The 72,089-nt window shown below is 35.9% G+C and overlaps 5 protein-coding genes across 5 annotated transcripts; 3 read left to right on the top strand and 2 right to left on the bottom strand.

Annotated features, from left to right (window-relative positions):
- Nucleotides 1-18,903: 18,903 nt before the first annotated feature.
- Nucleotides 18,904-20,344, top strand: LOC143536955 (uncharacterized). The gene is made up of 3 exons (XM_077030825.1): nucleotides 18,904-19,028; nucleotides 19,166-19,725; nucleotides 19,839-20,344. The coding sequence occupies exons 1-3, from the start codon at nucleotides 18,904-18,906 to the stop codon at nucleotides 20,342-20,344; spliced, it is 1,191 nt and encodes a 396-aa protein (XP_076886940.1).
- Nucleotides 20,345-28,212: 7,868 nt separating this feature from the next.
- Nucleotides 28,213-30,415, top strand: LOC143536962 (serine/threonine-protein kinase SRK2I-like). Its single transcript, XM_077030833.1, has 9 exons — nucleotides 28,213-28,620; nucleotides 28,889-28,963; nucleotides 29,058-29,159; nucleotides 29,242-29,295; nucleotides 29,389-29,481; nucleotides 29,557-29,649; nucleotides 29,742-29,846; nucleotides 29,935-30,033; nucleotides 30,102-30,415. Exons 1-9 carry the CDS (start codon nucleotides 28,453-28,455, stop codon nucleotides 30,375-30,377), a joined length of 1,065 nt encoding a protein of 354 aa, XP_076886948.1. The 5' UTR covers nucleotides 28,213-28,452; the 3' UTR covers nucleotides 30,378-30,415.
- A 14,075-nt stretch (nucleotides 30,416-44,490) lies between these two features.
- On the bottom strand, nucleotides 44,491-49,506 carry LOC143536961 (putative disease resistance protein At5g66900). Its single transcript, XM_077030832.1, has 6 exons — nucleotides 49,372-49,506; nucleotides 48,500-49,136; nucleotides 48,017-48,423; nucleotides 46,000-46,361; nucleotides 45,422-45,633; nucleotides 44,491-45,333 (listed from the first exon to the last, which is right to left on the bottom strand). Exons 2-6 carry the CDS (start codon nucleotides 49,134-49,136, stop codon nucleotides 44,507-44,509), a joined length of 2,445 nt encoding a protein of 814 aa, XP_076886947.1. The 5' UTR covers nucleotides 49,372-49,506; the 3' UTR covers nucleotides 44,491-44,506.
- An 8,350-nt stretch (nucleotides 49,507-57,856) lies between these two features.
- Nucleotides 57,857-58,666, bottom strand: LOC143536950 (reticulon-like protein B13). The gene is made up of 3 exons (XM_077030823.1): nucleotides 58,457-58,666; nucleotides 58,165-58,376; nucleotides 57,857-58,062 (listed from the first exon to the last, which is right to left on the bottom strand). The coding sequence occupies exons 1-3, from the start codon at nucleotides 58,621-58,623 to the stop codon at nucleotides 57,872-57,874; spliced, it is 570 nt and encodes a 189-aa protein (XP_076886938.1). The 5' UTR covers nucleotides 58,624-58,666; the 3' UTR covers nucleotides 57,857-57,871.
- Nucleotides 58,667-69,983: 11,317 nt separating this feature from the next.
- Nucleotides 69,984-71,161, top strand: LOC143536954 (uncharacterized). The gene is made up of 3 exons (XM_077030824.1): nucleotides 69,984-70,197; nucleotides 70,312-70,508; nucleotides 70,865-71,161. The coding sequence occupies exons 1-3, from the start codon at nucleotides 69,984-69,986 to the stop codon at nucleotides 71,159-71,161; spliced, it is 708 nt and encodes a 235-aa protein (XP_076886939.1).
- Nucleotides 71,162-72,089: the final 928 nt, after the last annotated feature.

Genomic DNA, 72,089 nt, shown 5'->3' with positions numbered 1-72,089 from the left:
AAGCCATTGCGAATGAGGGCGTTGGGGATGATAGCCCAGTCGAACTCTCGGATCTGAGTCGAGTCGCTCAACGTGAGGCGTTAAAAGAGGGACAATTGGAAAAGGAGGAACCTTACGGCAATGAGAAGAATTTCGAACAACGCGTGGACGAAATTCTCTACTTCAAAAATTGGGTTTGGATCCCGACTCTCCATGACCTTCGTGATTTAATCATTGACGAAGCGCATAGATCGAAATAATCCATACACCCGGGATCGGATTCGACTATTGATGATACGGGTATCTGAAAGGATTTTTATTAATGATGGAGTTTGGAGAATGATATGGTCACGTGTGTTGGTGAATACTGAGTTATGCAAGAGATAAGGCTGCACACCGAAAACCCTAGGGAACGCCACAACGACCGAAAATTCGCCAATGATAGTGGGAATATATTACAATGAATTCTTGCCCAAATTCCTGATGGTGAAATGGTATCTCGTCGTGGAGTACCATTTTCGATGATCTCAGATCAAAATAGTCATCCTACTTCCATTATTGGAAGGCGGGGAAGGAAGCATCGAGAGCTTGAAGCTTTCTATGGGTGAAGTAATTATCACCAATTTGTAAATTGAAAATGGGCGTCAATCAAGCCATAAGATTCGAATTGATTCGAGAAACAACCAATCGGATTTATAATATTTAAGATGAGTTGAAAGCATCGCGAGATTGGCAAAGGATTTATGCCAACATTCATAGGAAACCATTGTCATTGGAAAGAGGTGACAAGGCATTTTTAAAGGCATCACCTTAGAAAGGTGATATGAGGTTTGCCAAAACCGAAAATAGCTCCTTAATATATTGGGCCTCATGAGATTATCTCCATGATTGGTCACTTAGTTTATTGATTAAAGTGCTCCAGGGGCTAAGTACTATATATGATATTTTGCCATGTATACGGATTGAAAAGTGCCTAAGCGATGAGGCAACAAAAGTACTAGTAATAGAGGTACTCATAGAAGACATGTTTGATATCATAACTAATTCCGTAGAGATAGTTGTCGGGAAAACTAAACAGCTTGGACATACCAAGCGTTATTAATTAAGATTAAGTGGAAATTCACAGCGAGGACCAGATTATACTTGGTAACGCGTGGGTGAATTCTGAAGGAAAAACCCCCCACCTTTCTCTCGAAAGGAGATAGTGGGCGTGTAAAAATTCGAGGACGAAATTTCTTAACGGGGGGAGAATGTAACGATTCCGACGAAACCAGGTATACCCTAACCGGTAGACGTTAGTTACGTCATATGTAATGTCGGGTACAAGAGTTACCATGGTAATTATACGAGAAAACATGATTCATTGTATGGATTGTACGTGAATATATAATTCACCGTATTGAATATGCGATCAAACGATCGATAGTTATTGAAACCCGAATGAATCGAGGGTTCAATTATAGGCGAAATATATGATAAATGTTACGAAGCATTAAAGCTTCGGGATAAGTGGATTAAAGCACAGAAAAAAGAATTTCGATTTAATAGTACGTCGGGACGTTAAACGAAACCTTTAATACCAAACCGAGCAAGAGACAATCGATCAAGCCGAAAAAGATGCGTAATAACTAATAATATGACGTTTTAAGTTAATAAATGTCATGGTTTAAGTTTTTAAATTGGTTTTATATAAATTTTATTTTTAAGCCGAAAAACGACCGTTTTGGCCTCGTTGTAAGCCAAATTAAACGTTTAACTGAGAAACGAACTGAACCAGATTATCCAAAACATTATCCGGATTGCGGATATCCAATTGAGTGGCCAAAAAATGAACTTGTGGGACCCACCCCATCCATCCATTAGTCCGATCGGACCACACCACCTCAAAACACTTTCCATTTTCTTTTTTTACAAACACCATCCAACAAACCATTAATTCTCTCATGGTCTTGAATCAAAAACCAACAATTCTAGCAAGAAAAACCGAGGTAAGATCGAATTATATACGTTTTCATCTTCGTTTCTTGAGTTTGTTTGCAAGAAAATGAGGTTTCAAAGATGAAAACCGATTCTTGCATGATCAAGTGATGTATACGGGTTATACAAGGGATCTTGGTCCAAGAAATGAGTTAAACGAATCAAAAACGAATTTTTACGGTTAAATCTTTGTTTTAGTATCAAAACCGTAACCATGAAAGAAATGGCTTGATCGAGAGTGTAACTTGCTTGGTATTGTGGTATGTTGTTTGTAGGCTCGGTATTTAGTGTTAGATAAGGCGGAAAGATGAGTTTGTAGCTTGTAGTGGCGGAAAACGAAAGGTATATTCGGTTGTGTTCGGTTATGGGAAATTTGGACAGATTGTTGATGCTTTAGAGTTAGGTCATGAAATTTTACAGAGGTGTTAAACACATAAAAATATGAGTTCTGTGAATTTTTGGTAATTTTTGGATAAAGGATGAATATTTGGTGAATTTAATGCTCGGTTTTGGCCAAAAATGGTGAAAAATAGTTAAATATCATGACAAAATTCTGGAAAATTTCAGATAAGCTTTTCATATCATGTATAAGTCACACACAAAATTTTAGGTCCATTGGAAAAGTCTAAGTAGGCTTTTTGGTTAAACGAGTTCTAGGGATTTCTAGCTCGGTTTTGGAAAAAGGGCATGTAAAAGAAGATTTTGGTTCTGGTAAAATTACAGAGGACTATGTGGATGGCAGGGAACATCCAGGAAAAATTTGAGATTTTTCTAAGGTCGTTTGGTAGTACGACATATTTAGTGTTTAAATGGTGTTTAAAAATAGATAAATAAATTTTAAATATAAGAATTAATTCTGGAAATATTTTTATAAAATTCCCCACTATTAAAAAGTGATTTGTGCAAAATTTCAAGATCCGAGAGTAAACGGATAATTAATCGTGCTAATTATCAAACTTTTAAAGTTAAAACGCGTAAACCGGTGAAGTTCGCATAAGCGAGCTGACTGGTGTATAAAAACCTTAAAAATGGACTATTTTCATATAATTGAGTTAAACAAGTAAAAATGAATCATCCGAAAATAAGTCGAATGATTTGGGTATTTTTAACCGATTTAACAGTTTCCGATACGCCAAAGACGGAAACGGGTCCCGCGGCCAATCGGGACGTCTAAACCGAGCTATAATTTCACATTTTAAATTAAATTATCAGACAACCACTATTTTCGAGTCGTGTGTGACCAAACTCATTTTTGAAACATAAAACGGATATTCGTGCTAGGCACGCAAAACGAGAAAACGACTAATAGAAATTGTGACCATGGAACTCTAAACGACATCACAATCTGAGTCCAGAGAAGTATTTCTGGGTTAACATTGCCCCCGGAACAGGTACAGTCCTGGGTTAACAGTGTCCCCAGATGTACCGATTGATAAGGTTAAAGATTATATAAACAATAATTGTATAATAACGATCGTAGGGATCATATTACAGATTGGACGTGTTAATTGATAATGATTGTTGTTACCTGCTTGCATGTGCTAAGGTGAGTTTCACGAGCCCCTTTTTCTGAACTGTTTTCGAATATTTTCTCGGGGCGGAAAACATGTTTTTATCAAAGTGTTTAAGTACATGCCGATCGCATGGAAATGAATGTATTCATATATGTTCTATTGTACGGGAATCGTACGGAAATGTACAAAGATGGTAATTGTCTGAGTTGCTAACATTGTAAGGCCCCGCAACACGAGTGATTAGCTAAAAGCCGGTAGAGTGTGAATAGTACTATTGGTCTGACAAACCCAACTGGTCCGGCATGGAATTGCTGATGTTTCCCAGCCAGTTGCACATGTATATTTTGTTGTTATTTATTTTGCTATGTAATGTTAGACATAGCGGTTTGGGGCAGTTCCGTGGGCGGGGGATATGCCACGGGTCCGTGGGCGGGGGATATGCCACGGGGGTTGTGTGTGATAGTCAGAGGTTTCACTTGTGGGCTCAGCATAATTACATCGATATTATTATATTATGATATGGATTTATCATGGTTTACTAAAATTGTAAACTCACCAACTATTCGTAGTTGACCCGTTTTCTCACATGCTTTTCAGGTACAACTAAGATAAAGTGATTGATTACGTGCTAAGTGCTTGATGTGTGTAAGGTTTGCGTGCTGGACGTTAGGATACATTATAACAGATAGAATTATGAACCGTATTGTATGATGTGTGTATCACCTAGACGGTAATGAAAGACGAGATAATGTAATTTTGAAGTATATTAATGCATTCGGTTTTCTTTATAAACAATGTGGTTGATATCAGAGGTGTCTGTCGCATCCCGTTTACGTTTCCGCTGCTGTTGCGGGGTGTTACAACAACAGCTCAACATGAGCAATGATTGCGAGTATTCGGATGATGATTGGGAAGAATCTGACAGTGACGCAAACCACTCGAAAAGAAATTTTGGAGAAACTTTCAAGCCAAAGAGCGCGGGTGGAAACCCACGTGACTTCTCCAAAACTTTCAGACCGACTGTTGCAAATGCGGGAACGTCCAAGTTTGCAAGAGACATTGCGGAAGCAATCGCTCCAAAGAGTGCCAAACAGATGTCCAACATAGGCACTTACGATGGCGTATCCGACCCAGACGATCACTTGAACAGATTCATAGCGGGGGCAACCGTCAGTAATTGGACGGAACCCACGTGGTGTTACATGTTCCAAATGACGCTCGTCGGAGCAGCCAGAGCGTGGTTTGATCGCCTACCGGTCCACCACATCTATGATTGGGCAGACTTCCAGCACAAGTTCAGCCAGCACTTCAGTCAACAAAGAAAATATACTGAAGAGCAGTGGACGATCCTCAACTGCGTCCGAGAGGAAGACGAATCTTTGCTAGACTTCATCACTCGCTTCAACTCAAAGAAGCTAAGTCTAGGCACTATAAGCGAAGATCTTGTTCGCGCCGCTTTCATCCAGGGCGCCGAGTACCCACAGCTTATCCGCACATTAACGGGTAAATATGGCATGCCATCCACGTGGGATGCCATCATGACGGCAGCTAAACGCTTTGCCGAGACAGAGAAACAACTGGGTAGAAATCTTCCCCAGAGCACAAATCTCTACACGCAGAAAACAAGAGAAACTAACGTCCGTACCGCCCGACAAAATAAGAAGAGGAAGCTTGGTATTTGGCAGTCAAGGATAAACTTTGACACCTCATCCAGCTCTCGCCCTCTCTTAGGCGGAAGGGACAACACGCACTCGTCAAACCGGAATCCCAGATGGACGCCACTTACCAAAAGCATCACTGAGATATTTGCCACCGAGAAACTCCCATGGCCAAAGGCTCCAATAATCCGACAACGTCATAACGCTGATCAGAGCAAATCCTGTGACTTCCACGGGACCAAAGGCCACACCACGGAGGAATGCACATCTTTGAAGGATATCGTCGAAACATTCGTCAAAGATGGGAAACTTGCACACCTCGTGGCGTCAATCAAGAACGGAGGGAGGAATGACAATCGGTACAAGGGAAATGGACGAAAGCCTGTCGACATCAGCATCCACATGGTTCATGGCAACGTCAGAGAAAGAAAACGACGACAACAGAGCCAAGTGCGTGGAAGGAAGCTGAAGTGCGCTTCCCGCGTGTGCCAGGAAGGCCCAACAAAGAAGTCCCTATAGTCATCAAAAGCCAGCTGGGGCACTACATCACTTCCCGCACTCTCGCTGATAATGGCGCTTCGTCAACCATCATGTATAGGCAGTTCTTCGACAAGCTAGACGACGAAGACAAAGAATGCCTAGAAACGGTCTGCGCCTCAATGGAAGGATTCGATGGCAGCACAAACACCCCTTTGGGTATCCTATCTTTCCCGTCACTCTCACGGACGGGAAGCACTCCCGCACAGAAGACGTGGACTTCATCGTAATGAGGAAGCCACACCACACATACGACATTCTCTTTGGGAGAGATGGGATGGAAAGATTTAATGCCGTGGTGTCTTCGGTCCATGGTATGATGGGATGGCCAACAGTTGAGGGTGTCGCGATGATCACGGGTATTCCCCAGGTATGTATCGCATCTATCTCATCTAAACCCAAACCAAAGATGGCTAAGCCAACCATTACCGAGCCAGAAAAATGGGCCTTCAATGGCAAATACCCTGACCAGGCCGTTACCATTGGCCCAACAATCACTGATCCCACACGCACTCTACTCAAACGCTTATTGCAAAAGAATGCTGACATCTTTGCGTGGACACCAGCTGACATGACTGGTGTACCCCGAAGTAAGGCGGAGCATAAGCTCAAATGTGACCCGGCTTTTCCGCCAGTCATACAAAAGCGTCGCGTAATGGGTGCAGAACAGGCTAACGCGTGTAGAACCCAAGTCAAGGAACTCCTTGACGCAGGCATCGTACGCGTTAGTAAATATCAAACGTGGGTTGCAAATCCCGTCATGGTACCGAAATCCAACAAACAATGGCGCATGTGCATAGACTTCAAAGACCTAAACCAAGCATGCCCCAAGGATTGTTACCCGTTACCCGAAATTGACCTTAAGGTAGATTCGTTGGCACCGTTTCGCCTTAAATGCTTCCTTGATGCGTATAAAGGATACCATCAAATCCACATGGCCGTTGACGATCAGGACAAAACCGCATTTCGGACGCTCGATGGCACATTTTGTTATCAAATGATGCCATTCGGACTTAAGAATGCCGGGTCCACATACCAACGCCTGATGGACAAAGAGTTCCAGGCCCAAATCGGGAGGAACTTGGAAGTTTACATGGATGACTTGGTCCTCAAAAGCCTTGAGCCAGAAGAGATGTTGAAAGACATCGAAGAAACTTTCAACACGCTCAGACGGATAAACATGAAGCTCAACCCGAGCAAGTGTTCTTTTGGGATGGAAGAAGGGAAGTTCTTAGGAGTCATCGGTACCAAAGATGGCTTCAGAGCGAACCCTGAAAAGGTCAAAGCCATTATCAAAATGGAATCACCTACTACCATCAAACAAGCTCAGACACTGAATGGACGATTAGTCGCACTTAACCGCTTTTTGGCAAACCATGCGGATAGGTCGTTCCCATTCGTGTCAACATTGAGAAATTGCTTAAAGAAAACGCACTTCCGCTGGACACCAGAAGCGGAAGCAGCTTTTCAAGAGATTCGGTCACGCTTGATCGAACTCCCAACACTCACAACACCAGAAGTGGGGGAGGAATAAATTCTTTACCTCTCCGCCACAAACAGAGCAACCGGGGCAGTCCTACTAGTAGAACGAAAAGGCATCCAGATGCCCATCTACTATGTTAGCCGCGTCTTAACAGATGTAGAAACCCGGTACTCTACCCTGGAAAAATTAGTCTTAGCGCTTGTACAGGCTTCACGCAGGCTAAGACGATATTTCCAAGGCCACCCAATCACCATTCTCACCAACTTCAAACTTGCAAACGTTCTAGGCAAACCCGAGTTGTCAGGGCGCCTAGCCAAATGGGCAATTGAATTGGGAGAATACGCGATAAAGTACAAGCCAAGACCAGCCATAAAAGGCCAGGTCTTGGCCGACTTTATTGCAGAAGTCCCCGCTTCGCGGGAAAAAGAGTGCCAGGAAGAGGCTCAACCCTCTCCAGCACAGGACATTGATGATGTCTGGCGACTCTATACTGATGGAGCAGCCAACAACGAGGGTTCAGGCGCAGGGTTGAAACTAACTAACCCAGCAGACCAAGAGTACACTTACGCTATTCGGCTGGATTTCCCAAGTACGAATAACGAACCGGAGTATGAAGCATTCTTGGCCGGATTAAGAATTGCGCGTAAGATGGGGGTGAAAAACTTGGAAGCCCACGTGGATTCCATGTTAGTAGCCAACCAGATAAACGGGACGTACACGACCGTGAACGACACAATGGCCCTGTACCTCACACAAGCAAAAACCCTTATGCGCGATTTTAACGATTGCAAAGTTATGCACATCAAGTGAAGCAAAAACAAATCTGCGGATGCGTTAAGCAAGCTTGCATCGTTAGCCTTCACCCACTTGGGAAAGGACATCCGCGTTGGACTGTCCTTATCCTTTCACCAACTCTTCGAATTTCAGAGATTCAAAAAGATTCGAAAATAAGAGGGAATATACCCCATTGGAAAACAAGAAACCATAAAACAAGTGCCGGTACAGTGTCAAGGCGAAACCCTTCACATACTTAGCACTTGCAGGGAATTGAAGCCAAGATACCTCGGAAAACAAGGAACCGTAAGACAAGTGCGGGTACAGTGTCAAGGCGAAACCCTTCACATACTCAGCACTTGCAGGGAATTGAACCCAATAAGGATATTATGGGCCATGCTTGCGGAAAGAGAAATAACACCTCCGCATAGCGGGAACGTTGAGAACTAGATTGTTTGAAGCTTCAAGGTGGAATTGGTGGTTTAACATAACTGATCACTATGTCAAAAACTACCAAAACCTCGTGAAGAATCTATACAAGTGAAACTCAACGCTCCCGACTTGCGAAGAGGTTAAACACCTACCCGCATCATAACCAAAGATCAGGCAGAAAAGTCGGGAATTTCTGCAAGTGACATTAGGAAAACTGCGGGAAGAATCCCCACGGAAAACCTTAAAAAACAAAAACCCCTCTTTAAAACCCCTTGCTTAAAGTCCAAAAGTTCACCTCATTAACAATTCATGAGAAGAACAATGGACTGGGGGGACTTGAAGAGGTAGGTCCCCGCAAAGCTCAGTTGGACCCGCAAGACACACCTTGAAGAGGTACGTCTGCGCAAGGACCAACTGGTTCCGCAGGATCCACCATGCTCAGAGAGATGAAGACCTTACACGCAGTAACCCAGCTGTTCCCGCAGGAAAGCCTCCCTTGGTACAGTACCCTGCCTGTTCCCGCAGCTGTGGGTACAAGCCAATAAGGAAGGCTACCCGCACTAACAGTAAGGCTACACGCATAAGGCACTAAGGTGCTGTTTGTTTTTCCTCAGAAGGACTTCTCCACCTCTTTTGTCTGCACTGAGAAGAGGGCGCGCAGACGTTGGGCTCTGCAGTGTGTTTGTTTTTTCGAAGACGTTTCATTAAAAAACGTCTGCGCGCCCTCTTCTCCCAGAAGTGTTGGTATTATTACTTCTTTAACCTCTTCTCCCAGAAGTGATGAGCCAAGTTGTTACTGATGACTCCACCAGCAATTCTTCACTCTTCATTTTATTCTTTTCATTTGTTGTCACCATAATCTTTGTTTATGGCTGTGTTTTTCTATCGATTGCCGCCATCATCGCCGATTGTTACCGGGTTTGATTTACGAACCCTAGGCAGCGATCGTGTGGTGGTGGCAGCTCTCCGATGTTGGGAAATTACGGTTGTTAAATCTAGGGTTTATGACCTCTGATTGTTACCGGATTCGGTGTGGTGGCTGTACTCCGGTGTGGGGAAGTGATGGCTTTTAAATCCACGGTTTCTGACGCCGGTTGCCGCCTCTGTCGATGTCGATTGACATTTGATTTGGGTTTTTTGGATGGTTGTTTGAAATATGAAATCAGGTTTGTGGCTGTGATGATCTAATGTTGTTCGAGTTAACATCAGCTCAGGATATGTGCCTGGCGTGGCAAAAATGCAGGATGGCAGGTACCCTTGCAGCCATGGCACTTTGAACCTTTTGCACCAATGTTTCGATAGGTCTGAGCCTATTTATAGTGATTATTAAATCATTGATGAATTTCAAGTTTTAGTTTCTTTTGATATTTATAGATGATGGTATTTGAAGATTTTTGAGTCATATATTTCACCCGAACCATCATCGTTTATACTACTTATTTTTCTTTAATTATTTAAATTTCAGCTTATTTTAGAAGTCTGCAGATGTTAAAAAACAAACAGTCTTCTTGTTGCAGACTGCAGAGTTTTGGTCCACCTCTTCTGCTACAGATGTTGGCAGATGTGGTTTCGCAGTCTTCTGACATTTTACCTCTGAAAAACAAACAGCACCTAACTCTTATACTTCAGCAGTGTCACCTGAAGAAGGAATGAGCAGGGCGCAAATATTCCCGCCCAAAAGAGCCAGTCCGTACACTTCTGGAAGATATTTTGTACTATACCTGCCAAGGTATGGACAAAATAGACAAGATATGACAAAAGCAGCCCATGAATCAATCACAGGGTGACAGCTCACCGACAATAGTACGAGGAGGAGCACGCTCCAGTACAAAATGTCACTATCAGCCGCTGCCTACCCACCAACTCCCATCGTGGCACGTACATAGCCCGTAGTTGGTGGAAAAGGAATATTATACAGCTGGTCGTACCTGCTTGGAAACCTACATTCGGCTATAAATACTCCAACACCTTGAAACGGTATCATCATCTTACCTTCTCTAGCTATTTCTCTCAATATACACTTATATTCAGAGCAATCTAGTTTGATTCTCACGCCAGAGGGTGGTCACAAGGAGGACCCCCCCCCCCTTCTCAGTGACGAGCTCACGGTGTCTGTTTTGCAGGTCGAAAAGAATAACCATCTTTGCCGGACCTAACCCTTGTAGGAAACATCTATTTAACCCTAAGATTATCCATAATCGCCGGGGAGATTTAGTGTTTCTTCAGAGTGTCTATTGAATGACAAATTCAACGAAGACTAAATTAAACCATATAAGGAAGAATATTCATGTGTGCAAAAGATTCTTAGCAGGCGTATTGTTTAAGAGGACAAACAAGTGAAATATAAAGACAATACTAATCTTAAAATTAGGCTTGAAGTGTGGAGATATTCAACGATTTCCCTAGCAACTAGTTCTCCTAATTCATTTGTGCGTATTGAAGTTTTTTTTCCTGGATTTCCAACAAATTTAGAGTGGGTCGATAACAGATTTTTATATCTTGATGTTATACATGTTTTCCAAGTTCTCAAGACTTGATAACAAGTCTTTTTCAAAAACAAAAAGAAGGAGGTGTTAAGATCCGACAACACAATAGATTTGTAACAAGACGACCGAGGTGGTATTGACCTAGAGCAAGACAAACCATAGAGCTTAACTATTTGAGTCATGTCAAATCGGTAGTGAACAATAAACAACCCGATATTCTCTTCGGCCTAGGTGACTTTGATATGGAGAAAAACTCACGAAAATGACCGGGAATATGATGCAAGATCACCCGATAATATTCAGGTTTGAATTTGAAATTTATTCAACTATCCTTTTTAGTTTGTTTATTTTATTTTCATTTTTATATTTGTTTTGATTTTCTCTTTTTAGTAGTTGTTATTCTTATGAAATTCTAGAAGTATTATAGAACCATTGAGCTTTATGTTTCTCTCTTTGTGGCTTGATTTTGATTCCTGACTCACCCCATAACTATGTCATATGTGTAATGCTCTCACGTCCGCTGGCACCTCATTAGATTCATCCATGCACCAACACGGCGTTGTGTCCATGTTGAGAGAACGTGGCTCCTTTGTTTAATCTTTAAGAGCCGATAACAAGCACGCACCTCACACTTTTTATTTATTCTTTATGCTAAACTAGTTTTTATCCCCGTATTACGGGGTTGTTTTATATTATTTGTTTCTAATATTTATTTATTTTTTGAATTTTTGTTTTTCTTATTGTATGAAAGTTAATAATATATTTATGGTTTGATGATAAATTGTTTCACAAATAAATGAGATGTTATAACCCGGTTTAAAAGTTATCTGGGTTTGATGAGATTCAAGACCCGCTTATTTTTTTACTATAAAATTGTTTCTTAATTATAAATTATATCTTTTTATTAAAAAAATCATATAATAATTTTTAGTATATCCTATTTTATAGGATTTTCACATCAAATATTTGGTGAGAATGATTTTTAATTTAATGAGATGTTATAACCGTTTAAAAAATATCTGGGTTTGGTAAGACTCATACTCGTGAATGCGGGTCAAATGCATGAGAAGCTTCTATTTAAAAATCAAACAAATCTGGTGACTCTAAAAAAATGGGGAGCGACCACCTCGCGACACATAAGATTTTTATGTATTCATTTATATATATTACTAGTGTTTATCCCCCGTATTACGGGGGGTGTTCTATATTATTTGTTTCTAATATTTATTTATTTTTTGAATTTTTATTTTTTTATTGTATAAAAGTTAATAATATATTTAGAGTTAAAGGTTATCTGTGTTTGATGAGACCCAATACCCACTTATTTTTTTACTATAAAATTGGTTTTTTAATTATAAATAATATATATTTGTTTTAAATAAATCAGATATTAATTTTTAGTATATACCTATTTTATAGGATTTTCACATCAATAATTTGGTGAGATTAATTTTAAATTTAATAAGATGTTATAACCTCTTTAAGAAATATCTGAGTTTGGTAAGACTCATACCCGTGAATTCGGGTTAAATGCATGAGAACCTTCATTTTAAAATCAAGCAAATCTGGTGACTCCAAAAAATGGGGGAGCGACCACATCGCGACACATAAGATTTTTATGTTTTCGTTTATATATATTATAGATTACGGGGGTTGTTTTATATTATTTGTTCTAATATTTATTTATTTTTTGAATTTATATTTTTTATTGTACGAAAGTTAATAATATACTTATGGTTTGGTGATAAATTGTTTCACAAATAAATGAGATGTTATAATATGATTAAAAGTTATATGGTTTTGATGAGACTCTAGACCCGTTTATTTCTTTTACTATAAAATTGGTTTTTTAATTATAAATAATATTTATGAAAGTTAATACTTAATATACTTATGGTTTGATGAGACCCAAAACCCGTTTATTTTTTACTATAAAACTGGTTTTTTAATTTAAATAATATATATATCTTTTTTTAAATAAATCCATTTAAAAATCAAGCAAATCTGGTGACTCCAAAAACAGGGGGAGCGACCACATCGCGACACGTAGGATTTTTATGTCTTCGTTTATATATATTATTATAGATAGATTACTATAGAAGATAGATTATAGATATAGATTAAACATTATCTTTTATTAATCTTAAACAACTTATGCACGCTAACTTAAAAAAATTGAAAAAATAAATAAATACGCAATCTTGCCTATTTCGTTATTATGGGCATTCCGATATAAACGCAATCATGTGAATTGTTTTCTTTTAATTTTGGCATCGTAACAAATGTAAATGAAATCGACAGAATTCGTTTCAAATCGTCATCTTAACGCCCAGGTTTTACCGACCAAACAAACATCGTTTTAAATATGTCTTTTTGTATCATAAGCTATAAGAGTTTTTTTTTTCTGCTTTAGTTCCAGTACCTAAATGAACGTAGCAAAAATCAACCGAATTCGCATAAAGCGCCGTCACAACGCCCTGTTTTGCCGACTGAATATACATCGTTTAAGACGTGTTACTTTTTTTTATATCATAAGCTATAAGAGTATTTTGGGCATTTACTAATTTAATTTTTGGGTTTAGTACCATTAATGTAATAAAGCTAACTGATACCAACCAAATTGTTTTTTCTTTAATAACAAGTTGTACGTATGACAATGTTGTTTTGGACGCTCACAAATTTATCTTTTGGGTCTCGTAACCTAGCTATATATTAAATAGTAATCTCAATGGTAGCGCCAATTTCCCTTAAAAGTAACGTGTGATGGTCATCGTGTGTCACTTAATCGTTATTTTACTTTTAATATCATAAGCTATGCGGTCAATATTTCAATATTATATTAAAAGTTTACTAACTTATTTTATTGTGTTTAGGTATGCATTTTTTGAAATACGTTGATTTTAAGTATAAATAAATTTCAGTACCATATTTGTTGTTTTAATATGTTATTTTTTTTACCATAAGTTATACAAGATTTGCAATTGTCATCATCGTTTACGAGTGCCGATATTGTTTTGAATGTTTACTAAATTACTTTATTGTATTTCATGCTTGTACCGTATATTGTTTATAAAATATTTAAAAAAAATTGTTGTCAATATCGTGCTTATTTCTTTAATATGTTAATTATTTTTATTATAAACTATACAAGTGTCCATACTACTTTCTGCATTGATAGAATAATTTTTCTAAATTAGTGTCAGCATCATAACAAACTTAACCTATAACAATCAAACGCACGTTAATGCACCGCTGCAATACGACATGTACAAAACTAGTCACTAACTCACTATTGTTGTTACTTTGATTTTGACGAATTCTCTTTTAGTTTTACCATTTTATTGCTATATTATTATACTAGTTTGATCCTCCCGTGTTACGGGAGTTTATTTAAAGTTTTGTTTTTAATCGTTTTGCTATCTTATGATGATTATTTTATTTTTTAACGTAGTTTTGTTTTAATTTAATACAAATTTATTAGTTTGTTATTATATTTTTTAACATTTGGGTTTTATCAATTGAGATGTTTAGGTTTTTTAGATTTTTAACTAACAAACTTAAACAAACACAAGCATGTTGATTTTTTTAAATGTACAAATATGAACACAAATATTTGTCTAATGAAAAAAGAGGCGTTGATTTAGTTGACGATGGTGGGTGGTATTGGAATTTAACCGACGATGGAGATGATAGGCCAGCAACGAAGAACATGTAAAGCAAATTAATTAAATTAGGGTTTGATAATGAAAGTGTTTTTCAATAAATGATACCTTATAACCCATTTGAGGGCTATTAGAGGTTGGTAAGACACATAGGCCGTGAAAAATATTCTTTGATAATTAAGGGGTTATTTCACAAATAAATGAGATGTTATAACTCGCTTAAGGGTTATCCGGGTTTGGTGAGACCCATGACCCGTGAAAATTATTGTTTGTTTATGAAATAGTTTTACAATTAAATGAGATGTTAAAACCCATTTAAAGACTATCCGGGTTTGGTGAGACCCATACATACGAATTCGAGTTAAATGCATGAGAAGCCTCCATTTATAAATCAAGCAATCTAGATCTCTAGAGAATAGGAGGAACAACCTGATAGCGGCACCTAGAATTTTATGATAGGTAATTATATAGATAGTTAGATTACAATTTTATATTGTTTCATATATTATTTAATTTATTTTTTCTCTAATGAATTTGAGCTTGTTAATTTTAAAATAATCTAAATACATTATTTTGTTTTTTTTTAATTTAATATATATTTAATTAAAAACCAAGTTGTATTTAAAATAAAGTATTTTTGGGCTCTTAAGCACTTCAATCATGTGATTGGATTGACATTTCACAGAATGAAATAAGCAACTTTTATTTAGGGATTATGTAACCGAAAAACACATTTAAGTATTCAGATTTATTAACCTTTATTAGTTAATTAATTTTTTTAAACAATTGAATTTTTCTTCTTCACTTTCCTTTTGTGAGGCTCAAGCCTCAGCCTTTGACGGGTAACAATAAAGGTGCATAAATCGGGTATTTTCAGGAATCGAAATTAGTTCTGAGTATGGTTAATAACAGTCAATATCTGGTCGGGTAGAAATCGGTTTCGGATATAGTCGAGTATTTGACTGTAACCGTGGACCATCAAGAGGGCAGGGAGGGGATGTGCCCCCCTGATTTTGAGCCTAGAACAGATTATACTAACTCATACATGTTATAACTATATCCATGTATATCCATTTGACACCCACCCCCAAACCAAAGCCCATATTAAAAAAGCCCAATATATTAACGAAAGCCTTAATACGTTAGAGGACTAGGGAAGCTGCCATATAGAGCTGCTTGATTTCTTGCTAAAATTTTAAAACTAGAAACCTATATCGATTAGAATTATAGAATAGCAGGAGGCGATTGGCAAAATTGAAAATAAGCAATTCATCATCACTAGTCATTTATTTTTTCTCTGCTAAAAGGTTTATACCAAACCATTCATCTATTATTTTGATTGGTTTATGTTTGATGTTGTGAAATTTTTAGTTTAGATGATTTATATAGTTATATATTTTTATGTTTGATTACTGAACCAATTAACAAATTAAATTAGGGTTTATTGATTTGAATGTTTATTTTTTTCTTCTTGTAGATATAAAAAAATATGGGAAAGATGAAAACAATTGATTCTTTTTTCAAAAGAAAGGTTGAAAACGATATTGATAAAGCTAATGAAGAGAGTAAACGCCACAAAGCTTCAAAGAGTGAGCCGAAAAGAATAAAAATCAGCAAGAACGTGATAATTTTGAAGCTCCAAAACCACACGCAAATATCAATGAAGTGGATCTTAACATTCTAGAAAGAGATCCCGCTAAACGAATAACAATGTGGAATTATCCGGTTAATTTAAGGGAGCACATAAGACGAGCTTATTTGTCTTTAGGGCCTTTCCAAATACATCTCAATGAGTATCGTGTCACACCCCGACCAAGGGTGGCGGAACATGCCGAGGTGTAACGATTGCCCATAAGCGCATGACACTATTTAAAGCGACAATATTTAACAAACTCATTTCTTTTCATAACATCGAAAATGTCACATAACCAAATATTCATAAGTCAAATACAACAAAATATCACAAAATATAGCAAATTAAATATTGTTCATTTTTGCTAATATCTTAACGGTATTTGTGACGTTTTCTTCACCGAACTCCATAATCAACCTAGATGCAAACCTGTAACATTTCATAAAATAAAGTTTGTCAACACAAAGGTTGGTGAGCAATTCATAAGTTTGAACAATAGATATATAGTATGAAAAGCCACAAATCTAGTATACGAAACCATAAATAATAGCTAAAAACTTGGATAAATAGTTATCGCTAACAAGTTAGCGACACCCAACTATAAGGGGTTGCCAAATAGTTTAGGATTTTATAGTTATCGTTAATTGCATTACGTTAACGACACCTTGCCATGAGGGGTTGCCAAATGGTCTAGGATTTATAGTTCCACAATCCAAAAACGATAAACACGTATGGAACACCAAATCGAGCAATTATTCAAGTAAAGTATACAACTACGTTTATGGTTTAAGACCTAAGTATAAAACATTTAGTTTAGATAAGATGAAATGTCACCCCCAAAATAAAAGATAGAAAACGGGGTATGAAGTTACTCACTTCAAGTATAAAACTTGATCTGTAAAGATGAATAACTAGGTGGATGAAGTTTAACGAGCAAGGCCTAAATGACAATAAAATCTTGGATTTAGAATGGTTGTCTTGAAGATCTTTAAATAAAATAATTGTTGCAAAAAGTAACAATTAAAGTTCAAGGTTTAAAATGTAACTATTTAAGAATTTATAATAACAATCCTTTAAAAATGTAAGTTTGCTCGAAACCGGGTTAAAGTATCTAACCTTAATATTTACTTAATCAATGTTAAGTAATAAAGTGGGAAAAATGCTAAAATGCAAGTTCCTTTGGGACAAAGATACTAAAACGGGTCTTAATTACTTCACTAGTTTACTGTGGTGGTTTCTATTTTTTATTTTTTCCTCAGACAGTTAGCATGGTAGGAACTTTGCCTTACTCCATTTTTTGGAGATTGAAGAGAAAGAAGGTTTTTGTTTAAAAAGATGAAAGGATATCTAATAAAAAGTACATAAAGTAAACAAAAAGGAAAGTATTTATTACTTTTATTGGGACCCAGGAAAGAAATGCAAGCTTTTACTTATCAAGTCATAGCTCAAATTTCAAAAACACAATAAATTAGATTTCAACCTCTTTTCAAGTCCGGCTGCAAACCAGTGTTTTAAAAACCGGTTTAAATCGGCCGGTTGAACCGGTTAAACCGGATTTCGTACAGCAAGCCGGTATTTTGAGCCCGCTATTTTTGTCCGGTTTACTGAAACATCATACCGACGGTTTTTTTCGAAAATACCGGTTTTTACTGGTAAACCGGTTTTAAGTCCGAGAAATTTTTTATATTTGCAGCTCATACTTTTTCAAAATTACTTTAAACCCACAATTAACATTCAAATGTATATACTTTAAGACGATTATTTTAACATTGAGTGCTTTTGTATTATTTTTTTAATATAGATTAACTTTTGGATTATTTTTTGGTATAGAATCATTAACTTTTAGGTTATTTTTTGAGTTTAGGTTGCATTTATAAGAAATTATAAGATAAACTATTCAACCGGTTGAACCTTCCGGTATAACCCGGTTCAACCGGTTGTACCATTTTTTAGCCCAATCTGGTATAAATAAAATACCGGTTTTTAAAACATTGCTGCAAACACTAAACTTGAACCAAATCGGTTACTCGGGTCAAACCCGGTTTTGAATGTTTAGGACCGAAGACCCGACCCGAAACCGAAAATTATCAGTTTTGAGGACCGATATTAATCAAGAAACTTTAGGGTCGGTTCGAGTTCGGGTTTTTTAGGGTCGGTTTTCTCGGGTTTTTCGGTCCGGACCTAAACATGCTCACCCCTATTGCTTTCTTTGTTATATATTTAATGATACACCAAATGTGGGCAACGGTCATGATGCATTTACTGTTAAAGGATTTGACAATTGAAAAAAAGTTAATGATGGGAAAAAGTGTGCATTCTTGAAGAATATTGATTGTTCACAACATAGAAGGGCTGTGGAATTCAGTGAAAACTTGTTGAACCAAGCAACGCACATTGATAATATCATAGATAAACAAAGTGAAGAGGAATTATTGAAGAACCGTATACGATTAAAAGCTTCAGTTGATACAGTTCGTTGGTTGACATTCCAAGCTTGTGGTTTTCGAGGACATGATGAAACTTTAATTCCAAAAATCAAGGTAATTTTCTTGAACTCATAAAACTTCTAGCCTCTTATAATGATGAAGTTTCAAAAGTTATTTTAGAGAATACTCCTTACAATTCAAAGTATACTTCTGGAAAAATTCAAAAAAAAAATACTTGGAATTATTGCTAATAACGTTCGAAAGCACATTCGTAGTAAAGTTGGGGATTCATACTTTTGTGTTATGGTTGATGAGTCACGGGACGGGTCTAAAAAAGAGCAAATGGCCATAGTTTTGAGATTTGTTGATGTAGAAGGGATTATACGAGAAAGGTTTTTGGATTTGGTTCATGTTACGGATACCTTCTCATTAACTCTGAAAAGTAATTTGTGGAGACAACTTTTGCGGTATGAGTTCGATGTTAGCAAAATTCGTGGACAAGGATATGATGGTGCTAGCAATATGAGAGGGGAATGGAATGGATTACAGGCACTTGTTATTTAGGATGTCCTTATGCATATTATGTTCATTGCTTTTCTCACAGATTACAACTTGCCTTGGTTGCTGCTTCAAAGGAAATTATTCCTATAAATCAGTTTTTTAATAACTTAGTGTCTATAATCAATGTAGTTTGTTCTTCTAGTAAGCGTCATGATGAGTTACAAAAGGCAAAGGGGGTGGAGATTAAAGAATTATTGGAACTTGGTGAAATCAAATCAGGTAAAGGGGAAAATCAAGCAACCACATTAAAAAGAGCCGGTGATACACGTTGGGGTTCCCATTATCATTTTGTTTGCAATTTGCTTAACATGTTTCATAGTACCCGTGTTGTTCTCAAGGGAATAATTAATGACACGTCTGCTAGTTCTTCTCATCGTAGCGATGCTGATGCAGTTTACTCTCACACTAAATCATTTGAGTTCGTGTTTATTCTTCACTTAGTAAAGGAAGTAATGGGTATAACTGACATTCTTTCTCAAGCCCTACAAAAGAAATCCCAAGATATTCTTAATGCCATGGAGTTAGTTTCGGCAACAAAAGAGAATCTAAATGCTTACAGAAACAATGGATGGGATTCTTTAATTACAAAAGTAAAGTGTTTTTGTGAGATAACATAAAATAGATATGCCGAAGATGGATGCTTTGTATACTTCTACTCGGTATCGGCCTCGTAAAAAAGATAATCAGGTAACTTTTGAACATTTTTTATCGAGTAGATCTGTTTACATCCACCTTGGACAAACAGTTGCATGAGTTGAATAGCAGATTTAATGATCAAGCTATTGAGTTGTTAAGTCTTAGTTTTACTTTAGTTTCAAAAAAACAACATAAAGCGATTAATATTGATGACATTTGTCTTCTTGTTGAGAATTATTATCCCGTTGATTTTACGGAGCAAGAGAGAATTCAACTACGATATCAATTGGAGCTTTTTAATATTGAAATGATAAAGAATCCCAATCTAAGTGACGTATCAACTCTTGCTGATCTATGCCAAAGTCTTGTGAAAACTCAAAAACGTGAGACATATTATTTGCTTGATAGAGTGGTTCAACTGATCTTGACTCTTCCGGTTTCTACCACAACAACAGAGAGGAGATTTTCAGCAATGAAAATGGTAAAGAATCGTCTTCGTAATAGGATGTCTGATGAATTTCTTGCGAATAACTTGGTGGTTTTCATCGAAAGAAAATTGCTGAAAAGTTTGATTCGAAATCAGTAATCGATGAATTTAAAGACTTTAAAGGTCGTCGGGCTCAGTTGTAATTTTTCTGCTTTTGTCGTTTATGCGTAAGATAATGTTATTTTGTTGGATTTATGGTCTTTTTTTTGGTGATAAAATTTGGTCGGTTTATATGTATGAACTTATAAGTAATCTAAAATTTTTGACCCCCCCCCCTCAATGTAATTGTTCAAGTTCCGCCACTGTCTGACTGGCCGTTCCGAGTAGGGTCGGGTTTGGACCGAGTAAAGATGGAACCGAATCCAACGGATCCGGGTTGGGTACCGACCCGGAAAGAAACCCAAAACCAAGTCATACCCATGGGTCAGGTATGAATAGGAACCGGTTTCAAGTTGTATACACCAAATCAGATCCGAAACCGAGTATTTTGTATACTTACAGATAACAACTAGGGTTGTTCAAAACCGGATATCCGAACCTTTCGAATAGTTAAAATCACTATCCGAATCCGAATCCGAAACTCCGGATATCCGAACCTCAGATATCCGAATATCCGAAAAAGAAAGTTTTAATAATAAAAACCAAACATCATCTTAAGAATCCAAGTTTCCAAATACAACAAATCAAACATACAACAACCAAATAACAAGTTTTTAAATCCAACAAACCAAACATACAAACACCAAATAGTTATTGTCAGCGGCGGAGAGTGGAGATGGGTGGCTGGAGAGTGGATTCCGGTGGCCGGAGAGTGGATACGAGGACGGACGATGGTGGAGACCGATGATGGTGACAGTGGTGCTCCGTCGGACGATGGTGGAGACGATGACTGACGGTGGTGCTGCGGCCGAGGACGGAAGAGGATGGTGACGGTGGTGCTGCGGCCGGGCTGTGTTTGTGTATGTGGTGTGGATGATGGTGGAAGTTAGAAAGAAAAAGGTTGAGAAGAGAGGAGGCGCTGGAGTGTTTGTGTTTGTTAAGGAGATCTAGATCTATGTTTATTATTAAATGTGTTATATAATATAAAATTAAAAAATATTAAAATTAAAATATCGGATAATTCGCATATTTCGGATATCCGAAAAATCTAAAAATTGATATCCGAATCCGAATCCGAATTTTCGGATATCCGGGATTCGGATATCCGAATTTTCGGATAGTTCGAATACGGATGGTCGGATACGGATAGTTTTGAACACCCCTAGTAACAACACCACTTATATCACTACATGCACCACCAAGAGTGGGCTATTTACAGTTATGCTATTTAAAGTTATTATTACATTTAATGTTATTGATATTTATTATTATTATTTTATTTTATTTAGGGTTACGTTATTTAAATTTATTATTATATATATTTAATGTTGTTTTATAGCCTTGTAAATTTTTTATTTACTGTTGAAAATTTTTTTTTAGAATGTTATTTTATTTTATAAATAATTAGTATTTTTGTTATGTTGTACAATAAAATAAAAAATGTTTTAGAGAAGAAGAAAGATGTATTATGCCACGTTTGGAAATATAGGGAATAAATATACTAAAAATTGATGTGATGTTAATGTGAATGTGAGAAGGGGAAAAAATGGACTTCCTCACCTCATCCAAAGCAACATCAAAACTGACCTCAAAGAAAACCTATCGGCGACTCAGTTAACCCCCAACACCGCACGTGCACATACCAAACGTGGCAACGACAACATCACTCGCAATAGACGAGTCTTGCCATTGAAGTATTGAACAAGGAACCGGATGCATCTGGAAGATGTGATTGGCGACCATCATGGTGTTACATTGAGACCACCCGTATCAAGTGGTCGTATGTCTCAAATGGCAAGCACCATGGCAACCTCATTCCGTTGTTGATGACAATAACATTTTGACGTGCGCGGGAGGGGTATATCTTACATGGTTCACATCCACGTTGCCATCCGCCCATCCCATGTATCCCTACGTGAGTGTTAGCTTGTTTACAAGTTCTTGTACTTAGGAAGTTAGTTTCTACGAATATATCCTTCATGTCCACTGTCCACTGTCCACATATGTTTCACTTCTTTGATTTCTTTTTGTATGCTTCCAAAAAGGGCCTTTGGGGTTTTATGAAGAAAATGAAAACAATCGAAAATTGTCTTGAATTGTCTCTAGTTCCTTTTTAGACTTCTTAAAAGGCCATTCATCTTGAACAAGTTTATATAAACGCCTATACATCCAATATACCTCATGGAATTGACTTTTGGCCAACAGAAAAAAGAAACACATAGCGATTAACAGTTCAAAAATGTTCTTTACCCGATACAACCTTTTATTGGAATTAATTTTTATTCTACTAAATTTCACTTCCTTTTACAAATTCTACTAAACAACGGTATCCTTAAAAAGAACTTTGATTTTAAATAATCACAATTATGCCCTATTGTAAAAACAACAGTGTCAACTTCACTTTTGGCCAGTGGAGCTCCCAACTAAATGAGCATTTTTTTTACCATCAGTCCGCGACTAACAGAGTTAATTATCACTTAGCTTGATGCTCACGTGGCACGTATAGTTGTCAATAAACATCTATGTGATAGCATTATGTTTTAATAATCATCTATTTCTTTTTAAAAAATTGATTTTGAATAATTTCAACTATGCACACCGGGCGAGGTGTGAAATTGAGACTTTTGTTTGTCATAGGGTATAGTTTAGTTTATTTAAAATCAAATTTCCTAAAAAAAAGATCAAGTTTAAGGTTGTTTTTCATTTTTATGATACATTAATCAAGAACGAGGATGTTTGGGGTTTAAATTGGTTGCACTTTTTGGTCATACATAAATGGATAAAGCTTTTGATTTTATACAAGTCATAGAATTCACACTGGTTTGGACTTTGGAGTTGAGTAGTTAGGCTGTTCACCTAACATTTAATACGGGCATTTATGATTAGACCCAAGTCACCCAACGATGAGTTAGTTTTCTACTTTTATCATGATTACAAATGGTTAAACACGTAATAACTAATAGAAAATGATTGCGGTTTTCTTACATATTTTGGGGGTATTTCGTGATGGGTTTTGGTCAGGACTTTTCTAGGATTATGTAAACTCTATTGATATATTTGCATGGTCTAATATTGACACTTTTAGGATACTATGAACACGCATATTACAAGGTATTTTAAGATGATCATGTCATCATGTGTTAGATGTTCATAAATGGTTTAGAGTAAAGTGCCATTTTCGTTCTTGTGGTTTGTCAAATAATGCGAATTTAGTCCAAAAAGTTTATTTTTTGCATATGGACCCTCTACGTTTCCCTGTTCTTGCCAATTACGTCCAAATCACTAACCCCGTTAAATTTAATCGTTAACTCAGGGGTAGACATATATTTTCACCCTTTATTTATTATAATATTTATTTTAGTGAATTGCGGTTTTCCTCCTTATGGTTTGTCCAAATCTGCGGTTTTAGTCCACTAGTTTTAAGTTTGCAATTTTCATACTTGTAGTTTCATTTAATCACTTGCAATTAAACCCGAGCTTATTAACCTCGTTAATTTTGGTCGTTAACCCATTTGCGTGCCTTTCACGTGGTGACCAGTTTTGTCGTTTCTCTCACTAAATAAACTTCAGTCTTAATTCGCTAGCCCCCTCACGTGAGGGGCTAGGTTGTATTTGAGGAAAATGAAAAAAAAAAAACAAGAAACAAAACTTGTAAGGCCCCGAACCCGGTAGTCTTACTTTAGCGTCGGATTTACTCATAAACACAGTTCTTACAAATCAGAGTTCATTAAAACTTTCGCGGAAACGTTTACTTGAAGCATTCGTTACAAAACATTCAATCTCTTCTTTGATATTATAAAACAAATCATTATATTTAAAACATCTTTTCTTCCATCTTAAGATGCCAGCCGTTCAATCCATGCCATGTGCCATCCTCATGCTAGTCCTTTGGTCTGATCACCTGCGTGCATACTAAAAGTCAGCTACGCTGAGTGAGTTCTAGTTAATCGGACGCCATACAATACATACACATACATACATATTCGAAGATACATATCCATACTTAACTAGTTACCCTTCTGTTCTACATACATACTTACTACCATACATACAAATCTACAATCCCTAACCTCAGTCCACCGAGAGTACGTTCATAGTCTGCCGTCTATACCTGTACTCAAGGTCGTGAACACGTAAAAGGTCCGCAGTCCTTACCTATGTTCACCATTCATGGTACGTGCAAGGTCCGCGGTCCTTCCCTATACCATCCCACTTCCACAACATGTACAAGGTCCACGGTCCTTCCCTATGTTGCAAACTAATTCATAGCACGTACGAGGTCCGCAGTCCTCCCCTATGCTACCACAGCACGTATAAGGTCCACAGTCCTTCCCTATGCTGATGCCTATCTATAATACGTATAAGGTCCGCAGTCCTTAACTACGTTGTCGTCTATTATCTGTAACACGTATAAGGCCCACCGTCCCTATCTACGTTTACATCTATCATCTACATTACGTATAAGGCCCGCAGTCCTTAACTACGCCATCACTAGCCGAGTCTATGTCCGACAAAAGCTAGAGGGATTTGCCATCCTAACTTACTATGTCGAACGTAGAACTCACATACCATTCGTGTACCTGTATACACATACTTCACATATACAATAATTACATTATAGCATAAAAACACTCTAGGCGTTCTTTACATCATTCATTTAACAACCATACCCCTTGTCGATACGTGCAATATCCGAAGATTGTTCACGCCCCGACAAGTATTCATTTGTAATGTTCATACATCTTCGATATATAATATTCGTACCTTTATTTTTAACCTGACAGTACGCGCAATATCCGAAGATCGTTCGCGTACCGACAAGCAATCATTCATATCCATCACATATATCACATATGGCATACACTTATCACCTAGGATAAATGTATTAACAACACATCGAGTATGCACACAGCCCCGAAAACATAACAAGGAATGGGGCTAGAAACTCACCTGAACTCTGCTTCTTCCTCCGATAGTTGTAAATCCCTTCTTTAACTGAGCTCGGCTGACTGTATAAGTTACACGTATCAATACTCGCCTGATTTAATCTGGTGGCCTAGTATTAGCTTACTTTTACTTATCGTTTTTAATCTATTTTCTAATCGAACTTGACTTTAGGCGAAGTTAAACCTTAGGCGAACTTGGCTTTAGGCGAAGTTGTCATCAGGCGAACTTAGCTTTAGGCGAAGTTGTCATCAGGCGAACTTAGCTTTAGGCGAAGTTATCAGTTAGGCGAACTTGGCCGTAAGCGAAGTTATCAATTAGGCGAACTTGGCCTCAGGCGAAGTTACCAGTTAGGCGAACTTGGCCGTAAGCGAAGTTATCAATTAGGCGAACTTGGCCTTAGGCGAAGTTATCGCTTTGAAGGCGAAGTTATCGCTTTGAAGGCGAAGTTGCCCAGTTCGCGGCGAAGTTGCCCAGTCCAGCCGCTGTTTGGTTTCTATCAAGCATTTTGGCGATTTTAACACCCTTGTTATGGTTCAACATCACCCACTACGTTCCCCAACCGGTTTCGGTCGTTTATACACTATAAAGCTTGGATCTTTAAACTTCAAATATCAAGAATCATACCTTTTTGAGCTTGTTTGGATCTCGTTTAACTTGTTTAATCACAACTAATCGCTCACCCTTTCTCGGATCTTGTTCGCTCCTCTCCTCGGCCGCCGGCGGTGTATGTGGTGTGTGTGTAAAGATATGGATAAATGGATGGAATTGAAAGGATTGGGGTTTAAGGGGGTATTTATACTCCCTCAAGCCCATGGACCGAAGGCCCATATTTCCTTTTGGTCCATATCCAAACCCATCTAATTATCCTACTAAGTCTTCATATTATGCTGTTCCACTAACTCGTTTATTTCACCCGACAAAATAATATATTAAATATTACTTAGAAATTTCGGGATGTTACAAAACTGCCCATCACGTGAAGGGTACACTAATGGGTTTAACGACCAGACTTAACGATATTAGGGAATTAGGGTTTAATTGCAAGTGAAATGAAACCATAGGGAAGAAAATTGCAAATTTGAAACTACTGGACTAAAATCGCAGATTTTGACAAACTAGAGGGACGAAAACTGCAGTTCACTAAAATAAGTATTATAATAAGAAAGGGTGAAAAGACATGTCTACCCTTAACTTAACGATTAAATTTAACGGGGTTAGTGATTTGGATGTAATTGGCAAGAACTGGGAAAGGTGGAGGGTCCATATGCAAAAAATAAACTTTTTGGACTAAATTCGCATTATTTGTCAAACCACAAGGACGAAAATGACACTTTACTCAATGGCTTATTTAGTTCAGTTTTCACCTTATTAAGGCTAGTTGTTGTGGTCATGTGGAGAAGGAGTTGCTAGGTAGTTAAGGTGTCACGTCACTGTTACGTTGGCTTGGAGCTTTCATTAACACACTTGTAAACTCGCGCATTGTGGTTTAACTAGACATTAATTTATAAAAATAAAACAAAAAAGAAAAAAAAAGTGTTATTGGTTATTTGGGAGTGGCTCCACCATTTCCTTGTTTAAAGCCCTGTCACACGGCTAACTGACGTCCCTTAATGCCCCGGCCTTAACGACCTGACGCGGTGTAGCCAACGTTAAGGCGCGACCAGTTTTGCCTCTTTTCACACCCCCACAGGCCACAACAAAGTAGCTGAGTGCTAGATATTTTTTTATAAGTAAACATGTAACAATTTTGTTTTATCTAAATGATATTTCGTTGTTTATAAAGGGCATTTGTCATTTCTGTACTAGATCTTGTTTTCAAATAGCTTAGCATGTTTAATGTAAGATATATCGTGCGACATAATTTATTCTATGTTTACTTATATATTCTTGTATAATTGTATTATCATAAAGTTAACTATGATTTTTAAATTTTAAGTGTATCATTGTTTGCTTTATGTCAATAACCATCGTTTGCCGACCACCAATGTTGTCATAATGCAACACCTTATTTTCAAAACCTCCTTTGATATATATGCTATTTTGAACATCTATATTTTGATAATCAAGGTCCCAATGTGGCATAAAGAATAACATTATGGTTTACAATTTTAGCAAAAACTTATTGTCCAAACATGATAGAAAAAAACATATAATATGGTGCAATTTGTGGCCAAACTCGTAGTTAAAAAGTCACGCGACAATATACAATATTTAAATAAACAAGTTTCATCATATAACAAATACATTCAAGTCTTTACCTCTAAAACACGACAACAACATTGTATTATCCGACAAGTTTACACCATATGCATAATAATGCGTATAACAAAACTATGTGAATAGAGATGTTTCATACTTGAAAACTAACCTTACAAAGGTCTTAAAAACCTTCACACGACCGACATGTTGGGAAGGAAAAAAAATACCAACAATGTGCCAACATGAAAAACAAGGGTGAACTTAATGCCTTAACGCGCAAATGGATGTGTATTCAAATGGCTTAATAAGCAACATCCCACATCACTACTCTCTGAGCCCAATCTTACTACTAACTCAATACCCGAACTAAATGGTCCGCTAAACAAGTGCATCACATAGACTCAATCATCCTACATCACACTCTCAACACCAAAAAACTGTAAGAACTACATCATTTGTATTATTAAGATGGAGAGGAAAAACAAACGGGTAATTATCACGTTAAAAAGAAGAAAAAAAAGAAAATATATTATAAAAACACTAAAATATATAAGAAACCTTATCAAAAGTAACAAACTTAAATAAATGTTGAACAACAGTAACCAACAACCATAACGACGTCGTATAGATAATAAATAAGATTTGTCTTTTCTTTCTCCCATATGATATTGGTCACCACCACCACCTCTTGAGAGTGCAAGTTGCAACCATTTAATAATAATAAAAAGCTTAATCCAATCCATTTGCTGACCCCAACAAAAATATCTCATCTCGATTTATTCCCAAAAGCAACCGACTTTCTGGGCCCCTTTTTTATCTATCTGTTTCTTGATATTATTATTATTATTATTATTCACCGGCATATTAAGAAACAACAACACAAGAGAATACTACTAGTTTATTTATTTAACCGATTGCTGATGTTTAATTATTGATTGATTGATCTGATCTGATCTTGTTCGATGGATCGTCCGACGACTTCTTCCATGGATTTGCCCATCATGCACGACAGTGACCGCTATGATTTGGTTAAAGATATCGGGTCGGGTAATTTCGGTGTTGCTAGGCTTATGCGAGATAAACAGACTAAAGACCTTGTTGCTGTCAAATATATAGAAAGAGGCGAAAAGGTAGCTTTTTTATTTATTATTATTTAGTTATTGTGATTTCTGTTTTGGGTGTTGTTTTAATTTTGCAATTCTGGGTACTTCTGTTTTGTTTCTATATATGGATCTTTGACTTTTTTTGGTCAATTCAAGATTTTCATTGAAATTGGGGAAAACAAGATTTAGGCTATCAGATGATGAAATTTGGGATTTTTTGAATAGTTAAAGCTGTAAAATGATTAGGGTTTATGCTAGTTTTTTAAAAAGATTTAATCTTGGATTATTGTTTCAGATAGATGAGAATGTTCAAAGAGAAATCATTAATCACAGGTCTCTAAGGCATCCGAATATAGTTAGGTTCAGAGAGGTAAGTTTATATTGTTTTTATCATAATCTTTAATTGTTAATTGGACTGTAAATTAGTAAATTACTTATTTTTCTTGTCTTTTAACCCGTTACAGCTTATCTTGACACCGACCCATTTGGCAATTGTGATGGAATATGCTTCTGGAGGTGAACTTTTTGATCGAATTTGCAATGCGGGACGGTTCAATGAGGATGAGGTTCTTGTTTTAATAATATATTAAATAAAAATTTGTTTGTTTTTTTTCCTTGAAAATGCTAAATTTTATCGGTTCTTCGCAGGCCCGATTTTTCTTTCAGCAACTCATATCTGGAGTCAGCTATTGTCACTCTATGGTTGTTGGAACTTTTACACTTAGTTTTTTTTCATGTTGTTCATTACTTAAGTTTGATTATTTACTTACTTTTTGTTTTTTTTCATGATTAAAGCAAGTTTGCCACCGTGATTTGAAGCTAGAGAACACGTTATTGGACGGAAGCCCTGCGCCCCGTTTAAAAATTTGTGATTTTGGGTACTCCAAGGTAATCAGATCATATAGGTTTGACTCTTGGTCAAAATTTATCTAGGTTTGACTTTTATCTGTGTTTGTATTGCAGTCTTCAGTTTTGCATTCACAGCCAAAGTCAACAGTCGGTACACCTGCATACATAGCTCCTGAAGTGTTGCTTAGACAAGAATATGACGGAAAGGTTACATTTTTTTTTTGTTTCTTGATCCATTTAGATGTCGGGTCAAATCTCTTGAATTGTATGGTCAACTAAACTTTTTTTGTCTTTTTCAGATTGCTGATGTGTGGTCATGTGGTGTGACATTATACGTCATGCTTGTTGGTGGCTACCCTTTTGAAGACCCTAACGAACCAAAAGATTTTCGGAAGACGATTCATGTATGGTGTAGACATATTTATATCCACAATTTATAATATTAAAATGTGTTGACATTATCATGTTAATATACTTTTTGGTGATCCGCAGAGAATTCTTAATGTTCAGTATTCGATTCCAGAAAACATCCAAATATCTCCGGAATGTCGCCACCTCATCTCAAGAATATTTGTTGGAGACCCTACACAGGTTAGTCGGTAAAAAGTTGACATTTCTATAACCGTTCTTTATGCTAAAGTTGATGTACATTTGAACAGAGGATAACTATGCCAGAGATAAAGAAACACGAGTGGTTTCTAAAGAACATGCCTGCTAATATGATGGATGAAGATAAGATGATCAATAGTCAGTTTGAAGAGCCTGATCAACCGATGCAGAGTGTGGATGTGATCATGCAGATAATATCAGAAGCCACTATTCCGCCTGTTGGCCTCTATGATCTTGATATGATGGAGGATGACCTGGATGATTTCGACTCTGAACCGGATGAACTTGATATTGATAGCAGTGGTGAGATCATATACGCTTTATGATGTTGTCCATGTAGAATCTTTTGTGGGTTTTGGTTAGACGTCAAGATGGGGTTGTGGTTTTTGTATCTGGGCGAGTCTTTTGGCCTTTTTTGGTATCACTACCGGAGTTGGAATTGAATATGTACACCTATTGTTTCTGAATCCTTTTTGTGTAAGAGCTATGTACACTTTTTAATATCCATGGTTGTGATGTTGCCCCAATTTTGATCATTTTAACTAGGATATGGGGTTTGGAGTGATTGTGCATATTGTGTGGTTTATGCGGGTTGTATCACTTTCTTAGCGTGGAATGTGATATATGAGTTTACAAACATGACCCGATTAATCTGAAGTTTAGATTATGTCGGATTAACATATTTAAGAAGAAAAAAAAGTACAAGATTAATCTGAAGTTTAGATTATGTCGGATTAACATATTTAAGAAGAAAAAAAAGTACAATAATCAAGACCGAGAAAAAACGACCTTTAAAGACTTTTTCAAATTTATTATAGTATTTAATTAATCTATACTATATAATAAATAAAAGTTTTTTCTTGCCATATGTTATTTTTTTATACATTCTTACTCTTTTATTCCGCCTCTCTCTCCTATTAATTATAAGTTATTATACACTTTTATTTGTTCTTTTTTTTTTATTGTAATATTTCTCTAATTGCTTTTACAAAACGTATTTTATTTTTAAAAACGTTAGGTTTGTTTATAAAACATTTTTATGCGCTAAAATTATCTAACTTGTCTAATATAAATTATATCGTTTTTATATATAAGAAAACATTCACATATATATGAAACATTTTAGCTCCTAAAAATTACTTAGCGAGTTCATTGTTAAAAACACGTGAATCTTTAACTAAACCTAACCCACATTCTTTTCCTATGTAACCGTAATCTCTTTCTTTCTATCCATATATTGCCGATCAAAACCTTATTGATTCTCTTTTACAGCATATTCTTCCACTGATCGAAAGCTCTTTTTTCTATTGATGATGGGTTCGTATTGTTCTGATTGTACCGTTTATGCTCTCATAATTCTATTTTACTTTAGTTGTTACATATTTTTAGTATATTGTCTAATGTTGTATCGAAAGAAGTATTTAGAGATTTATGATTTATTTTTAAGACTGTGAATAGTAGTTGTAATTTAACTTAATTCTTATTTAATGTATTGCTCAACTTTATTTATCAATAGTTATCTCTTACCGAATTTACGTTGTTAAACCCACGTAAGACATGGGTTCCTAACCTAGTTGTTAATATAAAGTATGTATAAAATAGTATTTACTTTTTTTATATCTTGCTATATATTAGACCATGCGTACTGGAGGCGTTATGGGGTCATAAAGCTTGGGAACCCCCCCCCCCCCCCCCCCCCCGGCTCTATGGAGGCGCTTTGGTTAAGGTTTTTTGGGTGGCGTTTTGTATAAAACGCTGGTGGAAGGCACACGAATTAAAAAAAACAAATAAACATAGTTATGGAAGATTTATGACTACATCATTTTTTAATAAAAAGTCATCTCTGACTAGACATCACGTGTCGCATAACACACAAGGGTGGGTCTTTATGACTACGTCTTGTATTAGAAATTGAGTAATAGTACAATATGATACAAATTACTTTTCAATGATTCTAATAGCGGATTGTATTGGAATGCAGCAACAAAACTAAAAGTTAATATTCCCACTTGGCCACTTTGGCATTGTGATGCTGCCTCCATCTCTTTTCCCCACTTATGTTCGCATCCCATGAATTTTATTTAAATTGTCTTAAATTTATATACAATCAAATCTTAATGGACCTAAAATTTTTTGGGCTACAACCTTCATGCTTGTCTACCGTAGAGAGGAGAAAAGTGAAGAACTTTTCCAACTAGATATAAACGTTTACATGATAAGAAAAAGGAAAACGACGCGCAAAGGAAGAAAACATTAATAATTCTTTTTTTAAAGGGATATTGGTTTTTAATACTCTCAACCTGTTGGATTTTGTGATCGGTTCGGGTCAAGTCAACGCGGACCGACCCGAATATGACCCGGTATGAGTTACACCGAGGGTAACAAACTTTAAGCTCACTTAAACGTTAACTAGGCCGACTCAATCAATTAGAACAATAAGAGGGTGGATTAAGCTTTGATTTGGTAATTGGGCTTAAAGCCCAATGGGTTTAAATTGTTTAAACCTTAATTATTTATCTATATATAGTATAATCATATTATATTATGAAAGTGAAGATATCCAAAAATAAACCCTAGTCCACCACCTTTTCCGGCGCCGCTTTCCTGTGACGTTTTTCCGGCCAACATTTTCGGCCACCGGAATCTCGTTCCACCTTTCTTCTCGGGCTACTGGCCGTTTCACACCACCACCGCAGCTCCTAAAGACCATTGGTCTTGCTCTCTGCTGCTGTCAGCCGTCCTTTCCCCGTACTCCGGCGACCCACGTTTTTCCGGCGACCCTATTCCGGCCGCCAAGTTATAGGAGCTGTTGTTGCTGCGCTTTACCGCAGTTCCACCACCACCGTAACAGCACCTCATTGGAGCTGCTGCTGTTCAGACGTGTGCCGCCTCTCGCCGCCGTGTCACCACCGTCCACAGCCACTATAACAACCGGAGTTTCGTTGGTTTGTTGATTGAGTCGATCTCCTAACTCGGTTTGTTATCTCTCGGTGTCTTCCCGGTTTCGATAACCGAGGTATAAAACCTTAATCTTTAATCTATGGTTGTTTTATTATTTGTGTTTAATCGTACTTGTTTAACGTTGTAATCGAATCCGGGTTTTGGGTTTCGATTTTTGGTTCGTATTAATCGTTTATATTCCGCTGCGTTTTATAGTTCGTTTATACATATATATTAATATTGTTTAATATCTATCGAAACGAAATTATAACTAAAATGGGTTTGAAATTACTTAACCGTTTTCGTTCCGAATCACCTTTGAATCCCAACAGTGGTATCAGAGCCGCGGTTACAACGTACGAGTCGATTCCGGTTCATTTAAAACCGGATCTACATCTTAAACTTTAAATCGTTTAAAGTTTTGATCTAGATTTATTTTCGGGTGATTTTAGATTTGGTTAAAGTTTTGTTTATTTTATTTGACCAAGTCAAAACGACCCGAAATTTTATTTATTTTGAATATGTAAATCCGGCCCCGACCTATGTTTGTTTGATTGTGTTTGGTTGTTGAGCTTGTTTTTGGCCATATGGATGGTTCAAAAGTTGTAAACGGTTATTATTTATTTTTCGGTTTTCTTTTGGCCATAAAGATGGTTCAAATTTGTAATAGGGCAAGTCATTGTTAGTTTATAAATTTGTAATAAAGAATACGCGAAGATAACCGAGGACGAGCTCAAGGATTTCTTAGAGTTAGTGGGAGTTCGGGCAAGATGACAGGATGCACGAAGAAGTCCATCCTTGTGGTTGTTTTGTGTTGTGAACCCCTTGACCCGATCGGTCTTCCTAATTGGCTCTAGCGAGACCGATCACCTTTTGGCCATAAGGATTTACATATTATTGTTATTTGCTATTTGTGGTTGCTTGGATTGTTTATAATGAAATTATAATATCACCGACCTAATACAAAATAAACTTGAAAATAAACATTTTATTAACCAATTAAGTTTTGCAAATTAAAAGCGTTTTGATTTCCAAAACTAATAACTTAATAGATTTTCTATTAACTTAAAAATTGGTTAGTCATATCGCGACAAACTTAGTTTTTAATAGGTTATCTAAAACTAAGTGTCCTGAGAGATGAAAGGGTTCATCAATTCGTCCCAATAATAAATACAGTAAAATTTGACTTTTACTCTATTTGGTAATTTTAAAATTAATCCCAATTTAAAACCAATAGTTTATGCCAATCCTACTAAAAGTCACACATGAGGCATACTGCGAAATTTCGAGTGTTTGGAGCTACAACACCGCACTTGTTTTCTAGCCTATCCCATCAAGGTGAAAGCGTTTTGTTGACACATCCGGCTCTTTCACACGTCACTATACTAGGAAAACTATTACTTTACTCTCCTGTTACGTGCTAAAGCTGTATGGAGACTTAAAGTAGGCAAAGATGAGGCTAAACGTATCTACACAGACAATCGTTGTCCCTATAGGTCTCATAACCGAGAATTGTGCTCTATTCACAATTGGCAATCGTTGTCAGTCTGCCTAACCACTTATTAATGTTGTGTGCTACAGATGCTTTTAATAACTGGAAGCCGGATTCTCATGCTTCTATTTCATTAATGTTATTGGGTCATTAATAATGGGACTATAACGTCGAAAATACTAATTAAATTTACTTTTGTTTAATTAATCAGATGTCGTCAAACGAAAACTGATATACAGTTATTTTTATATGTTTCCCATGATAATTTTATACCGTATTCGATGATTTATGATTCATTTTCGCTTAGAATTGATATATCACTAACTAAATAAAGTTTTGTAGGTCTCTGGTGCAATAAACAGTCAAAAAGGAGTTTAAACGAGTTAAAACGAAGAACCAGGACAAATGAGGGTTGAACCGGAATGAACCAGTAGAAGAACCGGACTAGAGGGACCTGGTCGCGTAACGCGACCAGGAGAAGGAACCTCGTCGCGTGACGCGACGGGGATATACTGTGTCGCCGCATAACGCGGCCAAACTCCTTTATCTCGTCGCGTGGCGCGACGAGCACCTTTTTCTGGAAGATTTTGACGTGTAGACGGGTTTTTAAAGCCTTAATCACTATTTAAACATCTTTAACTTAAAACCTAAGGAGAACCTGACACCAGCCGAATTAGAGAGTTTTTGGAGCCATCTTACGAGTCTTGTGGTGATTTTGAAGGCAAGAGAACATCCGGTGAAGAGCTAGACGTTTAAGATCGAAGAATACGGGTTTTATCGCATTTAATCTTTCTTTCTTCATTATTTCACCATGTTTTCATTATTATTTGTTTTGTTTGATTTAGACTTTAAGATGCTAGGCTAGACTTCATGTCTACCTAGGTTTGATGAACATGTTTGAGACTTGATTCTTGCTTTGGATAATTGTTTGATTATGGTTTCGTTATTTAATAGTAAAGACTTGGTTTTGTTTTCATGATGCGTATAAGTATTTATTGTCTTGATTGATTATTAACTATTGCTTCACATAGATCTTTTATCTTTTGATTGTGTTCTTTAGATTTAGGGTTTATGTTTAAATCATTACTTGGTGTTTTGATTATTGTGATTAAATGGGCCCATTAGATCATAGAAGCTTGTTGATAGTTAGTTAGGGTTTTAAATGTTTTGCTAAATTCCAAAAGCTGTAAGGTGAGGAGTTGTTCATGTGTCTTGGTCAATTGCATGCTAGGATAGTAGTGACAATATTCTTGCTTATTGTGTTGATCCATGTTCATGATGTCATGTTAGCTTATCAAGTTATCTAGAGTTTTGTATTTCGTAAGATTGCTTGCTTTAGATACTATTAATTAACCTTAATTGATGACTTTGCGGAAATCAATAATACTGATTGCTTAATAATCTAATAATTGTACTTTGGGATTTCATTTGATTCAGTCAAAGGTCTTTAGGGTTTGTTAGATGAATATGTTTAGAAATCAGTTTCCATAATCATGTTATTTGTCCATTGCTTGATGATTGTTGATACATGGGATTTTTACCTAGGTAGATTCCTTCTTTTATTGGTTTCGATCTTGTATTTAATTGCTTGTTTCTCGTTTGCTTGTTTATTTACTTTCTTAGTTTAATATTAGCTTAAAATTAGTTTAAAATCCCCCTTTAAACATTAATAATAAATAATCGTGTCGTAAGTCGAGTCTAATTAGTTAATTAACGTAATTTATAGAGTCCTGTGGGTTCGATATTCCGGACTTACTTAGCTTTAGTACAATTGACCGGTTCACTTGCCGGTGTTTTGTGTAGTTGAGTCTTAGGTCTAGTTTTTATTACTTGTTTAATTTAGTTGATATTTAATTGACTGTTTTTAGCCGCTGCTCGAAAAGTTCTTGAGAAGCATAAGGATGACTCGGCTGATGTCTCCTGCATTATGCTAGCCACCATGACTTCTGAGCTTGCTAAAGGCTTGGAAGACTTTGGTGCCTATGAGATGCTTGAGCAACTCAAGGGCATGTTCCTGAAACAAGCCCGTCAAGAACGATTCGACACCATGAAACAGCTCATTAGCTGCAAGATGGCAGAAGGGTCTCCCGTCAGTGCACATGTCCTAAAGATGAAGGGGCACATCGATCAGCTCAAGAAGCTTGATTATCCCCTGCCTGATGAGATGGCAGCGGATTTCATCCTCAACTCTCTCCCCAGCTCATACGACCAGTTCGTGATGAATTTCAACATGAATGGCTGGGTGAAGACAGTGCCGGAGCTTCATAACATGCTCAAGACGGCTGAGATGAACATTCCTTCTAGGACCAATCAAGTTCTGATGATTCGATCTGCTGGTGTCAAGAAGCCTAATCCCAAGAACCAGGGTTATAAAGGTAAAGGCAAGAAGAATGTTACCATTGCTGTCCCTTGTACACCAATGCTAACAAAGGGGTTCCAAAGATACCACTGCCGCCCCCCCTGAGGAGCGCCAGTGCCCCCGATGCAACCAAATGGGACAATGGATGCGAAACTGTCCCGAATACCTTGCTGAGATCAAGATGAAAAGAGCCAATGGTGAAGGCTCTTCTCGAGGTATTTCCATATACGTTATTAAACTTTTCACTGTCTCTAGCAACACATTGGTATTTGATACCGGATGTGGTTTCCACATCGTTAATGTCTTGCAGGAGCCTGAGAAGTGGAGGAAACTGAATAAAGTCAGCACGGAACTCATCGTTGGAGATGGGAAGAGAGTACCAGTTCTGGCAACTGGAGTATTTCATTTTACTTATCCATCTGGCCTAGTTTTTCCTTTAAATAATTGTTTGTATGCTCCTGGCTTGACAGAAACATCATTTCAGTTGCGTTGTTGTTTGAACAAGGATTTAAGTATGTTCTTAATGGCATGGCTATTTCTGCTTACTTAAATGATATCTTTTATTTCGAGGCTAAACCTTGACACGATATATATTAGATTGATGTTCAAACTAATAATAACGTATATATAATCTTTCAAAACGTATCCGATCTGGCATCAATGATACATTTCTATAGCATTGCCGACTTGGCCACATAAGCAAGGCAAGAGTTAAAAGACTCCAATCCGAAAGGATTCTTGAATCCACAGGACCAGACTCTTTTGACAATTGTGAGTCTTGCTTAGCTGGCAAACTCGCCAAAGACTCCTTCACTAATAAAAGTGAACGAGCAAGTGATATGTTAGGACTCATACATACTGATGTATGTGGACCTTTCAGAACCATGACTAGAAACCATGAAAGATACTTCGTTTCTTTTATCGACGATTATAGTCGATACGCTTATGTGTATCTTATGAAACACAAGCACGAAACTTTTGAAAAGTTCAAAGAGTTTCAAAGCGAAGTGGAAAAACAACTTTATAAAACCATTAAGATACTTCGATCAGATCGAGGTGGAGAGTATCTCAGCTCAGATTTCATCAGTCATCTAAAAGAGTGTGAAATTGTTTCACAGCTCACTCCACTTGGCACACCCCAACAAAATGGCATGAGCGAGAGGAGGAATCGAACTTTGCTAAACATGGTTCGAACGATGATATGTAGAACTAACTTGCCTCACTCCCTTTGGAGTTTCGCCCTTATGACCGTTTCCCGCATTGGTCAAATACTACTACCAAACGGTTATTACTTATTTCATCCTGATACAAATATGATTTATATCAAGAGGAAAGACCACTTCCTCGAGAAAGAATTTCTCGATCGTGGAACTGGAGATTATTTTGTCGATCTTGAAGAAATTCAAGAACCACAAACAACCGCTGAGAAGCTAGGGTGTCTGATCAACAAGTTGTTGTTGCTGATACATCAGACATGAACACGAGCGTTCGCAGAAGCACTAGGACTCTCACACCCAATCCTAGATACCTATGGCATCTGGATGGTCCGGAAGTCTTATTAGTAGCAGAGTCTGGCGACGAAGCTACTAACTACATATCTGCAATCTTGGATCCGGAATCTGAGAAACGTCGAGATGTCATGAACGCTGAGATGCAATATATTCATGACAATCAAGTCTAGAACTTGATTGAGCTAACCCCCGAAGGTCGGGCAATAGGGAGCAAGTGAATTTTAAGCAAGCATCTCGAAGCTGGAATCTTCACTTGATGAGAAAATCAAAGAGTTTGGTTTTATCAACAATGAAGATGAGCCTTGTGTTTACAGAAAGGCTAGCGGGAGCACTATATCATTCCTCATCTTGTATGTGTATGATACACTGATAATTGGAAATAACATTCCTATGCTTAAGGGAGTTAGGCACTGGTTGGAATCTTGTTTTGCAATTAAAGATCTTGGAGAAGCCGCATATATTCTGGGAATAGAAGATCTACCGAGATAGATATAAGTGACTTCTAGGGCTAAGTCATAGTACATACATAAGCAAAGTCATGACACGCTTCTCAATGGACAACTCCAAGATAGGAGCTGTTCCATTGCTAAAAGAACCGTTTTAGCAAATCGCAATCTCCGGCAACGGACATTGAAACAAAGCACATGCAAGCAATTGCATATGCTTTAGCGATTGGCTCTGTCATGTGCGCTATATTATGCACTAAACCTGACGTCTCGTAAGCGTGTTTGGAGGAGTGGAAAAGGAGCTCACTGTAAGGTTTTACACTGACGCTAACTTTCAGAATGACCGAAAAGTATCTCGCTCATAATCTGCTTGGATGAAGAAATTGATAGCCAACCTCGATCTGGTTCCAAGTTTAAGAAAAGGATCGACGTGATATGTGATAACACAGGTGCTATTGCTCAAGCCAAAGAGCCCAATTATCATCACATGGTCAAGCACATTTTTAGTTCCACTATATGCGAGAAATATTGGAACGAGGTGACATCTAGCTGACTCGTTCACTAAGACGATGACTCAGGACAAGCATACAGATGCTATCGGGCTTAGACTTGCTAGTGATTTATTTTGATTTAGTATTTATGGATGTATGAACGTTTAATCAGTTGTACTTCTCTGTTCACTTTTGATTTAATGGTTAAATGCAAACGTTGAATAATACAACTGTGTTCATTTTAATACGTTTAATCCGTGAATATTGTATTCTAAATTATCCGTAGTCGGTCAGACTCGTGGGAACGATTCTGAATTAAGACTATTCTGACTTTGGACTCAAGCAGTTGATTTCCAAACTCACAGACCTCATTATGAATGACGTTGGATGTAACTCGCATCAAATCATCTTCATGGATCTTGATCATGAGATGTTTTGATAATAGTATGCTCATTTAGTATCCTTAGACCTGAGATACATATTAGAACTTTCGTTTACCGAGGAATATTCTTTGATCATGTCAACCGCTGTTGCGTAACTGCCAGCCATAAAGGCATTGATTTGGAATGTTCTAAGGTTCAGTGGGAGTTGTATGTAGTCAAGATGGGATTATGTACTCTTACATTAAAATGTAACAGTTAGACATATTGGCGCCTTCGTTGATTCAAACTGGTAAAGTGTGAGGCCTCACCCAAACTTAATGTGTGTTTGATTGGACCACTTTGACTCTATATCGAGAACTACAATAATTGAACACTATATGAGATTGATTTGATCCATGTCTCAATGTTCAATTGATGTCTTATACAGAAAGGATATATGACAACGATTACTATAAATTCATTATCTTGCAATAAGGTATTCCAAGATACTTTGGTTTTGGATTTAAAAATGTCATATTTGGTTGGGGACAGCTATGTGTAGCTAGAACGCCTCTAGCTGTTAGCGTTGTGATACTTGACCCAAATCCGTCCAAGTGGGAGACTATTGGATTTTGTGGTCGGTTCGGGTAAAGTCAACGCGGACCGACCCGAATATGACCCGGTATGAGTTACACCGAGGATAACAAACTTTAAGCTCACTTAAACGTTAACTGAGCCGACTCAATCAATTAGAACAATAAGAGGGTGGATTAAGCTTTGATTTGGTAATTGGGCTTAAAGCCCAATGGGTTCAAATTGTTTAAACCTTAATTATTTATCTATATATAGTATAATCATATTATATTATGAAAGTGAAGATATCCAAAAATAAACCCTAGTCCACCACATTTTCCGGCGCTGCTTTCCGGTGACGTTTTTCCGGCCACCGGAATCTCGTTCCACCTTTCTTCTCGGGCTACTGGCCGTCTCACACCACCACCGCAGCCCCTAAAGACCATTGGTCTTGCTCTCTGCTGCTGTCAGCCGTCCTTTCCCCGTACTCCGGCGACCCATGTTTTTCCGTCGACCCTATTCCGGCCGCCAAGTTATAGGAGCTGATGTTGCTGCGCTTTATCGCAGTTCCACCACCACCGTAACAGCACCTCATTGGAGCTGCTGCTGTTCAGACGTGTGCTGCCACACCGCCGCCTCTCGTCGCCGTGTCACCACCGTCCACAGCCACTATAACAACCAGAGTTTCGTTGGTTTGTTGATTGAGTCGATCTCCTAGCTCGGTTTGTTATCTCTCGGTGTCTTCCCGGTTTCGATAACCGAGGTATAAAACCTTAATCTTTAATCTATGGTTGTTTTACTATTTGTGTTTAATCGTACTTGTTTAACGTTGTAATCGGATCCGGGTTTTGGGTTTCGGTTTTTGGTTCGTATTAATCGTTAATATTCCGCTGCGCTTTATAGTTCGTTTATACATATATATTAATATTGTTTAATATCTATCGAAACGAAATTATAACTAAAATGGGTTTGAAATTACTTAACCGTTTTCATTCCGAACAACCTTTGAATCCCAACATCAACCAATATCGAAAATTGAAAGTGTTAGTTAATATGTATAAGTTAATAGTATTAAAAACTAATATCGGTAATTTAAATAAAGCTAGTTGGGTTCAATACATAATAAAGAATCAGGCAGGCTACACATCTTATGTAAACCTAAAGGAGGCTATTCATTCAATTCAATTTTAAACAAAATAAGTTATATTAAAAGTTTTCATTTATGAAGTATGTATTCTTATCTTTACTTAATTTTGTTCTAATTAGATTATTTTATAGTAATAGTTTAAATATAATAACTACATATAAATTTGGATTTTTGATATGTTAGAATAATTTCTAATAGTTTATTTTACTTTGAAATATTTGTGTTATATAATTGTTTACTATCTTTTTTCCGTGTCTATCAATTGCATTAATTTGAAAAACTTCTTTTAAAAAAGAGTTAACTTCAAAGGGTTGAGTTATAATAAGAAGAAGATTAATTTTGTTAGAAATGACAAGAAATAATCGTGTCCATTCATTTTAGAATTGAATGGTTGAGATTAGATTAGAGAGAAAATTAAGTGTAAAACAAGGATAAGAGCATAATAGGGAAAATACAATTGTTGATTTCTCTCTCCACATGCAAGGCACATGTCAAATTCCTCCATCATTTTAAAACGTCCATAACTTTTTTATACGACATTTTTTTAAAAACAATTTCACCTTAATAACGAGTGTTTTTTTTATCTTTTATATGAGTACCACATTGCTATATAAAAATTAAAAAAAGATTCATGGGTTTTTATAAATTGTGTTTTAACAAAATTGTGTTTTACAAAATTGTGTTATATAATTGTGTTTTATTTTTTCATAATGTTTTTTACATTGTTATTTAATTGTGTTTTTCATTGTGTTTTTGTTTTTGTCGTTGTGTTTTTATTTTCATAGTGTATTTTCCATTGTGTTTTTTACATTGTGTTTTTTCATAGTGTTTTCCATTGTGTTTCCGGCGAAATTTCCGAAGACTTTTCCCGCAAAGTGGTGGCGGTGGGTGGTGGTGGTTGTAGGAGATGAGTGAAAATTTAAGTGGATTTTAATATTAATTAGTGAGTTTTGAAATTAAATTAAGTGGGTTTTCAATATTAAGATAGTAGATTAAAATACCGCCCTTCCTAGCTTTTTAGAATAATCAAACTTCTTATTTGAACCTTTCTCAACTTCAAATACTAATGAAACTAATAATAATTAAAAAAGGGTTCATATAATTGAAAGTTGAAACAGTTTTTCGTGATCATTTACAATCAGACGATTTTTTATCGAAAAAGACCATTGAAGATGTGATTGATCAGAACTTATCAACTTGTGATATTTCTGGGTTGACTCGGTCAAAGTCAGCTTTTTTGTAAAGTATTATCAACTTCAAGGAATAAAGCAAACGTGTAGACTAAAGCAAGGAAATTAAAGGTGTATTTTGCATTTGTTCTATGGTCTATATTGCAAGGTTAAGAGTTAGGATGAGCTTTTCCTCGAAAATTTCTTGTGTTTTTGTTTGGACAGGCTAGACATAATATTATTCTTTTTAAGAAAAATGAGAAGTTTAATTATTTAGTATTTGTTTTTGACTTTTTTCTAAGTGATCATCTTCTCTATAATTAAATTAAGTAATTTTATCTCCGTCATATAAGTAAAATAAACGTTACGCAGAGGGTTTGGACTTTGGTCGGTTGGTGATGGATCACTTATCAAATACACGAACATAAGTCTCTTATATATCAACACTACATGTATACCTAAAGATCATGCATTCATGATCAAATGCTAACATAATTGTGTAGTAATCAGCTAGAAGTACAATGAAGCAAATCATGTCAATGTATTTTGTCACCGTAATTGGTTACCAACTGAATTGTGTGTCACATCGTGTTGTTAATGGTCGCTATATCTAATTTGATCAAGGGACTCCTTAACAGTCACCATAGTTAATCCAAAGAGTGGTCTACTTACTCGACCATGTAGAAAATTGTATCATCTGTCGGTTAATGTTCTTATCGAAAGAGTTTAACATATATGATATTGATGTGTATCAGTTTTGGCAATAGATAGAATCATATAATAACATCAGGAGATTAATAGGGAGATATTAGAGACTTAATTTACATCTTTATTCGATCATAATCATTTCCGTTAACCCAAGCAAGGTCTTTTATAGGCGCCTTAAGATCAAATGAAATATAAACATAAAGTAAAACACTCACCCTATATATTTAGAAAACAACCAACAGAAAATTAAAAATGCATATTGTAAGCAAGGTAATAATACACGTTGCATGGAGTACAAGCGGGCAAGCAGGATGTTTTATGATGGCATGGTGATGGGTTTCAAGAGTACGTATCAGATATATGTTTAAACTCATATATATTGTGGTGATTAACATCGAAATGTTACTTAATAGTTTTATTTATCAGCTCCGGCCTTTCTACCTTTAAAAATACGTAAAAACTGTTTCGAATAAGTTATTCATATTCAGTTCAAATTTGGGTCTATTTGAACTAATCGAATTAAAAAAGTTCAAAATTATATATGACACTATATAAAAAAACATCCCTAAACTAATATCTTATAATATGGTATAAAAAACTCAGAAAGAACCCAAACCCATATACTCTATAAAGAGGAAAAAAGCTGTATATAATGTGAATTCGGGTAGAAGCAAATCCACTGGAGATCATACTTAAAGCTGAAGTAGTTACTCGAGTCGTATAACCCGAAATTCAAATTCTTCTTTCGATTTGAGTTCGAATTGAATTTCAGGTTATTTAAGTCCAAACCGAATAATTAAAAACCACTTACTCTCTTCTTAAATTATTAACTTTTTATCTCAGAAGTTTTTATTTTCCTTTCTTCTTAAACCGCCAGCCACATGCCACCTTAACCATCGTTAACGACCACCACCACCACCACAAGTCCACCACCGCCTCTTAATCCAAGTACACTATTACAGGTCATGATCATTTGGTCCGTGTAGAACAACAATAAAAGTGGTTCTAAACCTACACCCTTCAAGATGTCATCTAAAAAAGAGCTCAAACATCACCAAAGTACACAAAACATAGTCATATTCATACATATCATATCCTACATTACATAATCATATGAAAGCTACATATGTTTTAATCAATATCATACATAACAATTATAGCACACAGATGAAACCTACATACGTTTTAAACAATATTATTAGTAACAATTATAGATACAACGAAAAACGACCACCAGATTCCAGGCCATCCAAGCTACTACCCCACTATTTTCTTAAAGTTAGCGAGTCGGTCATCTTCAACAACACCAATCTTCACATCAGATAAATCACTTTCATAATAACGCCATAAATAAGACGTCTCTTCGTCACAAATCACATCTTCTAACAAAGATAAATTGGTCACAGAAGCTGGCAATTCTTCGAGTCTATGACAACCACTCATCTTCAACACCCTCAATCCCTTAAGCTCCCCAATCTGATCTGGCAGTGAGTTTATACTCAAACAATCAGAAATATCAAGAAACACCAAATTACAAAGGTCCCCAATTGACTCGGGTAATTTGACCAATCGTGTACATGAATGAACCCTCAGTATTTCCAGATTCGACAGAGACCCGAGTCCTTTAGGAAGAGCTTCAAGTTCGTGACAGTTAGTGATTGTAAGTTTCCTAAGATAAGCAAGATTGCAAATGCTAGCAGGCACTTGTTTCAAATCATAACAACCATCAAATTCAAGTTCTTTGAGATTCGGTGGCATAAAAGAAAAGTCAACGAATGCATTACCGATCTTGCATATGATAAAGGAAAGCTTCTGCAAGTTCTTCAATTCACAAATGGATTGAATTGATGAAGAAAGTGAAACGTGCTCGAGTCTTATGCTTTTTAAGTTGGATAGAAAACTAATAAAAGTGAGTTCATGCAGTTCAGAAGGATAAATCCCGTAGCTTGTGATGTTTAACGCCTTCAATCGGTTCATTTTTTTTATGAAGTGGGGTAATGTGTAGTTTTTACCTCGCGGGTTTAATATCAAAACTTCAACTTTTGGTGCGTTAAGATCATTCCAATTACAGGAAAATGTTTCATCTGCAAACAAAAATTCAGATATTAGATACAGTTACTATAACTGTACTGGCATATGATATGATTCCATGATTTGGATTAAGAAATAAACCTGTTGTAACAGACAGAAGACGAGCAGAAATTGGTTGTTGGTTATATTCAATCCACCAAGTCGGTGTAATGTTTGCATGAATTTCTATAAACAATCGTTTTCTTTGCGGTATTGGCTCTTGGCTACTCAGATGAATGGCTAATTCTCTTAACAAATCATGTTGTGTGACATAGTGCTCGTTACCGTAACCTTCAATTTCACTAGCATCGCTCCTTAAATAATCAAACAATAAAGTCAGTACAAATGAAGAAAACAGATAATTAAATCAATCTAGGGTACTAGGGGCGCAGCTCGGGTAGTCGATTGAGTAGTTCGTAAAGTGGTGCAACTGAATCAGCAAATGGTTTCGGCTTGGATTTTCGGGTACTGCTCAACAACGGTTTCAGCTTGGAACGTGATTGCGTTGGTAGTCAATTCACTTGATCAGGCAGTTTTGTTCATGCCAAACACCACCCAACCAATTCGGGTTTATTTTGGTAGTTTTGAGTTGTCTCCAAGTGAATAGTTGGCAGATTTGGGTAATATGGGTAGTGAGATATGTGCCCCGAGTACCCTTATACGATATTAATTTTCTTAACCTTGATATTTTAAGATTGAGAAGATTCCTTGAAGAAAGTTCAAGAAGGTATTCAATTGTATACATTCCTTCCATGTCTAGATTGTATAACTCGGCCCATATATCCACAAAAGCAGAAGCTGCAATCTTTTCATCTTCCGGAAACGAACCCAAATCAAGAAAACATTCACGGGCAATCGGCAAAGATTCAAGCGCGTCAACACTCACCTGAAGGCTTAACAATAACTGGCTATTTGAGTGAAAGATAGTTTGACCTTCTGACCATTTGTTCAAAGTTGTTCTCCATGTGAGCTCATCTTGACCGCGTAGTGATGCAACGACCACTGTGAGAGCCAATGGAAATCCTTTACAGCTCTTGACCATCTATAAAGAAAACCAAAGTCATAGTGTACTGGGTGATATGTAAATTTAGTGTATGGATCTAAGCGAGCCTTGGATTCGTTACAAGATCTGGTTAAGGCGAGTCGCTAGTGAGATATTTTATTAAATGTTTTGGGCGTGAGTACATGCAAGTTGAGAATTTGAAATATTGTATGCATGCTAGATGAGTTCCTAAACAAGTTAATTGTTTTTGAGTGTATGCACGCTAACGTTTTTGTGAGTTGGCTGTATGATCCAAAAGAGGCTACATGTTGGTTGAGTTACTGCTCACTTCCGTGGAAGAGTTAAAATGCTGTAGCAGAACTGTAAGCCATGCGCCAGCAGGTAATAGGCACGGTGAAACCCCTAACAATTAATAAGCCAATCTGTAGTAAAGATTTTTAGAAAACCTTTGAAGTTAAATGAGCTTGTTATGGTATGTCTTTGTTTGCAAAGTAAACGGTCTTTAAAGTATTTTATATGTTTAAAGCTCGAACTCACCAGCTTACACTGGTCTATTTTAGCGTGTATTTCAGGAAGTAAAGAGAACCCTAGTTGAAAAAGGGAAAGTGGAAAAGTAAGGCATTAACTGGCTAATCTGAAAAAAAGGCTCTTTGCATTCAAATAGAACTCTGATCAAGGGCGTCCCATAGCAAGTGATGGGCGATGGGTGTGCAACCGCACAGGGCCCGATTTCTCAGGAGGTCGACAATTGTTCAAGTAATCCAGTCTATTGCCTTTCTCTAGTATTGACTATTTTTTTATAATCTATTGATTAATAATCGATCAATATTCAACAGGTTTAGGTTTGTCCAAATTAATAAACAGGTTCAATCGAGAATCGTTCAAGTCTACATAAACTCGACAGGTTCATCCAATTGATTATTTGCTTGATTATATGATTTGATTAATACTTAAATTATATGATTTGTTTGATTATTGATTATTCTTTACTGATTATTGATAAATAATCGTTCGACAGGTTTCTGATTTGTCCAAACCGATAAACAGGATCATTCGACATTGTTCAAGTCTCATCAAATTGACAGGTTTCTCCAAATGTCCAATAGATAACATGATTAAGATTTGATTGATATTTAGAGTAATATTAGATTATATCAATATGATTAGAATAATCCTTAGATTATATGATTAGATATGATTTATGTTCGATATTTTGATATAGCATACTTTAGAATAACGTTAGCTAATAGCTGGAAACCGATATGAATTTCAGAAATTATGCATTCTAAACAACTATCCGGTAGTCAAAACATAAAAAGAGAAAAATAAATCAAGAATTAAGAAGTTTTTCCAAAGACAATAATTTTTTTGTTTATTGTTATCAAAATTATCTTCCTGTTATTGAATTCCTTTGCATATATATCAGTTTATATTTTAGGGACCTATTTTCTCCTAATCGCACAAGGTAACTGAATTCGCAGGGAATGGCCCTGACTCTGATTTAGTTGTTTTAGAAAACAGTTAAATTTTTTTATGTGAAAACGTCAAGGTTTTACTTTTGAGACTACCGTTGTGTAACACTTAGTTTGGGATGTGTGAATCCAACACAAGTCATCCACGGGGAAACCGAGGTGTGACAATAATCATGTCACATACACAAATATATAGTTTAAGAAATGATTTTGAACTCTTACTTTGATAATGAGATCATCAGGTACATTAATTTGATTTGCGTCACATGTAAACGCTGAATGGTTAAGAAGAGTCCTTGCATCTTCATCGTTTAACAAGCCCAATTCATATGTGGAACCGAGACTCGGAAACAAAAACCTTGATGTGACCAGGATTTTGTAACCCGGGATTGGGAATTTAAGATCCTGAATTATCGATTGAGATTCACACCATACGTCATCCAAAACCAGTAATATCTTTTCTGATCCCATTTGACTCAAAACGTTCTTTAGCTGGTTCTTTGCTTCTTCATCAGTTTCAAACTCGCAATCGTTTACACGAAAATGATGTGTAAGTATTTTCTGAACAATAGTCTTGAGAGAGGTTGTTCTAGAAACAGTAACATACACAATATTGTCACCAAAAATACCTGCAAATTAATATTACAGTTAAACTAATTGGAAAAAAATAAATACTAAGTTAATAAGACAAAAAAAAGTTTATACCTTTAATTTCATTATCATGGCAAAGCATCTTTGCAAGTGTCGTCTTCCCACAACCTCCTGGAGCTGAAACCGAGACCACCTGATTCGCGTCTTTGAGAAGCACACGTTTCAGTTCTTTAAGATGAAAATCAAAGCCGACGATGAACTCCGGGAGCTCTGGAACACTGCCAGAACTCGATAATCCACTTGGCTGTTTAGTAATACTTGAAAGTACCCGATCCATTTTGCGGCCAAAAGCATGAATATCAGTCTGAGTCCTCCTAATACCGGTACTCGTGTCATCCTGTAATTCATCATGAAAGAACCTTAACAGTTCATGGTCCAAGTGAATCAACTTATTTTCATGCGCTAACTTCTCATTCACAAACCAAATCTTGATCGTTGAGCACTCGGAAACCGACTTTTTACCACTTTCCAAATGATTTACGAACGTTTCGATATCGTGTTTGGGGCGGTCCAACACTTTGCTCAATCGACTGGTTTCATGTAATATCGAGTCAATTTTACTTAAAGTTTCGTCTAGGCGGTTGAGCGGGGTTCTAAATTTGGGTGTTCTCTTGGTTTCTGATGCCACTGCTTGGTGTAAGTCTATAGAAGCAGTTTTTAAAGCCATCAATTGTGCACTTTGTACAACCATCTGCTAAAACCACAAGTAATTTATAAAAGCCCCAAATAACAGATACAAAAGTCAAAACAAAACCCTAGCAATCAATTCTCAAATTCGGATGCAATAGAGTGAGATAAAATAAAGAGCAATAAGTTATGTTCCTGAAACCGGTGATTCAATATTTGCAAGTAAAATTATTTTCCTAGGGCCTAATTATGAGACTTGAAAATTGTCCAGTCAATAATAATAATAATAATAATAATACCTTGGGGAAATTGTTAACTTGTTCCTTGTGATGGTTTATACCTTTAGTTTGTTGTTATAATTACGGAACCTCGGAGGAAGGAACGTTGGACGCAGTTGCTTTAATGGAGGATCAAGTCTCTGTTAATCTTCTTACCTTACCTGCTATTTATATAGACGCTATACTAGTTGTCGTGGAAAATTCGTCATTGACTTGCCTTCACTTCTGGTCATGTTCGTAAAAGAAAGCATCACATTATTTACAATAAAATTAATTAATATATCATTTTTTAAGTGAAAAATAGATTTAATAGTTTCCTTCGTCATTCTCGTTTCAAAAAAAACGAAGAAAATACACAATGCAGAAAAAAAAGACACAATGATGAAGATTAACAAAAGACACAGTTGTAAATCAAAAGACGCAATATATAACACACTGTTGAGTAATATATACAAAGTAAAAAAAGACACAATGTCAACGAAAAATACAAAATCAATTACGAAAATAAACACAAAACACATTGATAAACAAAAATATACAATGATTTTTTTACTCAACATTGTGTCTTTTGTTTAGAACGGGAAAAACGGGAGAAACATTATTGTTTTTTTTTTTACTTTTAATTTTGAGTTATAATTTTTTTATTAACTTTTTGAGGAAGGCTTTTTTTACCATAATTCATTTTCATCCTTCACATTTTTGTTTTCTTTTATTGAATAACATGAAACAAAATTTGTGTACCAAGTTTTTTACACATTTTTAAACTATTCACAAACTTTCTTTGCATTAAGTTCATAAATATGCATGTACTAAGATTTTTTAGAATTGGTAATTATCTTCCTTCTCTTTCTTATTTGATATCTATATGTTAAGAAGATAATTATGAAATTCTAAAACATAATTAACTGAATCTTAACGTCTAATATGAAATACATTGTTTAGTTTTATTGTATTGGATTCACACATAGTCAAAAATGTACATAAGTATTTAATATTCTAACAACTTTTTCTAAAATTTACAACCACCGAAAAACATTAGAAATTTACATGAAATGTTTACGCAGAAACAACATTTTTCTTCCAATGCATCGCATTGCGCCTTTGCATATCTTTATACGGGTTGTTTGATACTTGTGTGTTCATGGAAATTGAGTTAGCACATATTTAATCAAACATGTCATTTAATGAACAGGTGTATATTTTTACGCGTTTTTAATCACTTTTGTTAGCGCGTCTAACCATAATTGCATTAGAGGCAACAACCTACCTAACAAAGAAAATGTTATCTAATTTCATATTGCGTGCTTATTTCTATGCATTGTTTCTCACTTTCATTGATGTCTATTAATGCCATTAGGTTGTTGACCTATCCAATGGAGTGTTTATTAAGTTCACGGGATTTTTGAGGATATGTCAAAGAAATTTATACATAGATGTTTTCTATTTAGCTTTGTGTAAGAGTCTTTTGGTTCGTGACTTTTTTTTTCCACAATAACTGGAATTTTGTTATAGAAATTAAAATATGGAGGAAGTTGATTTGAAATTATTTTTTTCAAAAAAAAAAAAAAAATAGTATGGAATTTAAGAACGTTTTAAAACTTATGATCGGGATGTATTCTTAATGTGTTCGGTAAAAAATATCATAAGAGAAGTTGGAATATAACATCACTACTACCACCCATTATCCCGTATTAGTCATCACAGCCCCTTTGTCGTCTCACTGCTACCAGTTTTTGTCTTCATCTCTACACCCCTGCCACCATTTTTTGCCTTCATCTCTATCTCTCTCGTAGGAGATTTTGTTTACATCTCCCTTCATCTCATGTTTGGAAATTCGCGTTGCTCCATTAGTCCATTACAATCTTGATATGTTTGGAAATTCAAATTTCTTCTTTGTCCCTTTAATTACTCGTCTTCGGCTCCATGTTAGGGAATCGAGACGATATGTTTCTTAACTCGTTGCCTCCCCTCCATATTAACTCATAACCCGTCGCCTCCCCGTCATTTTAGCTCAAAACCCATCGCCTCCGCTCCATGTTAGCTCAAAACTCGTCGCATCCACCCTATGTTAGCTAAAAAAAATCTACCTTTTTCTTTACTAAAAACATGAATTCAAAACTTAATTGAAAGGTATTTGAATATTTTATATTTTATTGGTTTTTAAGTTCTTATATATTGAATTTTGAATAATAATATGATTTAGAAAAGTCATGTATATCATCAAATTATTTTACGTGTACCTTTCTTAGATTAATTTTTTAAATAACAAGATATATTAGATTTAATTTTTTAGCTAACATTGGGTGGAGGCGATGTGTTTTGAGCTAACATGGAGCGGGAACGATGAGTTTTGAGCTAACATGACGGGGAGGAGACGGGTCATGAGCTAATATGGAGAAGAGAAGGCGAGTTAAGAAACATATCGTCTCGATTCCCTAACATAGAGTCGAAGACGAGTTATTAAAGGAACAAAGAAAATTTTGAATTTTGAATGAAATATTTGGAATCTCCCTCTAAAAAATTAGACATTTTAGGAATTTTCTCCATAAATTAAATATCATATCATAAAGTAAATGTCTTCACGCGCATAAAATGAATTAATTAATTACACATAGTAAATAATAAAAAATAAAAACTATTTTGATATTTCGCGTGTTTAAAAAGGATATAATGATATATGATAGATATTCTTTTTAAATCTAGTTAATTATAAGGGTGGATAGAAAACCGAATTGACTGAATCGAAACTAAACTAACTAAGAAAACTGTAACGAAAAAATTGAACCAAAACATTAACCGACTGTTATTTTTATGTTTTTTTTATAAAACGAATTTTCGGTTATGATTAGGTTTTTCATATTTAAACCATCGAAAAAAACCGAACCGAACCGATTGATGGTGACAAAGATTATTAAGATGAGAAATTGACTAAACTTTGAAGATAAAAGATAAATAATATATGAATGAAGATTGAGGCTAAACTTATAATGTTTTTTAATTAAGAACTGTGTTAAATTTTAAACTATATTTAATAACTTTGTATTCGTATAATTTCACGTATCTATTTTTTGTTTTTTGAATTAAATATATATGTAGTACTCTAATGCGTTCTTATACAAGCTTAAAATATGCGTTTTCAACTTCTTCTTTTTTTTGCAATGTCTACACATAATTGAAATAAAAACAAAAATAACCAAACCGAAACCGAAAATAACCGGAAAACCGAATAGTTTGTATATTCAAATAAACGCTTACTTCGGTTTCGGTTTGGGTTTCGTCAAATAATCGAAACCAAACCATGCTCAACCTAGTTAATTCAATCCTAAACTCGTATTTTTTACTTAGTTTTCTCGTGTAACATACTTGAACCCAAAACCTCTCAGCTCATTGGTGTTTTAGAGGATGTCTTTGTTAACTGGCCACCAACCTCATTAGTACATGTTAAAACTGTTTGTTAACGTTTTTTCTATTTCTATTTTATATATTAAATAAAATCCATATCGAGTAAAAGATGTGGCACATATATTTAGAATATCGGAACTTTTCTTAAATTATAACGAATGAAAAACATAGGAAATTTTCATTAAATGTATATGAAGAATACAAGTTTTCCAAAGTGTTGTTACTCTTCTTCGCTTATCTGTCTTCCAGTTGTTTGTTGCTTGTGTTCTCATCGAGATTGCATCGCGTATAACGACATGTCAACAATTCTAACCAAACATGAAATTTGATGGATGCGTGTATCTTTCTATGCCGTGTTTTTCACTTGTATTGGGTGTTTCGTCGAAATTGTGTTAGAAGCAATGTCATACCCAACCAAGAAAATGCCATATCATTTCATCTTGGGTGTACATTGCTACGTGTTGTTACTCGCATTTATTTATGTGTACTATAGTCATTAGACTTATCAATGAAGGGTTACCTTTAATTCATGAAATTTGGACAAACATATCTAAATATAGAAAGTTATAGATGGAAGTTTTCCTTTTAGCTTTGGGTAAAAAGAGTCTTACAACTCCTTCGCGTCTATTTAATTTATATAATAAAAGGCCCTAACATTACATTAAACTTTATAATGTTTAATTAAAAAAATCACAAATAATTTGCAAACAAGAAAAATAACTTAAAGTCATTGTACATAAAGTTTTAATGATGTGTTGTTCCTTACTTAATCAATACTAAATTAAATTAAATTATTCGTGTTTCTCTATCCCTTTTTCTTGCTTTCTCTTTCATCTTCTCTTCCATCGTATCTACTATAAAATTTTATAAATTTATACAAATATGCATGACAACTGACAATATTATTCAAGTTTCTCTTTGATTTTCACATAATATGCGCATGTGGTTGTAGTGTTAGATCAATTTCAAAGTACACACGTATTTTACAAAAGCATGATATGTACATGTACGAGAAAGTAAAGCTAGGCGAAGTTTATTGGCATGTAAGCTTATCATTGGGTAGTTATGTACATGTGGTTGTAGCGTTAGATCAATCTCAAATTTCAAAGTATACACTTTATAAAAGCTTTACATGTAAATGAAAGTAAATCCAGGCAGTTTTTATTGGCATGCAAGCTTATTATAGGGCATTCATGTCTTTAAGCAGTTTTTACCACCGGTTATGCATACCCACTAATTTCAATGAATGACTCACATGTGAACCTATAAGAGCATTCCTAGCCAATTCCATATAATCCTCTTTAGAATTTAGATAAAAAACACAATTCTGTAAATAAGAGCATTCCCAGCCTATTCCATATATTTTTCCCTATAATTTAGCTAAAAACCTCATTGCGTAAATTTATCTATCATTTTTTTAAAAAAGCTTTCACATTCTATTCCCTATTCATATCCATAATTTTTTTTAATTATTTTTTCTCTCTTTTGTCTTGTTATATAGTATATGATGATTGAGAGATAGTTGATATATTATATGATATGAATCAAAAGTGAGATCCTATATTTAAGTTTTTACTATAGTTGTCATATAACTCATCCATAAAATAGGAAATGGATTAAAGAGGTGATTTTGATGGTTTTCTCAAAATGAACACTAAATTATATAGGTTTAACAACTTTAGAGAATGAGCTGAGAATCTCTGATAATGCACAAGATAAGTGAAAAAATGATCCATAGGCGGTATTAATCATAATACCATTTTTGAATAATTTAGATTGTACTTTTTGTGTTAATTAGGCTACTATGCTGATTATGTTTTATTTCAATTATGTTTGCATTTTCATTAGGAGTGTAGTCAATATTCGATTACTTTGACCAAATTAAATAGTTTAGTGAGTTACTTGAATAATATGCGAATGGAGGCTAATGGTAATGTTAAGAACAACTTTTATATATGATACTAACATTTCTTTCATACAAAAAAATTCTTATATAAGAAAATATTGTGTTCACACTAAGACAAAAGGCCAACGGACAATAACTTGTGCCGCCTGTTTTGAATCGCCTTAGGATTCATATGGGTTTGATCTAAACGTTAATTTAAACGTATCTATCAATATATGATATATGAGCTTTATCAAACACTTACCGAAACGTATATAACATTCTTAACATATCTATCTATACGATGAATCTTAATAATTAAATATTGGTTTAATTAGATAATAAAGATAACAAAAGGTAAAATCGAACACAAACTCACAAATATATAAAATATTGTCATAAAACTTATTAAACAATTTAGTTGTTTTATTATCGTACGTCTAGTTGTTTTAATATCCTACGTTATCGTTACTTTTTTATTTTTTTTGCCACTAATATTAATCTTTAAGTTATCTTTTCATTTTCATCAGGCCAAACGTAGTGGGCGAAGGTTGGGGGCGAAATGGGACGAGGAAGGGCGCAAACACCACCCCCAGGCGATTTTTGGACTATTTGGGGCGAGGGTGGAGTTTACTTATCGCCGGCGAGAGTTGAATAATAATAATATAATAATAATAATGTTACCGTTGGGGATAACGTCTATAAAAAAAAAATAAATTAAAAACTTAATATAAATATCAAACCAATTAAACCATGTTCACCATATCATACACAAACCCAAACATAAAAGTACCAATCATTTTTATTATTTTCATACTTCTTCAAACTCAATAAGTTCCCCGGATTCCACGAACTCTGCCGAGATTTGGGATCAATTAATCAACGAGAGTCGAAGAATTCATCAGATTCATCGACAAGTGGCGGGAGAGCATTTAGAGGTCACGAACGCGGTTCGGGCCGTCGCCAATAACATGGTGGTGCGGCTCTGCTCCGTTTACGGCACCACGTAGACGGTCATATATCCTTCGGGATCGTACGCAAGCGAACACTCGTTTGATGAAGGACTACTTCAACGACACACCTACATTTAACGACGCTATGTTTCGACGTCGTTTTCGGATGTACAAGCGTTTATTTTGCGCATCGTTGGAGATATGGAACGGGAGTATGAGTATTTTCAACAAAAACCCGACACAAGAGGATATTTAGGATTCTCCGCCATCCAAAGTGTACTTCGGCTCTACGCATCCTCGCATACGGCAACACGACCGATATCAATGACGAGTATTTAAAGATGGCTGAGAAAACAACGAGAGATGCGTTGGAGAATTTTTGCATCGGTAAAATTTAAATTGTTTGTATTAACTATTGTTTTTAATATAAATATTGTTTAATAATTTATTTGTATAGGGATAATACAATTATACTCTCGTCGTTATCTGAGGATTCCTACTTCAAACGATCTGACTCGCATATATGATGTACACGAAAGCAAACATTCTTTTCCGGCATGATCGGGAGTATAGATTGCATGCATTGGGAGTTGGCCAACTGTCCACCCGCATGGCGAGGTCAATACACTCGTGGTGACCATGAAGTGTCAATGGTTAGTCTTCAAGCCATTTTTTCACACGACCTCTGGATTTGGTCAGCCTACTTCGGCTCAGTCGGGTCTAACAACGACATAAACGTTCTCAACGCGTCACCTGTGTTAGAGTATTACATTATCCGTAGCATACCGGTCTTACCGTTTTATGCCAACGATACCTTCTATCGTCACATATACTATTTGAGAGATGGGATATATCCAGAGTACACGATCATCGTCAAGACTTTTCAAGACCCTATCGAAGAAAAAAGAGATTATTTTAAGAAGAAGCAAGAGTCCGCGAGAAAGGATATCGAGAGGTGTTTCGAGGTTCTAAAAAAACGTTGGCATTATGTGAAAAACCCTAGTCGTGTATGGGCGTTGGAAAAAATGAGTGATGCCATGTATACGTGTATCATATTGCATAATATGATTTTAGAAGACGAGGGAAAAACAATATTTCAACACTATATACCAGGAAGCGTTCCAAAACAGTTCCCTGAACCAACCCAAGACCAACGAACGTATAACATTCATCAGCTCACATCAAGTGATATACATAACCAACTGAAGGCGGATTTGGTTTAACACGTGTGGAATAATCGTTTCGTTGAGGACGAAGATGAGGACGGAGACGAGGAAGATGACGAAGACGAGGACGGGACGAAAACGAAGATGAAGACGAATAGATTAGTTTTTTTATTTGTATTTTTATATGTATTTTGTTGTGGTGTGTTTTTTTATTATAATTTATTTTTATTATTTGTGTATTTTTTTAGTTTTATGTATTTTTTTGTATTTATTTTTTAATTTTAATACATTTTTATTTAATTATTAAAATAAATTGGTTTTTATCTAATTAATTTAATTATAAAAATAAAATAATAAAAAAGAAACCGTGGGCCTAACTTGTAGCCCTACACCATTACACCCCAAAAACAAATTCACACTCTTTGCTGACTGGGCGCCACGTGTCATAATTCGTTCCCAATTATAGTCCCTCCACTACACATAGCCTTAGGAGTCTAGCTAATCAATATTTCAGTTTTTAAATTTTTGTTTTTATTTTATCAAACTAATGACTAAAGCTACTGAAAGAACAGTCGTAATTTATAAAAAAATTGAAACCGAACCGGGTCCTAGTTCGATCTTTCAATTCAAAGAGGCCGGAAATTACATTAAATATTTGTAATTTTCTTACACGTCCCGTAGATGACCAGCTCAAATATATATTTAATGGTGTTAAAACCTAAAAGCGGAACCGGACGCCACGTTTAAGAAAAGAGAATTGAATATTCAGATCATTGTGGTCATTTTGTATTCAATTTTAAGTTTTCGTAGGCGTACAGCTTTCAGATCATTGTCATCATTCTGTGTTCTAATTTGAAGAGTTCGTAATATAACTTTTTAAAACACGTATTTTATATTCTTGAATTTGAAGAATTCATATTTATAAAAAGAAATGGCACTGGATCAAGAGGCAAATCATAAAATACAGTTTGTTCCATATCTGTCTTATTTGTTGCTATTTCACACAATATTTAACCAAATGCAATTACATGTAAACAAAAAACCAAACAAGACATTTACAACGTACACATTATTATAGAACATCTGCGTCCATCTTAATCTTACGCATGCATTGACTATTCAGCTTTCTTCTCCTTCACCTCCTTGCTTGGCTGCACGTTGACTTTAGTCCTTAGCGTCTGCAACACCTTCTCATCAATCATACTATAAAGCCTCTTACTCTGTACCTGTAACCTCTTTCCATGCTCCCTTATCTTGTAATCATACTTCACCCAAAATACAGGCACTATCATACCCGCCACCGTCCCTAACAACAATAATGACGAACGCGGACGCCACGATCATGCATATACATCAAACTAAAATGTTAATAATAATGCCTAGCTACTTAATTAGGAATCATACATACCTATGAAAACAAGAGTAAGCAGGTCCGATGAGTTGCCAATGATCGAAAGCAGCCACAAGCCAGCAACTGTTGCAGCGAAAACATACCACTCGCTTTGCGCACCGACTTTAAACACACGCCTTGTCGCGTCTTCTGATGTTTCGGTTACCCATCTCGCCATTTCGGTAGCCGTGCTCTCGGATATCCCTATTGCCGACATACTTGGTTCCTCTCTACATGCATCCATATATAACTAATTAAATTGTGAATAATATTATCCAAGTTAAAAATAGTGAAAAAACGGGTGGTTTACTTGTAAATGATCCTGTAAATGTTGGCCCATGTGAAAAGAGAGGAGAATAGGAAGATGGCGATCCAAGATGCGACCGTGATGAAATTGTAACCGTAGATTTCCATCACCACCCAGAGCAACGTTATGGTTGTCAATACTCCCACACTCATTGGCTTGTTCCTCCACATTATTACGTCTTTCGCTGAGTAAACGACGTCATCTGCATGCAAGGGGATATGTTTTGAAAACCCGACTGGAATGATCGATATTGACTAATTAAACCAAACTCAAGAACATGACCACGGCATAGTTATTTAAACCTAATTAGATGCTACACAAAATTTTAAATACTATATATATATGTTAAGCTGAAAATTTTATCCAATATTGGTTATGAAAAATATATTATATTGATTTTCTTTACATATATAATCAATGGGAGCCAGAAATATGTTCTGGCTGGTTCGGAAAATTTCGAGGGACAGACGACCGATTGTTTATTACTTAGAATTGGGTTTTCTACAAGTTCTATGTTAAAATTTCTACGGGTATGATGTCGAAATACACTAATACAAAATTTTGTACGGCTTCGGCCGAACTCGATTTCTTAAAGCTGTCTACGCCCCTGTGAATAATGTTTTATAAACTTACTAGAAAGAGTTGTGCGTATGTAGAAACAATGGTGTAGAAATCGCTAGAGCTAGTCGAGTGGTGGGGTAAGGACAATAAACTAATCCGGATTGGAATTTACATGTAAATTAATTTATTTCATAAATAAATATATACATACCAATATTATAAATAAACTTTTCAATTTTGACCTATTTTGATCAAATAACGATTAACAATGGCCCTAGTCGGGGTACCGCCTAATGATTTATCTGAGGCGGAATTTTTACAACCAAATCTTATAATCAACTTTACAAAGAAAATTTAACAAGAAAATAATTTAGAAGCCGGTCAGTCACCGGGTGTTGAACCGTGACACTCTCAAAACTTGGCACCCAAATTAATCTCGTAGGCCAGAAGGTTTTAGGTGGAGCTGCCAGTACGTTATTATAAGTTTATTAACACTGGAAATAAGTACCAAAGACATCTAAACATACCTGCAGACGAAGGAGGTTGAGGAATATGTGCTGTCTCGGACATTGTTGTTTATCGAAGATGATTGTATCAATAGACTTGTGAGTGTTACTATGATGTTTATTGTTTAAGCTGTAAACTTTTAATGATGTATTATTTTTTGAAGGAACCTGGAATGCACAGGTGTCATTCAATGATGTACACGTGGAGGACATGCAAACCAGAATATTTAGAGGTGCTTATGTGGCTAGTGTTTGAATTGAATTCCATCACGGACTGATGTTACCACTGGAGATGGCCAGATGGAAGAGAGAGAAGAGAAACCGTCCGTGATTTCAAAACGCTTCGGAGGTGTACGGCGTGGCCCACTTTAACAACCAAATACACACTCAGATCAATTTTCATCATCCAAATCCTTTTATCTTGGTTTATTAATATGTTGAAGTCAACATGAAAAGCATAAGTGGGTGGGTGAAAGAATGAAGAAGAAGATAGAACGAGATGCAGTGATAAGAAAGAAGAGAGAAGAAGGAGTTTGGTGGGTGAGTCATTATAAAGTAAAGACTAAGATTCAATGATAAAAATCAAATTGTTTTGGATTTATTATCAAATATATAAATAATCAAAAGAACAAAGAAAATAAATATATAATATTTCAATAAAAAATAATCATATTTTGTTACAATAATTAAATAGGAATAAAAGTTAACTAAACGAAATACAGATTTAATCAACTTTTTTATTAATTTTATAGACTCTTATAAATATAAAAATGAATATATAGATAACATTAATGAGAAAATATATAGTGATGTGGATGGTGAGGTGGTGTTTTGAAACAAGAACCATTTATTATCTACTGGAGAAGAAATGAGTGTTTTGAAGGTTGGTTTAAAATCTGATGTGACATGCTGAGTTGTTGGTTTGAAACAAAAACAATACTTTACTATTGTTCATGCTCTGAGTTTCATGTTTTGGATTCATTTCTTTAAAATCAATTCGACACGGTGACAAACGCTAATCGTGCATGGTGTGGATCGAACCAAACGGATAGTTAAAATACCCAAAAGATAAATGCAAAATAATTTAAAGTATTTTATGCTAATCCACTTTAGCAAATATGTTGATTTTATATACTTACTTTAATTAAAAGAACTAGTGCTTAATCACTATCCAATGTAAACACGCAACGGACGACTATAACATAAAAAACAATGCTTATGTGTTTTTTCAAAAGTTAAAAAGTAAACATTAATGTATTAAATATTGGATATTATCATCTTCAACAAAGTAGCTTATAAAAGATAGAAATCGGCTGAACATTTAATAGGGTTGGTAAAATTAGACGGCTAAAAGAAAAAAAAAAGACGACTAAGTGAAGCCTTAGCCTATACGCCGAGTTGGAGCTGCCTAAGAAGGAATATATGGAGCTGCCTAAGTGAATTGACACATATCCCGAAGCCGGCTAAGAGTCTAGGATGTCGGCTAAATAACCTGAGATGTAGGCTAAGTTTAGTCGCCCTTGACACGCGTTGCATTTTTATAGGCTAAAGGTGGGTCCCGTTTACTTTTCACAAAATTATATGTCCATAAAGTGGCGGCTAACGCTTAGCCGGCTTCACTGACGTGTCAGATGTAAGCTAAATTAGGCATGTCAATTTTAGTAAAATTTAGGTTAACCTTGTTTATTTTGGTAATTCGCTCCAAAAACAATGTTTATGTGTTTTTTCAAAATTTAAAAAGTAAACATGAATATATTAAATATTTGATATTATCGACTTAAAAAGTAAACATGAATATATTAAATATTTGATATTATCGACCTCCGATAAAGAAGAACTTTCACATATCTTCACCCTTATTTACTTCCTTTTCAAAATTCAGATAGCAAGTGATAAAGTAATAAAATTATAGTTAAGCAATATGCTTTCGTTTAAGCATTAGCATTTCTCCATATACTTTATTGTGGTTTTAACGACATGTCGTAACGGCATAAGAAAAAAAATTAAGCATCATATATTAAGCATTATAAATAATAAATAACCTAAATATATAAATATTAACAAAAGTTAATTTTGCATAAAAAAGACAAATGCAAGGGCATAGATTAAGACTATGAAAATTTTAAGGGGGCTAAAATGCAAAGTAAATAAAGCCTTGTTAGATATGTTGGGGTATAAGTTGTTAAAACATCAATCACGCAACTTAGAGTTGCCGGCTTCCTTTCGAACACCGCTAGATTTCTCACTTTCCAAATGCACCAAATCGCCGTCAAGCAAACCGCATGAAACGTTTTCGCCTTTTTTTTCGGTAGTAAAGAGTATTTATACAAATCCAATATATCACGGGTGGAAAATGCATAGATAGACGGAACCTTACACCAAGTAGCAATAATGCCCCAAACCGATTGCGCAAATTGGCAAGAAACAAACAAGGGCTCTGCCGACTCAATATCCTCTTCACAAATCGGACAAACCATCGACCCTACCACCACATCACGTCTAGCCAAGGCAAGTAACACCGGTATTCTTTCCATTTCCGCTCTCCAAGCTAGGTTCCCCACCTTTTTTGGTACAAAATTGTTCCATTTAATAATATAGTTTCCCCCCACATCCAAGTTCATTACAAAATTTTGTTTTAAGCTCCTAAGAGAGAATGTCCCACTATCATCCGAACCCATACAAGCTTATCCTCACCCTCGTATAAACAAACCTGTTGGCATGCAATTAATTGTTCACGAAGTTAATTTATTTCGACCGACCCGTATGGCGACCTAGCCCAACTCCATTGTCCGCACAATTCCCCGGAGTACATCAGCAACCGATCAGAAACTTTACACCATTTGTTGACTTCTAATTGAAACAGTAATGGAAACCGAGCATAAAACGCCGCTTCGCCAAAATAGTGTGTTATTACCACCTCTCACCTCCCTCTTTAGAACAGTACTTAAATCCACACCCATCTCAGTGATTTCACTTGAGATTTTTACTATATGTTTCCATGTATCCGCCAAAGACGTCTTCGCCGGAACGAATGACCACGAATTATCCACAAGCTCTCTTTCTCATTTTTGAACCTCCACCACCACTTCGCTAGCAAAGAAAGGTTAGTTTCGCGTAACTAGCACAAACCGAGACCACCTTTGTTCACTGGTGTAACCACTTTATGCCAAGCAACCCAATTAATTTTCGCCTCCTCCTTCGACCCACCCCCAAAAGAACACTCAGCAACCCAATTGCTTTTATTATATGGAGCCTGGAGAGATGCCGTCATAACTTTTTTTAGTAATAAATATCTATACTCTCTAATAAATCTCTAAAACCTCTAAAATCCTTCATTACCATTTATTGGTTAATTAATAAAATTAAATACCTTTTTTTAACAGCTAATTTTTCTCCTCATATCTCAAGTGAAACTAGAACCCACAACCATTTGGTTGTAAGACATACACCTTTGCCACTAGACCAAGTTAGTGGTTAATAACATTATTTTTTTTATTTTTTTTATATTTATTTTATTTTTTGCTTTTTAGAACGACGACTTTCTTGTACTTAGACTACCGCACAATCCAAATTTAGAGAGCCCCGATGGCCCCACTCTGACCGTACTATGTTATCTTAACCGGGGCCCCACTTGCTTCAGAGTTCCACTTGGGTGTTCCATCAGGAAACCATACCGCTAACTGCCAATTGACAGTCGTTGTGCCACCACAAGAGTAAAACTCTCTGGCGTAACACAGTGGGACGAAAACCGGGTGGGCTCAGGGTTCGAACTTACAACCTTTGCATAAATGAATCATCATCATCATCATCGTACTCAGTATATCCCACCAATAGCAAAGCTATGGTAGGGTCTGAGGAGGGTAAGATGTAGACAGCCTTACCTCTACCCTATAAGGATAGAGAGGCTGCTTTCGGTGAGACCCCCGGCTCGATAGTAGTTTTGCATCAAGCCTTGGACATAAGGCACATAGCACTCAATCATCGGGACACCGGCTGATCGGTGCATGTACCCTTGTCTTTCGGCTATCAACGCCACTACTTGATGCCTGATTAACCGTCCGTCACTTTTAACGTTATTTTCACGAGTTTAGTAAAATAACGTCAAAATTAGTGCAATTTCACTTTTGCCCACCCGAGGGTTCACACATATATACATCATATGTGAGGGATGGTTAATAAATTAATTACTAATATAAATGAGTGAAATAAATGAATAATTATCTAAATTGTGTTAAACACAAAAGTACAACGTTTGTCTTTTAATACGCATGACAAGTTTATTTATTTATTTATTTGTACTTCGCTTAATTATTAAACATGATTTTTTTATCAGTTTTCCGTATAATACACGGGTCTCAAGCTACTATTATCATAAATTCATCATTTAGTAGTAAAAGGACTTAAAATTTCTTCTGTTTCAGTACTTGTGTCAATGTGTGATGTGTCGTTAACGGTTACAAATTAAAAGAAGCAAGCGAGGCCGTCGGCCCACTTCAATCATTTTTTTGGGCCTAATAGGAATCAAACAACCCAATTAAAGTGGCAGACTTCAAAGTTCAAATTATATGCAATAGGCCTTAATGCCTCATTTGACCACACACAAACAAAGTGAATCCCACACAAAAAACGCATTCAAAATCCAAATAAAATGAATCTCAAATCAAAAGTCTATCCTTAATTTAATTGAATAGATGTATCTATGGAGAATTCACTTTGAAGCGATTGATTCTTGAAATATACATGTCGTGATATTTTATTTCACACTTGAGTTAATTTAAAAAAGACCTAAAGTTCGGGATTCACCCTTACTCAACCAAAGGGCCACCGCAGTACAAATCCCATATACGAGCCTTTTAACAATGGTTTTTAAGTTAGAGATAGATTGAGCCATTTTCAAGTATGATTGATATTGCATATTTTTAGACTGCGACATCTATTAAAATGTTACTATCACAATATAACCCAAACAATTTATCTAACTGTTAGGTTAGTCACCCCACCCATGCATATTTTCTAGAGGTTATGTGTTAAATCATCTACAATGGGCGTATATATAAACTTAACACGAGGGTCACTTTTCTTTTTCTATTAGAAAAAAAAGTGTGTGGCATTTTTAGCTATTAAGTCATCACTTTTCATTGAGTAAAATTTGAATCGATCCTATTTGTCAATTCGCTATCTTCATAACCACTCACTCCATTTGTAAAGCTATTTCATGTACCAGTGGCATATTTAGAACTTTTCGTCAGTGAGGGCAAAAATGGGTCATATTACGAGTCAAATCAAACGGGCCGGGTCAACAAATTACATTACATTGATTTATAGGAAAAAAATTACCACTCCGAGTAAAACGACAAGAGTTTTAAGTAAAGATACAAACAACCAAACCACGATAAATAAATCAAATGTTAGTTTAGTTTGCAAAAAGTCTATATGTGATAAAAATTGCTTAAAGTAGATACAAATTCTTTTATGTATCTTATAATACTAAAATGAGAATCATTAATGGGGCCTTAAGCTCAATGTGCATCCGATCATCAAGCTCACTAGTCTTCATTTATTCTTATGTGTGTTTACGTAAAGTTTACTACATAAGCTATAGAACAACAAAGGTTAACGGTTATTTTAACCGAGTCCAAAATGGTTAACAAATATGGACGGAAAGTTACATATAATTGTAACGAGGAGCGTATAGTCAACCGTGTGGGCGCTCTTCATTTGGTGTGCATGGTTTCATTCATTCATAACCTACAACCACCTCACATGGTGTCACATTATTAAGTTAACCTTTTTTTTCTTTTCTATTTTTTTAATAATTATTCTTCCAACTATCACTTCCTTTATTTAAGAAGATGCCACAACTATACTCATTTATGGAGCCCACTTTCTCACATTTCTTTTCTTTTTTATTACCTTTTGTTTTTTTAGACTTAATATACACAATGCACCTTAATTGACTAAAAATGTATAAACCAAAAATTTGGATCCATTTGTTCAAAGTATAATCATAAACTATTATATGATTTCTAACCTTTTGAAACATCAAATTTTTGCGGATAAAGTATATATTTTAAACTATGTTTTAGAACGGTAATTAAAAGTACACCATTTATTTTTTCTGATCAAGGATTTATATTTTTAAAATAGGCTTACTTCGTACTTACATATGTGTAGGTTCTGTACATGAAAAACTGAAAACAATCAAATTACTTGTTTTGTATGATTTGTTTTTTTTTAAGTCTGTATCATTGTGCAAATAAGAACAAAGACATATTACTTATACTTATGTATGATATATAGAAGTGAGTGACAATACCAATTTCAATATTTACATACTATGTACACTATGAAGAATATAGAATGTTAAATATGTAATTATTTTATTTGTTTAATATCTCTTATGTAAGGGATGACGGGGTGGAGCGTGGTGATGTGCCATCACGCGTGATGGCCTCAAGCATACCGCCGCCGGTGTCCCCATCTAGCGTGATGGGGGGTTTGTGCGTGATGGCCATCACGCTAGATAGTTTGTATTGTTGTTGATTAAAATTTAAAATACAAGTTATGCCCATCACACTCACAAAAACCTATATATATGTATATATATATATATGTATATTAAAACCCATCATACTACCACCACCCCCACTAAATTCCATCACTAGTGATGGAATGTGATGGGATGAGGTGGCACACCGTCATTGGGTGTGGTGGGTGATGGAAATGAAACCACCCCCTGCCCCTAAAAATACACTATTCTTTTAGTGAAATTATATTATTCAAAATAAAGTCTTTCTAAGAATTCCTAGCATTCGAATTATAAAGTGAAATATGTTTACTTTCTTTGTCTCGAAACTAATATGAAACCTTGTATTTTATATTGGTCATAATAAAATGTTTTCAGGCATGGATGGCATCTTTTAACACCGAAGTTATGTTATGAAAATCTTCTGGATAAGGGAAAAGAAAGGTAGGCCCCGATTCGGAAATTTACTTGCAAGAAACTTCTTGATTGTTTATCGTATATTACACACCTCACCCCTCTTGATTGTTTATTGTCCCTAAGGCCCTAAATACTTGGCATCATTTCTTATCCAAAAACAATACGATACTCCATTCTTATCAATACTATATATAATGCATCAATGAAGGGTAAATTAAGACGCTTAGATTAATGGATTTACAACCAAATATGCATGAGGTACAACATTAATAAGGGGCACAAATGTCATTATAACATCAAATCTCACGTGTAATTGCAATGTCTTCAAAATAATTACAAGTTTCATCGCTTAAAATTACACAATTGGTCCATGATCTTTTACATATATATTATTTTATTTTCATTTTTAACCCAACTACCCCCACGGTTTTTAAACGGTCATAACTTTTTCGTACGTTAATATTTTTTAAAATAAATGATATCATAAAAACGAGCATTTTATTATCTTTAATTTGATTATCATATTGCTATAGTTTTCGAAGTAAAAAAAATTATGCAAAAATGTGTCTGGTTTGCTTTTGATAGTTTTTTAATTAAATAATGAGTCCACTTTACATGTTTTTTTTGTCGTAAAAAACCAAAACTAAACTGTTTCTAAATAAAACTAAAACGAACCATTACCAACGATTAGGTTCTGATTTAGTTTGTACTTTGATAAAAAAATTGAGTTTAAAAATTTAAAACAAAAATTATTAATCTGCATATATATTCACTTCAAACTAATCATCAACTAATACGTTATTAAGAGAATCATACTATGAACAAATATAACTTTGGTCAAATAAATAATAACCTTATTAGAATAAATAGAATGCGAAATCATAACAAGAACAAAGATTATAAAAAACCATTCTGGAAATTTGATTAAATTAAAGTTGTAATAGACGAGTTTGCTCGTATTAAACAAAACTTTGGTTAACTATATTTTAACTATGTCTAATATATATTATATCTCATACTAAATAAGTAAATAATTAGCATTTCAATATGTACGGTCAGCTCCGGTTTCAACCGTGAAACCAAACTGGTGAACCGTCTCGTAGTTTCAAACAAAATAATGAACACCCAAAAATTTGTTACATGATTATCAAAGTACGTGTTTCCAGTTTTCCTCTGCATCGCGCGAGCACTCTTCTAGTGATTCAAAATATACGTGTCAAAACTCTATTCTTTTGACAATGTACTAAGAAACGGGCAAATTTGTGAGATGCACGATTTGCATTGTTTTACAAACCCACAAATATTCTTTATTGTCATTATAACATAACTACATTTTTTAAGACCGAAGTAGCTAGATATATGAAAAATACTGAAACAAATTAGGATGTGTGAAATAAACATTCTATAAAACTATTATGATATTTGTCACATGGGTGCCTTAGGGGTTCAGTGGGGACCTCCTTGACGTGGGGGTTCCACAGACCCATCAATTTATAAGTGTTAAATGATAGTTAATTCTTGTGAGAATCCTGCACGTCAAATATTTTTATCACTCTTCTTAATTAGCTTTAAGAGAATCATCATTTTTATTGATCACTCTTCTTAGTTCTAAGTTCTATGTTGATTATTAGGAAACTGAAAATACTAGACCATATTATTTACAATGTGCTAAAAATTGGTATGACAAGCTAATTACAAAAGGGAGTAGTGTTACATATACAAACACCATAAAAATGAACACGCCCTAAAAAGTTAAAATGATCAGAGTGAGAATTAATAATAAATATAATTACACAAACACAAAGATGCATATATCTGTGTTAAATGTTAACAACCCACGTTAGTCAACTAATTGGTCTTTATCTGAGAGTTCTCTTTTACTGTCTTAACTCTAAGACTATGGGTAGTGGCTCGCGAAGGACGGGGTGGGTCCAGGTGGCCAGTGATGTGGCTCGCGAACACCGCTACACCGCTCAGGTGAGCCGGGGCGCGGTTAGGCGGCATGGCTGTGGCCGCGGCGCGTAAAAGAGGGAGAGAGAGGAGTGTGTGTATGTTTTGAGAGAGAGAGGAGTGTGTGTATGTTGGGTTTTTGAGAGAGAGAGTAGGTCCGGTGGTGTGATCTGTGGTGGTGGTGGTGGTCCGGTGGTCGGTGAAGGTGAAGAAGCCATGTGGTGGTGTGAACGATCCGAGGAAGAAGCTCCGGATCGTGGTGGTGGTCCGGTGATAGGTGAAGAAGCCATGTGGTGAAGGTGAAGAAGAATATTAATATTTATATTAAAATTAATATTTAAAATAAATAAATAACTGGATCAAGCCCCGGATCACCTGACCACTACACCCTTCGGGGCTTGGTTGAGGGGCTTGATCCAGTGTCATATCATCGCCTACGTGTCGGGTTTTGCTTGGCTCACCTGGGGCTCAACCAAGCCCCATTACCCTTAGCCTAAAATAGGTTAGGTCGCATGTAAATCTTATTTTTTTTCTAGATCGTTGAGATGGCATATAATTAGTTTTCGTAAGACACTTGGTAGGGTTAATGCTAATACTTCTCCCTAATTAACTTGGTTAATATAACTACAACTTTACAAATGAGTGATTATCTAATTACAAAAATGCTAACAACTTACTTTCTCTTTTATCATTTGAGACCTTGAACTATCTATAATTAACTAAGAACTCACGTATGGAATCGTCCTCTATATATATGCTCTCATATTGACGTAAACTTAATGTTGGAAGTTTTAAGTGTGAATGAAGGAATTGGTAAAGGTTTGTCCCACATCGGTTTGGGAACAAAATGATGAATGGTTTATAAGGTGGAGCCCTTACACCCATTTGAATTATTTGTGACATGTTTTACCATAAGTTCTACGCGCGCGCAGGGGGGTGCAAATTTGGGTTTCTGGACTAGAAATCCATCGAACTCGTGCGTGCCCGCACGAATGCAAGTCCGAAAACCCGAACCATGGCATTCTTAAACGAAAATCACTTCATCTTCTTCCTACTGCAACAATACTATTTCGTTTTCAGGCAAGTGATCGAGTCCGGCAGAACCGATTCTGTTTCGAAACTGAGTACCCTGGGAACAGACTGAGAATCTGACGGAGTACCCTGGGAACAGAGTCCGGCAGAACCGATTCTGTTTCGAAACGGAGTATCCTTGGAACATACCGAGAATCTGACGGAGTACCCTGGGAACAAACCGAGAATCTGTTTAAGGGAATTGTGTTAAACACAAGCCCGGTTACTGTGTTGATTGTTTCGTTTATTTTAATTTGATTTTCTGGAACTTATAATACAAGTTTTCCAACAAACTTAAATAGATTACTTATTATTATTCTTGTATTTCGTTTCATAATGGAATCCCAACCCATGAGCGATGCTGTTTCTGCCATCGTGACTACCGTTGTTGCTGTCACAACCGATTTGGTTGCTCCACTGCCGAGAGAAGTTCACCGGTGTGAATTTCAAACAGTGGCAACAAAAGATGTTCTTTTATTTGACCACTTTGAACCTCGCGATGTTCTTGACTGAAACCGTTCCTCATGTTGATGAAGGGGCAACGGATGCGCTATCGGTGAGCGCGGTTCACGCTTGGAATCATTCGGATTTCTTGTGCCGGAACTATGTCTTGAATGGCATGGTTGATGCACTTTATAATGTGTATTGTAAGGCCAAGACTGCCAAAGAATTATGGGAGCCATTGGACCGCAAATACAAAACTGAAGATTCCGGTACTAAGAAATTCGTGGTGGCTAAATTCTTGGACTTTAAAATGATAGACTCAAAAACTGTTATGAGTCAAGTCTAAGATTTGCAAGTTATTCTTCATGATATTCATGCGGAAGGGATGTCACTTAGTGAGACATTCCAAGTTGCTTGTATTATTGAAAAGCTACCACCAAGTTGGGTCGATTTTAAGAACTATCTCAAGCATAAGCGAAAGGAGATGACCATTGAAGATCTTGTTGTTCGTCTTCGTATTGAAGAAGATAATAAACTTGCTCTAAAAAGAATTGACGGTCCCGGAACAACAAAGGCCAATGTTGTTGAACATGGCCAATCTTCAAAGGGTAAAAATGGTGGAAAGAAAATCATGGGAAAGGCTTCAACCTTGGTCCGAAGGGGGGAGTTGGGAAGAAAAAGAAATTCCAAGGAACTTGTTACAATTGTGGAAAGCAAGGCCATAGGGCCAATGAATGCAAGCTTCCAAAGAAAGAAAATGTTCGACAAGTTAACATGGTTCGTGAGGTTGAGAACCTTGTTGCGATGGTCACGGACCTCTCGATTATGGTCACCGAAGTTAACTTGGTTGGACAAAATAACAAAGATTGGTAGGTCGATACGGGGGCTACCCGTCATGTGTGCTTTGACAAAAGTCTCTTTTGAACTTTCAAAGAGGTGACTAATGGAGAAAAAATGTTTATGGGAAACTCCGCTACGGACGAAGTCAAAGGTGAGGGGAATGTGGTTTTGAAGATGACTTCGGGAAAGAAACTTACTTTGTCAAATGTGTTGTATGCTCCCGAAATTCGTAAGAATCTTGTGTGGGGGTGGCAGTTGAACAAGTTTGGGTTCAAAATGGTGATTGAGTGTGATAAGGTCGTGTTGATCAAAAATGGTGTGTATGTTGGTAAGGGCTATGCCCTTAATGGTATGTTCAAGTTGAATGTAACCGTGTTTAACAATATGAATTAGAATGCTACTAGTTCTGCTTATATGCTTGAGTCTTCTAATGTTTGGCATAGTAGACTAGGTCATGTTAATTTTAATTCCATTCGAAGTTTGATTAAACTTAAATGCATACCAACATTCGATATCGACTCAAATAATAAATGTGAAACTTGCGTCGAAGCAAAACAAACGAGATCGTCATTCAAAAAGATTGAACGATTTACCGAACCCCTCGAGATGATTCACACCGATGTGTGTAATCTAAAAGCAATTCCTACTCGTGGTGGGAACAAGTACTTCATAACGTTCATTGATGATAGTACAAGATATTGCTATGTTTACTTACTTAAGAGTAAGGACGAGGCTATTGATAAGTTTATCTTATTTAAGCCGAAGTTAAGAATCAACTAAATCAAAAAATTAAAAGAGTAAGGAGTGACCGAGGAGGTGAATATGTTTCACCTTTTATTGACTTGTGTGAAAGAAGGAATCATACATGAAGTCACGCCTCCTTACTGTCACACCCCGACCAAAGGCGGATTATACATCGGGGCGCCACATTTTGTTTCATTACCCGTGACACTATTGGGTGTCAATATTTATTAATACACATTTATCGCGCGCGCAGCGCAACACAAGATAACATAAATCAACAAAAATCATTATATAATAAAGCAAAGTATTCGATCAACATAAACTTGTCTTGATACATTTTAATCTAGGTCCAAAATAAAAGAAGACTTCCTACGTGTCCACAAGCTCCAAAACAGCTACTGCAAACCTGAACATGTGTTAAAATAAACGTCAAACACTTGCGTGTTGGTGAGAAATCAAGTTTAATGCAATACAGTAAAACTGCGCGCAACACGTGTATGTCTAGAGTTTAGCAAGGGTGTAATCAGATTGTGATCAAGCCTAAGATAGATCATAGCTCATAGTTCAATCCGTGCTC

The sequence above is a fragment of the Bidens hawaiensis genome, unplaced genomic scaffold, assembly GCF_021521415.1.
Source record: "Bidens hawaiensis isolate Kalapana, Puna unplaced genomic scaffold, B.hawaiensis_p1.1 tig00011073_1, whole genome shotgun sequence".
Taxonomy (NCBI): domain Eukaryota; kingdom Viridiplantae; phylum Streptophyta; class Magnoliopsida; order Asterales; family Asteraceae; genus Bidens; species Bidens hawaiensis.
The sequence above is the reverse complement of the archived record's forward strand: the minus strand, read 5'-3'. Positions and strand labels throughout refer to the sequence as shown.

What these genes read in the sequence shown, in the direction of transcription:
- LOC143536955 (XM_077030825.1), top strand. Translation starts at nt 18,904, where the DNA reads ATGGCCATAGTTTTGAGATTTGTTGATGTAGAAGGGATTATACGAGAA. An exon ending in TTGTGGAGACAACTTTTGCG is followed by an intron (nt 19,029 to 19,165) that starts GTATGAGTTCGA and finishes CTTTTCTCACAG; the next exon opens with ATTACAACTTGCCTTGGTTG. An exon ending in TACAAAAGTAAAGTGTTTTT is followed by an intron (nt 19,726 to 19,838) that starts GTGAGATAACAT and finishes TTTATCGAGTAG; the next exon opens with ATCTGTTTACATCCACCTTG.
- LOC143536962 (XM_077030833.1), top strand. Translation starts at nt 28,453, where the DNA reads ATGGATCGTCCGACGACTTCTTCCATGGATTTGCCCATCATGCACGAC. An exon ending in ATATAGAAAGAGGCGAAAAG is followed by an intron (nt 28,621 to 28,888) that starts GTAGCTTTTTTA and finishes TTATTGTTTCAG; the next exon opens with ATAGATGAGAATGTTCAAAG. An exon ending in GACGGTTCAATGAGGATGAG is followed by an intron (nt 29,160 to 29,241) that starts GTTCTTGTTTTA and finishes GGTTCTTCGCAG; the next exon opens with GCCCGATTTTTCTTTCAGCA.
- LOC143536961 (XM_077030832.1), bottom strand. Translation starts at nt 49,136, where the DNA reads ATGGTTGTACAAAGTGCACAATTGATGGCTTTAAAAACTGCTTCTATA. An exon ending in CCATGATAATGAAATTAAAG is followed by an intron (nt 48,424 to 48,499) that starts GTATAAACTTTT and finishes ATTAATTTGCAG; the next exon opens with GTATTTTTGGTGACAATATT. An exon ending in CTGATGATCTCATTATCAAA is followed by an intron (nt 46,362 to 48,016) that starts GTAAGAGTTCAA and finishes TTTTCTTTATAG; the next exon opens with ATGGTCAAGAGCTGTAAAGG.
- LOC143536950 (XM_077030823.1), bottom strand. Translation starts at nt 58,623, where the DNA reads ATGTGGAGGAACAAGCCAATGAGTGTGGGAGTATTGACAACCATAACG. An exon ending in ATTTACAGGATCATTTACAA is followed by an intron (nt 58,377 to 58,456) that starts GTAAACCACCCG and finishes GGATGCATGTAG; the next exon opens with AGAGGAACCAAGTATGTCGG. An exon ending in GCTTACTCTTGTTTTCATAG is followed by an intron (nt 58,063 to 58,164) that starts GTATGTATGATT and finishes TATTGTTGTTAG; the next exon opens with GGACGGTGGCGGGTATGATA.
- LOC143536954 (XM_077030824.1), top strand. Translation starts at nt 69,984, where the DNA reads ATGTTCTTGACTGAAACCGTTCCTCATGTTGATGAAGGGGCAACGGAT. An exon ending in ATACAAAACTGAAGATTCCG is followed by an intron (nt 70,198 to 70,311) that starts GTACTAAGAAAT and finishes TTCATGCGGAAG; the next exon opens with GGATGTCACTTAGTGAGACA. An exon ending in CCGGAACAACAAAGGCCAAT is followed by an intron (nt 70,509 to 70,864) that starts GTTGTTGAACAT and finishes ACTTTCAAAGAG; the next exon opens with GTGACTAATGGAGAAAAAAT.